This window comes from Onychostruthus taczanowskii, unplaced genomic scaffold, assembly GCF_017590055.1.
Source record: "Onychostruthus taczanowskii isolate IOZ18803 unplaced genomic scaffold, ASM1759005v1 scaffold44, whole genome shotgun sequence".
Taxonomy (NCBI): domain Eukaryota; kingdom Metazoa; phylum Chordata; class Aves; order Passeriformes; family Passeridae; genus Onychostruthus; species Onychostruthus taczanowskii.
In genome coordinates this window covers 6,360,043-6,427,539 of record NW_024501903.1, presented here as the reverse complement: position 1 = coordinate 6,427,539, position 67,497 = coordinate 6,360,043, and the positions used below count along the sequence as shown (strand labels likewise).

The 67,497-nt window shown below is 40.3% G+C and overlaps 1 protein-coding gene across 1 annotated transcript; it reads left to right on the top strand.

Moving 5' to 3' along the window:
• Positions 1 to 38,502: 38,502 nt before the first annotated feature.
• On the top strand, positions 38,503 to 55,166 carry CTSC (cathepsin C). The gene is made up of 7 exons (XM_041414108.1): positions 38,503 to 38,674; positions 39,668 to 39,813; positions 47,924 to 48,090; positions 48,506 to 48,661; positions 50,665 to 50,780; positions 53,227 to 53,358; positions 54,051 to 55,166. The coding sequence occupies exons 1-7, from the start codon at positions 38,509 to 38,511 to the stop codon at positions 54,551 to 54,553; spliced, it is 1,386 nt and encodes a 461-aa protein (XP_041270042.1). The 5' UTR covers positions 38,503 to 38,508; the 3' UTR covers positions 54,554 to 55,166.
• The last annotated feature ends 12,331 nt before the right edge of the window (positions 55,167 to 67,497 follow it).

Below are 67,497 nucleotides of genomic sequence, written 5' to 3'. Positions count from 1 at the left end.
CAATCAGCATGCTCGCTATGATTTTGTTTAACAGGGATTCAAAACTTACCTCCACATAAATGACTATATTTAACTTCTTCCCAAAGATTAGCAAATGAAAACCTTCACTGTTAAGGGTTTCCTGGGCTTTCTTACATATGTTGTGAACATATGAGTCATAGAAACACATAATTTTTTGTTTTGAAAAAGACCTCTAGGATCATCAAGTCCACATGTTAACCCATCATTGCCAAGTCCACCAGTAAATCTTGTCCCCTTGCCCCACATCCATGTGGTTTTTTAAACATTTCCAGGGATGATGATTCCACGACGTCCTGAGCAGCCTGTTCCAACGCTTGAAATACATTCACACATGTATGAGGAGTGAGACATCCGATTTGTTCTTGTTTGGAGAGGTGAAGGGTAGGCTGAAGTGCTTCTCATAAGATTGATGTGGTGTGTTACACACACACTGTGGGCTGGTCCTTGGCCCCCACAAGAGCAATTCCCAGAATCTGGTTCTCATCTACTGATCACCTTCTGCCTAAGCCACTCCTGAGGCGCTCCAGAGCTTCCATTATAAATTCTCTTAAACATGCGTGTAAGCACCAAGGATGTCTCTTGCATCTCAGCTCAAAAACCACTTTAGACTGCTATTTAACTAACTGTGTAGACACATCACTGATGAACCCAGAGAGCAAGATGCCAGGAGGATATGGAATCCTAAAAATCTCAGTCTAAGACTGGGAGGATAAGATTTACTTCCAAGTAGAAAGTGAACACTAATGGGGGCCCCAAATTTTAAGTGTCAATGCCAAGCTTACAAAACAAATGCCAGTGAGATAAAATATGAAAAGAGATGTCCTGTATCTATGTAGAAAGAATAAAAGCAGCATATAGAATATTGAGGTAAATTGAGGAAGAAAAATAGTGAAAAGTACACAAAAAAGAAAAATACAAGACTGTATTAGAAATGAGATATTACTGGAGGAATAATCATGAAACTGTAAATTTAGGAAACAATTAAAAGGCCAGCACAACTCCGGAGCCCCACCTGAAAGTAGACCAGTCAAAATTGCTAAGTATCACACTGGCATAAAGCAGAATTTATGGATGGGAGAGCAGTAAGGAGCAGGAAAGAAATAATGTAAAGATGTTATTGAGGTCACTGGATTTTCATGCTGGTGTCATACCAAAATCCTATCATGGTTATAAACTGTGTGAAATGACATTATTTCCTGATGGCTTATTTTGTCCCATTTCCTCTTCTGAGTCGTTGTTATTTGATGACCAGAAAGATCCTGAACATCTTTGGTAAAGTCTTTTACCAAAAGATATTTGGTAAAGGAAAATCTGGCACTAAGTTAGTGCAGCAGAATTGCAATGAAACCAAAGACTTGGCAAGCTCTTTAGTGAGACAAGGCTGGCCAGCCCTGCTCATATGTGACTACCAAATATCAGAGAGTGTTCATCTAAACAGGTTTTATCAAGCTTCATTTTAAAGCGATATAACAGGCTGCCTCGTCTTGTGCCACTTACAATTTATCCCAGCTGCCTTGCAAATGGCCCTGGGAGGCTTGGTCCATTAGGCCACAGAATACCAGGATTCTTGATTGCACTGATTCCAAAGCAAACTGCATCTGCTCAGGCTAAGGAAAAACACAACAGCCCAGTTATAACACAACATTCATGTCTCCAGTGAATTAAAGCTCCCAACCACAAATGAAAACCCACAGCTGAACACAGCTACAGAGAGATCACATCTGATGCAAATACCCACAGAAATAAAGGGGAGCTCACTGGGCCATGACAGCTTGAAATCAGACCAAGAGGTGCACATTTCTTGTACCATACAGCAAAACTCTGCCTGTAGCTTTGTTAGAATAGTCTAAATGCCAAAGGAAAGGAAAGAAAGATAAAATTGCATAGAAAAGCCCAGCACTGCTGCTAAAGATTACATGAAAATATAGGAATTACCTTAGCCTCCATTATACCTCAGTTATCTGATGACAGACCATGGAATAGTGAGTTTTTAATTTCTTCATCATCCTTTCAGTACCCCAATCATAGAACAAATACACAACAGTAACTGACAGGGATTGTTCGATCATCTCACACTGCATCAATAGCAGCTGTCTTCCAAATGGATTGGAAGATACAAGCAATGCATCAACACTAGCTCAGAGGGAGCACCAAGCCATCTGAAGGAAGGAAAACATGTTTTACCAAACAAGGTAAAAAAGAGACTCAGATTACAGCAATATATATCCTGAATCATTTCACTGAAAATAGTGGTGATGAGTGTGAATGAGACTTATGAGTGTGTAGCAGATCAGGATCTGAGGCTGTGTTCAGGAGGGCTGGCAGTGCAATATTTCATGAATTTGTTTTTTCTTAGTATGTTTCCATAGCACAATCTTTCCAAAGAATGTGCCTCTCTTGTTTACCAGGATCTTTTTCCCAGCTTCTACATTTGATTATTTTCACTGTTTTCTTGGTTTTGAATTTCCTCAAAAAATTATCTACAAAAATTAGGGTACCTGTATTTCACTGAAAATCCCACTAAACCTTCTACTTGCATTATTTTAATCAGTCCTTGGTAATTTTGTATTAGTACTGCCCATACTGGTTATTTTTTTGCTTAAGCAAAATCACAGAAAAACAATTCCCGGTTCTAATTAAGCGAATGGGAATTCAGCCATAGAACTACTTAACCAGTGAGTAAGCCTGGAGCTCATTGTTAAGCCCTCTCTGTGCTGGAGTTGGTAAGAACCCATGTGCATCAGCAGGGGCACTGTTCCTGGCCAATAACTGCTGAAGGGGGTAATTTTCTGCAGATTGCATGCTCACAAAAATACATCTCCTGACTAGAGCTGGACTTCCTCCTGACTAATACACTGTTTTATTCTGCACCAATTACCTTTAATACTGTTTTCTGGGAGAATAAATTCACTAGGATAGTCAAGGATTCATCATGCCAGTCAATCTCAGTGTGAGGAAATGTTCCCATTATTCTTAAATTTACTAGAATAGAATACATATAAAGCCATGCTCCCTGTTTCAGGACTTACATTTGAAACATGAATAGAATCAGGATAGAAAACTAAGTGTTCTCCACAACTGGATCAAAGATGAATGATCACTCCCTTGTTAAAATGTTTCTCAATTAAAAAAATTTCATGTCTCATTTCTTCTCTCCTGTGGGAAAGAGGAGAAGAGCTCCAATGCAGTATTCAAACCCAGCCCCAAGGATTTTTTGCTGCAGCTGCTGGGACATAAAACTGCAGTCACCAGTACAACAGCTAAATTTCATTCTCATCAGGGATGACAGTGTTTTCATTGCAGCTTTCAGGTTGTGGGAGGATAAAAAACATATTATTAATTCCTAATAGCCCTGGCTCTCTCATAAACACATACTTCCCTATATTTCATACGCTTTTTCACTAGGGGTTTTGGTACACAACTGGTCAAGATCGTATTTTATGCAGCCTTCAGCAAATAACCAGGGCTGGTCTTCCGTACAGAGCTTCATGTTTTCTTAATCTGCCATTTATGCAAACACTGGAATTTAGTTTTTAAATTTATTATTTGTTTGGGTTTTTTTTTTTTTAACACTAGACAGCAGTGAAAATATTCTATTTGTTCACCACCTTTTGTTTTCCTGTCTCTCTTGACAGTTGCTTACCAGAGCAGACTGGTACCTGTGATGCTGTATTTCTACAGCCAGTCATCTCACACTGCACAGCACCCGACAGGCAAAGGATGTGACCTGCACTCAGAACCAGGGTTTTTTCCTCCACCCACACATCAAACCAGAAGACACAGAATAGGTCAAATGTAATTACAGTTTGTGTGACAAGGTTTCATTCTTCAAACATTTCTGTTTGGTAGTTGTCGATTCAGATTTGACAGATAATAAAATTTCTGGTATTCAAAGCCATTGTGATTATCTATGACAACAGAGTTTGGTATTTTCAGTGCTTGATTGTATCTGTATTCTCTGAATCATTATTTGTAAGAAATATATTTGCATGAGAAGATAGATACAAAAAGTGTATTACTTAAGTGGAAGAGTTTTTAAAAGAACTGATTACTTATTTTAGTAGTATTTTAATATTTTTGCCTTTAAAAAGTTCCCTCAGTCATAAAGATGGAAAAGATAATGGGGTTTAGCTCACTTCTCTGCAAGATCACCACTGACATCAATTCACAGAGTTCCCAAGTGGTAAAATGTACTCCTTCAAACATTCTTTCCTGAACTTAAAGTTATATCAGAAGTTTAAATCAGGTACATGGTCTGCTATGCATCAGCCAAAATATAGTAATTCAGCAAGCTGATTGGTGCATGACAACCCCTCAAAAAGCAGAACAAACAAATTTCTTTCTTTCTATCATTCCTTTTAACAAAAAAAAAAAAAAAAAAAAAAAAAAGAAAAAAAAAAAAAACCTGTCTTTAAATATTCAACATTATGGGAAGTCAAAAAATGAGCTGACAAGGAGGAACCAAATTCCAAATTATTGTCCGCGAAAAAGAAGAGGTTTCTGTTCCACTGTAAAAGAGACCAAAACATGGGGGGAAATTATGACTAAACTGTGATATGTAACTTCTGCCTTTCTAATTCCATTAGCTGTGTTTCCACTTCTAAAAATGGTTATAACATTTTGATCTGCACTGATAGAGTTAGCACTGCAAAATCAGAGTGAAGACAAAGCAGTGATAGCGCTTTATGTGGTGCAGCAAACTGAGGTCAATCCACGGTGGATAATTGAAGGGTGATCCCGAGCACATGCTGTGAGCTACCCCTCATACCTCTCACTCAGTGGGATTTAGCTAATTATTTCTATGACTTGTAAAAAGACAGTCTTGTTCAGTAATGGGTGAGGATTTAATGGTCAGCCTAAAAGGTCTGAAAGCATCTCATCCATCCTACTTCCTCAGCACAGCTCCATTCAGCTTCAGCTCCACTGGCAAAGTTTCTGACCCAGTGCAATAAATCTTACAGCTAAAACCTTAGCTTTGTCATTTCTATGCTTCCTTTCTCAACTGCCACTTCGTTAAGTATTTGGGAAAAAAAAGAGAAAAAAAAGAGGGCCTCTAAAGAAAAACATCTTTACAAAGCTCTTCCTGAGGGTTTTATTTCTGAATAGGGTTATATAAGTACTATTTTTCTTCTGTCTACCACAATCCTACTTCCAAATGTCAAAAATCCCTTTGGTGGAACAAGAATGGTGCCGGCTGTCAGCTCTGTGGATTTTACTGTCTTGCCACATCAGAGATAATCCTATTATTTCTTCCTTGAACTTGCTTCATAAGGATGAAGAAAATGAAAAGCTATAAACCAGGAGATATAAAAATGAAATAAAAAACACAACACCTTATGGAGTAGAGAAACTTGCAAATATCAGCAAATTTTCAGGTGATACATTTCCTTCTAACCTGCTCAAGTCTTTTTATGCCTTATTACTTATTGGATGATCATTAACTTCAGCACCTCCTCTATGTTTCCTTCAAACCTCTAATGAGATACAAGAGAGTAAGTTATTTCCCCAAATCCTTTACAAAGTATATGCAGAACAAAGAATTTAAGTCTTCCCAAATTTGAGGCAGCACACTTAAAATCTCTTCTCTAACCCAAATAAATCAATAACACTTTGGCTCCTTTTGGTTGCTTGGAGCCAGCTAAAAAATATCACTGAATGCCCTACTAAAGGAGCAGATTTTTTTCCCACTACACACTTCTAGAACTGCCAATTTAAACTTTACAAAGGAATACAGCAAAATCCTGTCAAAAAGACTATATCCTGATCAGCAGCTATTATGTCTCCCTTTCATCCTCTTTTAGCTACTGTGATTGGTTTTGTGTACTAGAAATACTGCAATTACCATTTCACAATTGAATAAATACTCCATTCTCAATGCAAACACATTTATGGGTAGTTGAATACTGGTATATGTATTGTTTATCAATAGAATCATAGAATGTTTTATGTTGGAAAAGAAATCTAAGATTATCAAGTCCTGACATTAACCCCGCACTGCTAACCCCACCACTAAACCATGTGTTTAAGTGCCCCATACATATGTTTTTTGAACACTTCCAGGCACAGTGATTCTACCATTTCCCTGGCCACCCTGTTCCAAACCCTGACTTGCTCTTTCATTGAAGAAATTTTTCCTAACATCCAATCTAGACGTCTCCTGGCACAACTTGAGGCCGTTTATTTCCTCTAGTCCTATCACTCACCACTTGTGATAAGAGGCTGACCCCTACCTCACTACAACTTCCTTTCAGTATTTATAGGGAACACCTACCATTATTAATCTGTATCTACTCTTATTATGTCTCATATAAATGGTCCAGACATTCAAATCATAAAAATAAAACTTCTAAAAACTTTGTACATTGTCCTTCGTGTCTATCACTCTGAAGATTATTCATCTCAGAAGACATTTCTAGTTATTATATGTTTTTCAGAGTTAATTAAAATACTTCTGCATTGTGTGCCCTTATTTTTCCCCTGCATCTGCAAAGTTATTACTGGCAAATGTAGACTGCTGTATGAACTGCTGCCCCTTTTCAAACTGCATCAGCCACACTGAGTTAATGGATCATGTTTCAGCAGAGTGGGTGGGTGGCAAACCACACAGAGCTGTTAAGCATTCAGGGAGCCTTTTCTTTCCTTCTTGTGTAAAACTGTTGCTTAAGACTCTGCAGTAATCAAGAAGAAAGTGCCACTGGAACCTGTTTAGCCTACCTCTCTGGTACCTTGGAAAAAACTTCCAGGAAGGCTGGTGCAACAAAAAGATTACTTCACAGTTCTCCACATAGCTGCTAATGCAGCAGAATGGGGCAAAGAAAGCAAACAAAATTTAAAATGAAATAAAACTAAAAAGGACTGCTGAGAAGGAAAACACCCCCACTGAAGAAATACAAGATATAATGATGTTCTGTTGACATTCTTTGTTCTCATCCATGACAATTATCAGGGGGATCCTGAATTGAGTTTGTAACTAGAGGAAATGGCAGAAAGTACCACTTAATTCACCTGAATTGTATTGATTTACACCAGCTCAGTAATAGAGCAGGAAGTGAGCTCAATTTTGTTAACAACTCTAGTGAAAGGCAGCTTGGCTTTCCTTTCTTTCAAGACAGCTTGGCCAAAAAGACCATAATACATAAATAGGAAAGTCAGGAGGAGAAATAGAAAGCTCACTCTGGAGAAGTGGTATATCATCTTCTGTGAAGCAGAGCTGCATTTAGCACTGTCTCCTGCTGCTCACAGCACTGAGGTGTTTATGTATCTGAGAAAGCTAAAACACCAGCCTGGGGACTGGCAGTAGTTCATAACAGGTACCACTGGATCTATCTGTGACCTTAGCAAAGAGTTAAACATCAGCTCATGCCATGTTTTTCATCACCACAGCTCATCTGGTATTGAAAAAGCCCTAGGTGGTTTGTATCTAGGGCAGATGTATCTGTGCCTTACTGCAGGTACACTGGTGATGCTGCCAAGAACTGCAGACACAACTTAAAGATCAGTTCCTTAAAATAAGGTGGGGTTCTATCTCCCATGGCCAGCAACAAACACTGATGTCCAAGTAGCTTTGAAAACTGATTTGTGAGCATGTGGGAAATTTTCTGACTTTTCTGCATACACACGGCTTCATCTGAAAAAGATTCTCCCTCATTTAACAAAACAAGATGCCTGAACCTCAGTACTGAACTTCTATTCTTATCACAGCAACAAATACTTTATCAAGAAGCAGACCTTTCTCTAACCTATTGCATTTTCTGTTTCAAAATAATCCAAAAAATCTGCACAATGTGAACAATCAAAGCATTTTCTGTGGAAGATTTGTTCACATAATGGCTTTTTCCTGGAACAGAAATGCATATGTTCATCTGTGATAATATGGTATCTCAGATCTTACTACCTCCACCTGCTGTTTGCATGTGTACTGTCACTTTCATCTTCGAAGCCTGAAAGAAAAAGTATTTTGAAAAATAACATGGGTAAGTCCCAGACTTGTAATAAAACTGACAGAGAAACTGAAACAGCTCCATTTAACTGCCTTTGCATTTTTTGGAATTTCCAGAAGATAGTGTATCAACACCAAGCAAATTAAGGACCCTGTCACAACTTCTGCCACATCAGATGCAGAGATACGATTTTCTTCACTTTGGAGAACACCCTGTGATGCATGAAACAAGCAGAACATGTGGACTCACATATGTATTTTTTTGATGTCATCCCATAGAGACCTGTCTGGAAATTTTCTAGGAGTGTTCAAATATTGTATCTATTGATTATGATAAAATGGTAACTTATAATACTATGTAGCTGTGTACCTAATACTAAGTAATTCTGCAATTATCATGGGTATGAAAATCATCTAGTTTTGATAAAAAGGTATGGTAGTTGAGGTTCAAACCATCTTGAAGGTTCAATTCTCACTTTTTTTTTTTTTTTTTTAAATTCCTTGAAATTAATGCCTTCCATCTAAAAAATGTTTGCTTATGTCATGACATAAATACTGTTGTATAGCAGAGGCACTTGACCATTAAAAAACAGGACATATCAGATTTCTGGTTCTGAGGGTTTTTTCCTGCCATTAAAACAGAATGCAATTCTCCTTTTCAGCTACTAGGCAACTAACAATTTTCACAACAGTCATCAAAATAATTCAGACAGGAGGAAATCTAGTGAGGAGAGACATCAGAAGGCTATTGCTTATTTAATGCTTTGCTTGAAAGTGAGGAGATAAAAAGTAATTGAAAAAAAACACTGAAAGTTTGTGATCATCCATTGCACAGCATATGCTGTCATAAAATAATTCATAGGTGTTAGAAGAATCAGCAAAGTAACTGCTTGATGGTTTAAATTAAAGGAATAGTGATGAGGAGCATGTCCTCCTGGGTTAAATATGTTTCACTGAGACTGTAAATCAAACATAATCAATAGCAAGAAACACAAGTGACAGGTTCTCAGGAGCCATAGAAGATTAATGTAAAAGATGCAGTTTGAAAAGCACTTGAATCTTGACACTTTAGAAGGTAGATTTTCATGAACATGGATTTTCAGATAGTTTTAGTTGCTGAAAGTTATGCAAAATCACTTGGGTTTGGCCAGACCAGATATACAAGCAGCAGTCGATCATAGAGACTGCTAATCTCATAAAATTTATTCTGTGACAAAATCAACAGTTAGTGGCATGATCAATTCTCTCCACAAAAGTACCAGCTTCAGAAAACTTCAAATTCTTCTTGTCTTCATTTCCAAATATGGGACAATTGTGTATTTACCTTCTAATGTCTACAAGATATTAGAAAGATTTTTGGAAAACATTCTGAATTATAGAAACACCTATATAAGCACAAAACATGCTTGAGAATATAATGGTATAATGACTATTATTTTACCATTCTGTTCCTGCTACAGGCAACCGAACATTTTAAGACCACTTAAGATTATCTGATCATAAAATCCAGCATGACTGCTACAGCCAACACATTTTTTCTCAGATTTTCTTATATTGGGACTGGGAACTTATTTGAAGAAAAACTATTGTCATTGTTAAAACAACTTATTCAATTATCAGAACTTCAATTCTGGTGAAGTAATTACTTTCACAGACTCTGAATTATATGTATGCCTGAAAAAATAATATTAATGATAAGGAATAAAATCCTTTCTCATTCTGCAGCTGAGACTGCATTCTAGTCCACTACTGGGAAAGTGAAAATATATCATTATTTTGGGATTTATCATATTCCACAGCAAGAATGAGTCTTAGAATACATTAGAATCAGGTGGTAGTCTGGTTTAATTGATCTTTATTTATTTGAGTTGGAAATTAAACAATGCCTGTATGATTTATATACAGTTGCTAACTCATTGTGGAACTGAGAATACCTCTGTCTGATGCTTCACTGGACATTTCAGTTAGTAGAAATGATCCATGGTTGTTGCTGGATAATTTTGAGCATCCCTTCAGTCCTCTATGCCTCATTACACCACTCTGCATGGAGATGGATCATACTACAGAAGGATCCATTTAGTTCTCTTAGGAAGAACCTAGACAATTTAGTAGAGAGATTGTTTGGCTTTTGAATTGACAAAGTTGAGTGAATTCTCCAATTAAATCCCATATCTGACTGACTGACTAAAGGTGAAGTAATAAAAGCTTGATAGCACTACCAAATATTTTAAAAAATGCCAAAGGTGTGCAAGAAACACTGACCTTGTTCCCAAGATTGTTTTACTGGGTGCCTTGTTTAGTCTGAAATTAGATTTGTTTTCAGTATGTGCTACAAAAAGTCATGGAATCACAGAATCATAAAATGGTTTGGGTTGGAAGGGCCCTCAAGATCATCTAGCTCCACCTCCCTGTTGTGGACAGGGACACCTTTCACTGGACCAGGTTTCTTAGAGTCCTGTACAATCTAGCCTTGAACACTTCCAGGGATGGGGAGTCCACAAACCTGCTCCAGTGCCCTCACCATCCTGTTTTAATCTTGCTGAAATCCTGGTCTTCTTCTACTTCTTTGTTAATATTCTATTTGAAAAAGTTCAAAATCTTTTTTCAGATGGAAATCACAGTCTCCACTGTTGCCTGATTTGTTTCTCCTTCATATGCTGTGCATTGCACAGTATTTGGATTTGGTTCTGTTTTGTGTTTTTATTTGATGTCATTCCCAGTGCACAACTCTCCTTGGCAGCAATAGACTGTCCATCATGTAAAACACACAACCACAGAACTCATCTGTGTTTTCTGATCCAACAGATGAGTCAACACTGCCTCTTCACTCCTGTCTGTGTTGCCATTCCATCAGTCACTTTACTGTCTATGCCATCTTCATGTTGTTTTGTGAGTACACAAAACAGGACATTTTGTGCTCATGTTCCCATGTGGTGTCAAGCTGTTTAAATTTAGTGGCAGGTTCTATGACTCAGTGCTTCATTAGAATGGATGGGATATGCTGTCCTTGTTGTTCATGCCTTCAGCTTCTTGATGCCAGCTACCACCCACAGCAACAGATTTCTTTCTCACGGTAAAAGTGCTACCAGTAAAAATCCCAAAACTCTGAATTTTCTCTAGGTGAGGGTGTTCCTCCATTTACATTGACCACCTCCACAATCAAGATGAGATCACAGACTTTTTCATCCAGATGGTCTCGTTCAAAGATTACCAGAGGAACAGGAAGGTTTGTCATTCAATATACTGTGTAACTTTTATCCTGGCTGAATGTAGTAGAATTTCTTTAGTCACTCAATATAAGCCCTGCTTTGTTTCATATTGAATGTTACCTGTCTTCCACTGTATGTTAACTGTGTCATTCTACCAGAATGACACATCTGTGCAATGTTACACTTCTATTGTGCTCAGTGTTGAATTCTACAGGTGCATTGTGACCTCTTTGTAAACATTAAAGCTTCCCTCCAACCTGAAGGAATTGTTTTTGTGAATGAGCCTAGGAACAGTTTGTGGTGTTTTAACTTTTATTTGACCTCTGAATTTCCCCCTTGAAGCACACATTCTATTAAAATTTTGACCAAGCTTACCATGGCTTCTCCCCCTCTTCTCTCACACCAAGATTTTAGTTACACTACTAAACTAGTCTTTAACCTGAAAGTTACTGAGTAATAAGCTTTATTGAAGATGCATTTTGCACTTGATGGTACTCTTCCATTTAATCCCTTATGAACTTCAATGCAGTTTTAATGTTTATTGCTCTTCCCCTTTGTTTCTTCTACTAACAGCTTCAGGCTGCTTGTATTTTGTATGCCCTTTACTTGGCTATATTTTCTCCAATCTAAAATCACTTTTTATCATTTTTGTGGGTTAATATTACGGCTAACTGCACCATCTATCAGCAAACAAATTGCTCTTTGATATAAAAACAAAACATAAAAAGCAGCATCCTTCTTCTTCAATGCCAAGAGAACCTTGGGATCTGGCAAACTTGTAAGAAATGTTTTCTTGCCTGTAAGAAAGCAAGATTTCTTTATTTTCCTTCATTCCTTCCCAGATGAAGGACAAGACAGATAAAAGCTTAGTAAAGTCAAGCAAGAAAAAAAAAATTAAATGCCTGGATAATAAATGCAAATATAATGTATTTCTTGGCTTTAATTAGGATTATAAGTTACTATAATGGTCAATAGTGATGGCAATGATTTTGCAGCAATTTTTTCCCAGGTTAATACCCACATAAGAAAAGTTAAGTTTATATGGAAGTTGCAGTCCAGATAACAGCAAAGGACTCTCATCCCTCAGGGATGACTGTTTCACTGTTTTGAACCTTTTAAAACTATTCTAGCTACCAGTAACTGAGAGTGTATCATACACTCAGACCATCAGGCATTCAATATTCATCAATATCAAGATATACAAAAAGTACTGTGGTGCCAACAGAGTCTTGAAATTGCTATCAAAAAGGGACAGTCAAAACCTGGATGATGACCATAATTATTTACAAGAATCCACAGAAAAACAGAACTGAATATGCATGTAATGTCTCTGGATAAATATAAAAAATGCCAACATGATGTTTGGCCTATGGTGAAGAGGAACATAGTGAGTATGCGGTCTCAAAAATAAGTATGAGCCAAGTGCCCTCCTGCAAAAAAATACATTTAAATAGATGTGGAATTATAAATCCTACAATTATTTAAAATTAAGACAATATATCTGGTAATTGCAATACCAGAATCAGAAATCATTTCTGCTATGGGGTGAGGGCATGACTGTGTGCTCTACCATTCAAACCACATGCTTATAGAAAGTATCTACTGCAGGACAGTAAAGTCCAATATTCAAGAAAGAGGTTTCATTAATTTTTATATGGAAGACAGATTTCTGCAGCATATAGAAATACATTAGGTATTATAGCTCCTTTCATCTTTATGTATTATTGTGTTCCAGTCTTGGCTATTCCAGAATAATATATTCCAGACCTGTCATAGCCTTATTGCAATGGAGAAATTACCTACAATGCTGACCTATTATAACAGACACTAGATGCAATCTCATGCATTTATGTAACATTTAAATGGATTTATTCAAATTGGTGAAAACCTTTCTTTAGTTCCTCCAAATAAAGAACCATTAACTGTTATATTGACAAAAACTTATAGACTCTTCTGTGCTAATGTATTCCATTCTCAGTCTGCAGAGTGAGAACATTTTCATAGCGTTTCTTCACAGATTAATTGCTCTAACTGCAATAAGGGCTCTTATCATTCCTCTGCCAGAGATGAATATTGCTGCTAATCATGATGCAATTGGTGCAATTGTGCTTCGCTATGAATAGCAGAGGAGAAATCATGTTTATGATGAGGTGGCCCTGAATTTATTGAGGCCACTGTAAACAGAGGAGAAAAGGAGCAGCAGGAAGCCATTGTCATGGTTTAATCCCAGCTGGCACTCAGCCCCACACGGCCTCTTGCCCACTCTTCCATCAGGATGGAAGTACAAAAGTAAAAAAACATGTGCATTGAGATTACAAAAGGTTAATAGGGAGAGCAAAAGCCATACACACAAGCAAAGCAAAACAAGGAAGTTATTCATCTCTTTCCATGGGCAGGCAGGTGTTCAGCCATCCCCAGGAGAGCAGGGACCCACCACATGTAACAGTGACTTGCAAAGACTAATGCCATCACCCTGAACCTCCCTCTTTTTCTTCTCCCTTCAGCTTTATCTGCTGAGCATACCACCATGTGGTATGGAACATTCCTTTGGTCAATTGGGCTGTGTCTCCTCTTTGTGCACCCCCAGCCTCCTTTTTGGTGGGGTGGGGTGAGGAGCAGAACAGGCCTTGACTCTGAGAACTGATCAAAAGTAATTAAAACACCCTTTTATTATTAGCACTATTTCCAGCACAAGCCTGAAACACAGTTCCATACTAGCCACTATGGAAAAAAATTAACTCCAGCACAGCAGTAAAATAGATAGATAAGAATCTAAAAGTATAGGCAGCATCTCTGTTGATGAAGTCAGTCTGATGTCTCTCTGTCAAGAAAGCAGCATCACCAGGGTGCCACTTACACTTTTATTGGCAGCATAACTGCTGCAGATTTTGTTAGTCAGCTCCGCAGGGAGACCTTTTGCTGTTGTTCCTTTGTTCCCATGCACTGCACAGGGTTGGACAAATACAAGTGGAGGGATTATTCTCTATATTGTCTGTCCTAGAGGAAAACCATTCTTCTACAGGATCAGAAGTCCGTGCCAGTGGCAGGGATTAAGTCTCCAAGATTGATACTTTGTGCCTTTGTGCTTTTCTCCCTGTTTGCCACAACTATGGGTACAACATGGTGCCTACATCAGTAGAACATTAAGGATATGAGCATGATTACAGCATTTTTTTATGTAAGGGAGAGGATAATTTCACTTATCTTCATAAAAACTAAGGGTCTTATTTCATTTGGACTCTATGGATCAGCAGTGTAAAGAGACAACTACTTCCAAGAGGAAATTCTTCCCCTCACCTTAGAAATTTACATCAGGTCAGGAAAAGTTGTTGTCCCCAGATATCTCACACTCCATTTTTCTACATAACAGGTAAAATATACGACTTGAACTAAAGTCTCCTCTTTAGACATTTAAAATCAAGTGAGGAGAATTACTTTTACTCTCAGTTTTCTCTGGGAGGCAAATGTAGCCTTTCTGAAAGTCTGACAGTAGCCCCAATGGGAATGGAACTGATAACGTATAAATCTGGCTGCAATTCCCAAACCATTTAACTGTCAATTAGAAAGATTCAGTATTTTGCAGAGGGAAAAGAAATAACTTGGGTGACTGAATTGACTGCTTCATTGGTGAAGAGGACTCTTCAAAAGGAAAGAGCAGTGGGTGCTTTTTAGTGTCTCCCATTATATCCTCACAGACAAACTAATGAAGTAAGGACTTCATAAGTAAACAGTCAGGTGGATTGAAAATTGGCTGACTGCTGGACTCAAAGGGTTGTGATCAGCAGTACAAAGTCCAGCTGAAGAACAGTCAGCAGTGGTGAACCCCAGTAGTTTGTACTCAAGTCAGCACTGCCTAACAGCCCTATTTAGGATTGGGTGATGGGGCAGGATTCACCCTCAGCAAGTCTGCAGGGAATATAATGTGGGAATAGGGCTTGATGCACCAGAGGATTGTGCTAACATTTGAAGGGACCTTACAGGATGGTGAGAACCTCATGAAGTCCAAGAAAGGAAAATGTCAACTCCTGCTCCTGGTGAGAAATAACCCCAAGCACCACAGCAAGGTGTGGCTGACAGCTGGACTGCAGCTGTGCAGAGAAGGACCAGGGAGTCCTCATAAACACCAATCTGAATATAAACCAGCAACCAGCCCTCGCTGCAAAGGAGGACAACAGCCATCTGGGTTATGAACTGTCTCTACTTTCCTACCTGTACCTTTGTTCTCTGTCGATCATAGATGTCTGCAGCACTAACACAATTGTTCCCACTGTCTTTTAACCACATGACATGTTTTGATCTGTTTTGACTCTGGTGCACTTTGGACCTGATGCCTCTAGGAAGACAACAGGACTGGATCTCTTACAGAAAGCAATTATTTTAACACAAATTAGCCTCACTCTTCGTCTGATTTGACAGAGAAAACTGGGAAGCCCAGAAATTCTATTTTCTATAAATTTCCACTATCTAAGTAGCTTGCTGATACTTCTCCAGAAGCCTATTTCTCTTTGTGTTTACTAGATCTCAGCAGTATATCCAAATCACTCTCTGCTTTTTGCTACCTGCAAGACCAGAAGTTGGCTTTAGCTTTTCCAGCTGTCTTTGCTCAGAGCTTCCAGCAAGTGCAGCCAGGTGCAGTGAAAGGGAAGAGCTGTGTTTTGTCATTGCCTGCTTAAGGGTCTGAGCTATAGGTAGTTCTTGGACAAAGGAAGAAGCAGTCAGTATTCTTCACAAATAAGAAGCAGTCAGTATTATTCACAAATAAATTATGGGGGTGTCATGGTTTGACCAGGAAGTGAGGTTTTGGGAAATTATGGTCAAACCAATCAGTGGCCAGATTTTAAATTGGCACTTGGTGTGGCCACTGGGGGCTTGGATACGCCTCTGAGAACACACAGGTGTTAAAAGCAGAGCATTCCCAGAGAGACTTCCTCTTTGGAGTCTGGCAGGTGAGCGGATTGGACCTCTCCCGTTCCCAGCTGTATCTGGGTGGAGAAGAGGGAGACCATGGATCCTCAGAGAGGGAAGCTGGAGCCTGCAAGATGCAGAGGTGCTCTGACATAGCCATGGGCGAAGCCAGGCTCTTCCGTTAATGCAGAGACTGCACCTTGGGAGAGGCGGTTGGCCAGGCGCCAAGAATGATAAGACCGCGAGGAGAAGCAAAAAAAACCAGAATGGGAAATACACTTTTCATGGGGGCACTGGCACTGTGCCAGAGTCAATCCATGACAGTGGGGAAAAAACCCACAAAAAGGTTTTGGGTTCACTAATAATTTTGTTGAATTAGGTACCACAGAATTTTGTCCCATAATGGCTAGACTGTTTTGGTTCTTTGAAATCATTTCACAGAGGAGCTCCAAACATCTGGAGCCTTTTGTTTTCACGACATTTCCTTTAGTGACAGACCTGAAAATAGCTCATCAAGCTTAATGACAATGGGATAAGTTAAAATATAGTTTTAATGCCTCTTCTGAGATGCTTATGCCTATTTTGTAGCTGATAAATTCCCTGGGTTAAATTACACCCTTGGATAGGAAATGGGTATCACAAAGGCAATGGGAGTTTGACATGGCCATCAAGGGATTATAAACAGCCCTCAAGGAAAACAATATACACATATTGCTTCCTCTACTGCTTGAATCCACTAATTAGGAAACCAGAATGTGATAGAAAAATGTTGATGGTGAGCAGATGCATTTGCTGAGTGATTATTGCAAGTCTGGTTACCACAGCTAAAAAATATGGCAAAGCACTCAATATTTTGCCATGAACTTTAGAAGTCTATCAATTCTATGTAAATCACCACAAGTATGGCAAACATTTTGCCAAAGGTCACCTCTATATATGAAACATTTTGTGTCTGACTTAGATGAAATACAGGTAACCCATTGATCTCATTGGCACATTGCATTCTCCCCATCTATCCTGGCCACATGTTTTCACAGTATATTGTAAATTTTTCAGGATGTTATTGAAGTGGCTGCAATTCCAGCAGACCTGCACACCATATATGAGATTCACTAATTTTAAGTGTCTGTGGTATAAGAGAATCACTCCAAATTAAATAGAACTGGGCTAGTTCTCCCAGACAACTAGTAACTGAGGCATATTAAAATTGAAGCTCATAATGAGCATGAACTTGTCACTAACATGCAGGTGATCTTTTTGTTCTCACATTGAAGTCACTGAGAATTCTAAGTAAGCCCTTAGTATCAGATCTGCCATAATAAATTGTGTAAAAGGCATGAGCTTAAGTTAAAACACTTAGATTAGAAAACTCTGCTCCAAAGGTCAAATCTCACCCATATTCATCAAATATGGCTTTGGGGTTGACTACTTCTGAAGTTTTCTTGCTGTGTGCAACGACTCTTCAAAACTACATAGGTCATCAAGCAATTTAAGAATACATGAAAAAGAGTGAGATTTATTTCCTTAAGCTGTCATAGACCAAATAAAATTGTGACAAATTGTCATTGGTTTTTATATTTATGCACATTTCCTGATCTCTTGACAAGATACCTACCCCTCAAGATGACCCAGATTCTCTTTATTCCAATTCTGTGTTTTCCTTTTAAATTGAGTGTATATAGAAGCATATGAATGGAAAATCTAAAAATATTTGTCTGCAGCTGAAACGTGAAGCATCAGAAAGTGAGTGCCTTGTATTTCTTCCTCCCACTGGAACATGGCAGTATACACATCGTCCCTGGACTCAACACATGTGAGATTACCTTGCTTTTATAAATTCTGTTGAATGGAATTATTAATGTTGATATTTGTTTCGATGAAAGACATAATAGCTGCAAACTTCCACAAAAAATATCTGCCAAAGACAGTTGGAACATTTTGAACAACCATGTCCCAGACTGATGCTGTAATCATTGATGTGAATTAGGAGCATCTTTACAAGGCTTTGTGTCAGGTCTCTGAAACCAATTTTACAGTGAAGTAAATCTGGTCTGTGTGCTGGTAATAAAATATACTGCAACTGAATGTATTTTATATCAAAAGTTGGACCCAATAATGAGTTAGCATCAATGTTTAGAGTTCAGTCATAGTGGGTCACCTCCTCAAGACTGGGAAATTACTTCCCAAGCCAGTAACAACCCGCAGGTCCTGATCTTTCTCCAAAGAGCACAAAGGCTCAGGGAGCTTGTGAAATGCTCCACGTCACTGCATGCAGAGTGTAGTGGAAAATTAGTTCTACCTCTCACTGTGAGGCTGGAATAACCCTAAAAGTCCCAAAACAGTAGTTAGTAAGGTATCACCTTTCAGGAAATAATGGTGATAAACAAGCACTTCTGTATACACTAGTCTCTTCAATCATTTGAAGACTAGTATACACTAGTCTCTCAGATAGATTGTTTCTGCATATTTGAAACAGGCATATTTAAGATCTTTGATGACATTAACTTGTGGAGGAAAAAAATAGTTGATATTTAAACCTATCTATGTCATTTGCTTTAGCAATAGGCTTCTTTTCTTTAAGAAAGAGTGAGATATTGTCCTGGAAAAAAAATTACTTAGGATAGAAGGCCTGTGCCCTCATAGAGTTTATCTGTGATATTTCATGTTTTCCTCTGTGCTTTTCTTTTGCTCTCTCAAGGCCAGATTTAAAACTGAATATTCCAGAGGGGAAAGAAAAAAGAAAATAAATTAAATGAACACTGTGTAATAAAATAGATTATTGAATTTGTCTAAAAAAGTATTTAATCTCAAACTGAGATCCTTTCTTCTTTAAAATACTTTGTTCTGCATCCAGTGTTTGGGGTTTTTTGTTTTGTTTTGTGTGGTTTTTTTTGTTTGTTTGTTTGTTTTTTTATTGTCCTGAAAGCTCATCTACTTTGTAAATCAGTCAGCTTCCTAGATCCCAGTGACTTGCAAAAGTTATTTGTTGGATCAGAATTGGATGAAGCATGGGAAACTGCTGACCTTCCCAAAAAAACAGATATTGTCAGAAGTGGCTGGACTTTGAAGAATAGGTAGAATTAAAAATTGGAATTTTAGTTGACTGGGGGTGTAGTAAATTATTCCTTAGGGACTCAAAATGGAGTCAGTGACTACTCAGTTCCAGAAAACAAGGAGAATGATCCATGCTTCCTGGCTCCCTCTGCCTCATTGTAATATAAAGTCCATGTGCACCAGAAGCTGCCCTCTGGCAGCAGTTGATAGGTCTTTACTTCTCTGTCTCACCTCCTTTTATTTAGGCTCACATCTTCACTTCCTTTAGAACTCCACAAGACCCCTCAGGTGTTCCAACACCTCACACACAGAACTGAAAGTGAGTTCACACAGAAAATTGAAACAGATTTTAACAAGATGGGGTAACCTGCAAGATGGGGCAAAGGGTTAACAGCCCAAGCTGTTAATCAGCCACTTTCTTACACATAACAAACTCCTTTTGTTCTCTCTTCTCCCCATTTTCTCAAGCTTGTTCTTTTCCAGCCCATTTTCATCTCCCTTTTTCTAGCTCCCAGTTCTCCCAAATAAACAACACCGCGTGTTACTTTTCTATCTCAATCCCATTTTTGTTACCTTTGTACCCAAATTTGGTATCTGTGATGCTGTTATCTCTCATTTCAGCCACATAAGACACTGCTTGAAAGTGTTTCCTAGACCTTGCCACCTCAGCTCCCACAGGTCCCCAGTACTTCTCTACAGATGCCAGTGGGATCCAGCTTCTTCTCACACAATTCCCCCTTAAACACCTGTAAAATTTGATTTTTAATCAATTTTTTTTAAATCCTTCACAGTGTTACCCACGGTTTTTGCCACCTCCTCTGACTGCTACTTCTTACACCCCATGGTTTCTCATGGTCTGTTCAGCTAAGCCTCAGGCTGGGACCTAGGCTGCCCACCTTACCAGGGACATTTTTATTGAAAAAAGTTAGCTATTAGTTAGTTATTGATCTTTAGATATGAGACAGAGTCTGATGCAAAGTCATGAAGCTGTCTGACATCAGAAGATTAGATTTTATCAGCACTTTGTCCTTTTTAGGAGCAAGATTTAGAATTGACAAAAACACATGATGGAAACTGGTAAAAAAAGAAACATGAGTGAACAATAAGATCACTTAAAATTTGACCTTGAAACCACTGATTAGGACTTGTCTTGTTCTTTCATTGTGTGTCACTTCCCTGCTTCTCCTCCCTCTGAACTGCGGTTGCAGGTCATGTGAAGACAGCTCTGAGACTCCTATTATCAGATAACCAGCACAGCCCCAGGCTTCAAAGTAAGGAAATTCTATCAACTTTATTTTATCCTAAAATACTGATAGAGAAATTTTGTATCAGTGTATTCTGAGTGGTTTCTTTCCACCACATCACTAATACCATGAACTGCATGTCTTTCCCAGACTAAATTATTAAAAAAAAATAAATTAAAAATCCTCCAAATGAGCTTTCAGTTTGATTTAGCAGAAGTATGATTGAGTGAAATGTTTTTCCATCTCATCCAGTGGTAGTAGGTTCAATAACCAAGAAATCAGATCTATGCTGTTCATGGTTTGGCAACACAATTGCTGTAACAACATCAGCAACACAGGCTGCTAAAGAACCTTTGGCCTCCTACTTCCTTATCTTAAATAACTGGTGCTGTACTAAGGACATCAGAAAGATGTGCCCTAGAAATTCCCCTGGAATAATCCTTGGAATAACTCTGAACAGGGGTGGAGGGGGGGAACATCCTGTATTTATTAGCACCATTTGCAGTGTTCAGTGATAAGCAAAAAGCTCCTTGATGGAACAATTTGAAAACACCCTAGAAAATGAAAGACACAGCCCCACAGGGTAATGAACATCCATCTCACCCATCTTTAGACTCTTAAGAGTAGATCTGTGAAGCTAAACAAGGAACATGAAAAAGCCAGCTGAAGCACTGGACCTATATGGTGTGCACTGCTGGCTAACTTCCCTCTTTGGTTTCTTTTTGTGCCATTCCAACTAGATGTCCCCATGAAATACCTGCAACACAGAAAGCCAAATCGAAACAGTGTGAAGATGAGTTAGTAACAGGTGAATGATTTAGCAGTACTGTTTCATTTATGGACTCAAGGTGATCAGATGTTGATGACAGTCAAAAAAGAGCTCTGAATTCTAGGATCTGAGTCCCCATCTGATGGTTTCTTCTCCACTGACAAAGAACAGGAACGTGCTTTACAAACCTGTATTCCCAAGTATGGGTTCTTTTTTCCCACTGCATAAGAAGCCATCCCACACATAGAGTTGAGATATTTGAACTCATTTAATATCTGTGCAGAGATGGGTGGTAGGTGATGAAGCCACAAAGTTGGCACACCTTCAGCATGCTAAGTGCTCATTTTTATACATTTCCACAATTAAAAAAAATTAATCTCCTGTATATGTAACAACTTAAATATACAGTCATTGGCTTTTCTTTCTCTGGTCTCCATTTAAATATAAAGATACAGTAGACACTGATTTTACTGTGCATGTTCTAAGAGGAAGGAGCTTATGTGAATAAGGGGCAATGACAGCTTATCAGTGGGTGCTTTACTGAGCCAATGAACACAAAGTTCAAGCAAAGTTGTTCTTTAGTTTTATAGTTTGATTTACAGTGTTCTGTTCTTTCGTCTTGGGTCATGGTTCTTAGTTCCTGCAGGTTGGTTATTCCTTCATTTTTCATACCTTCTTTTATTTGTCCTGCACTACAGTGAATTTTTAACCTTTTCATGGTGCTTTATTGAACAAACCTACATACCTTATTCAAGCACACAAACCTATAGCATCCTACAACCTGGCATCAATCATGTTGTCAGTAATGCTGCACTGGTGAAAAAAAGTGAAAAAAAAAAAAAAAAAAAAAAAAAAAAAAAAAAAAAGTAGAGATAACATCTTCTCTTTAGGAAATGGTTGTTCATCTAAATTAAAGGCAGTAAATTATCTAGAGCAGGCAAGCCACCACCTGCCAGCAGTGCAACATAAGTTTTGCATCTTGCAATAAGCATAAGAAAGAAGCTACTCCATGTGAGTGTATGAGCAAGAGCAGTGCCAGCGGCAGTAGAAAGAACTTGCAACATTTCTGTGAAAGCATGTAATGAGCACTTTCTGCTCGAAGCAGTGCACAGCACATCAGCACTGTTCCAGAGGAAGTGGCTGCTGGCTGCTGTCCCCAGAACCATGAATCAAGAGTTAATCATCCTCCTCAAGTCAGTCACACGGCATTAAGCTGTGGTTTCAAAGCCTCAGCTCAGAGATCTTCCCTGAAACCTGGCTGTTAGTTACCTTATTGCCTTTGCCTATTTTGAAGTATTTTAAATTGAGCAGCAATATTTCATGTAATTAGTTCTACTACTCGTAAATATAGAGTTTTGTAGGATGCATGAATCACTTTTTTTTTTTCTTGGAGAAATCTACAAAACTATCTGAAAAAGGAATACTAAAATATTTATTACATTTTCTCTCTGATTTCAGCTCCCCTTCCTATTTTTCTAGTTCATTACTGAGCCCTCATTTTGCAAAGCTACTTTGACAAACCTTTGCTCTTTATTTTCTTTTATTTCAAACGTTCCCTTCTCTGTTTTCTATTATTATACAGCAACTATCATCAATGTACATGAAGGCAGTCATCAGGTTCCAAGAAACACTTTATTTGCAGCTAAGCTTGTGTATTTGCCTGAAGCACTGATGAATGAACATATTTCATTACCTTTTATGTTATCACTGGCAGAAGACAGCCAAGTGCTCCTTGAAAAACAAATAGGCAACAGGTCAGGAAAATCCATGAACAGTATTGGACAGAGCTAGCAAGTAGAGATGCCATGAATGCCTGCAACTTGCCCATTCAGCTTTCACATTAAATGCTTGGTATTGTGTCTGTGAGGCAGAGGTAATGCCTTGGGCTCCAGCAGTGTCACTATGATTTTGATAAATCCTTGTGGAAAATTTGGCTCTCAAGTAACAGGCAAAGATCACATTCCTCTATAATTTCTCCCAGTTTGGGACCACCTATAAGAATATTTTTAGTTTCTCCCTTGATGAATTAAAATGTTAAAGCACGGTCCAGCTCCACCAATGGTGAACTTGCACAATTTTATATGAGTTGTACAAGGTCACATGAGGAGTTTGTGGCTTAGACAGACATCTTTCTGCCACTTCCTCCACCCATCCAAACTAGGATGACTTCACTATACATGAAGTTTCCATGGAAGCTGTGCTCTGCTAAACACATGGCAGGTGTTTGTGTAGCTCTCATTATTGTGAATGTGAATTGGCAGAGCACTCTAAAGGAGGATGAAATCCTCTGAGGTGTTACTCCAAATTGCTTTTCAAAAATGATTCTCTGTGCTATATCACTGCACATTTTATCTTAAAACTAAATCATTTTGTCATTATAATCTTGGCTGGCAGCTCATTCTTTAACAAAACCTATGTTCATTCTGATTTTTTGAAATAAAACCAGTGACATCCCCAGCACAGAAAGGACATCAACCTGTTGGCACAAGCGCAGAGGAGGGCCACCTTCAGGCTTATTCTTCAAGGTGAGATTTTTTTACTCTGTGTTAATGCGTGATTCCAAGCCTCTGTTCTTCCCCACACACATTGCAAATGTTAACTTTGCCTTAACCTACTAGACTTTGTCCAGTCTGGCTGCCGGGTAACTACAGCTGCTTTTGATAAGCCAAGACCACAAAAGAAGCAAGTGCCACTGGATGAATTGTTGCACTTTCAGCAGGAGCTCTCTCCATGACCACCAAATGGTATTTTAAACCCCATGCACTCTACTTTGCCCAAGACTTTGGAGCAGCTTGGCACTGCTCTCTGTTTTTGTGTTATTTGTGCCAGGCTTTCCTTGCAAAGGGGGGAGCAACAGGAGGGCTCAGCCCAGGTGAGCAACTCTTCAGACGGAGCCATGGGGAATTCCCTGCTCACATAAATGTCAGTGTACTTCTCAAAGGCTGCTTAGCAATGTGCCTGGAAATTCAGATATCAACTATCACTCAGTACCACTTCAGCATTTTTGTGTTATGCAATATTTTAAGGAGAAAAAAATGCACAGCATTTTTATTGACTGCTTTAGGGAAACAAATCTCTCATATGCACTTCTTTCTTGAGAAGGGCCATTATACTGAACATTAAATCCATGGAAACATGTTTGGGTTCACATCTATCTGAAAGCTTCAGGGCATTCCTTGAGCTGCAAGTTTTAATGTGCAGTTGGATTATCTGCGCACTACACATTCCTTGTTGCTTGTGTCAAACCTTCTGTCCTGGCTAACCCAACCCTTCCCCTCCAGCCTCAGCCTGAACTCATATGCCAGGCTGTGGTGGAGCCAGCCTGTGCTCTGTGTGTGCTGGGCATGTGTATCATACATGCCTGCCCTGCCAGCTCAGCTCAGACAGCAGCAGTAACCCCAGTGACATTCATCAGAGCACTAAGTCATACCTTCTTCCTTTCTTCTCCCACCTGTTATTTGTCCCAAATGTCTCTTTATGTAACGAGATATCTGGGCATATCAGTTTGCCTGCAGCATCCAGATTCTGACAAGATATTAATAATCAATCTTCAAACTTCTTTGAGGGCTATGTCTAAAAACAAAGTACTGGTCTTTCTTGTTCTGCGCTTATGGAATTTCCTGCTTTTCTTCATTTTGTGCATCATGAAACCAGTCTGACCTGGACTCTGGTGACTCTGTCCTGGACACATAGTGAGCTCTCTGCATGGGCACTCTAGGCAGAGGATGCAACCTAATCACCACCCCAAAGCCTCAACTGTAAGCTAGTAGCCAGCAAAACCGTAGATGACTGATAAAGAAGAAGTTGATCTAGTGTTGATAACACACGTACATGTCTTCTGATTTTGTTTTTTTCATGCTTCCTTAAAAACAAAACTGAGACCAAAGCTAGCAACTGCAAAATAAGTGTAGTGGAAACACTGAAGTGAATGCCATCCTGGAGAACAAAAATAAATATATTGCAAAATTAGTCATGAGAAAGCCCTTAGTTTGGAATATGGATGTTTTTTCTAGACAAGACCTTGCTCAATAAGTATGTGCCCAATTGGCTAAAAAATCTTTATGATCTTCCTAAAATGAAGGCACATGCTGGGTTTCACAGACTTTAGCTTTTAATGCCAATGATTAACAAATACTTCCAACTAGGCAAGGAGCAACCATAGGATTGTAAAAGTAATCCTGATTGTTTAAATGCTCTAATACATCACACACACACACAAACCACATTTTTGGGTACCTGTGCTAACCTCCAGTTTGCAGTAGCACTTGCTCTCATTGCACACTCAGCAATGAAGGCTCTTTGCACTCTGTGTCCAGCAGTTCTCCCATGGGCAAGAAGGTGGTTGCCTGGAAGAGAAGAGGATCTAAGTGAGAGAGGTAGACAAACTCTGGAGGTAGAGAAAAAAGTAGCAAACAAGAATGAGCATGACAGCAATGAACTTCACATGGAAAGAGAAGGCTGATTCCTTTGGCCTTACTGAAGCAAAGAGGAGATAAGATCACTTGATGTGGCATTTCATTGGACAGAAGTATAATTTATTTTTGTAAAAATGAAGTACACAGCCAGATTCACTGCCTTCCACTATAAAAGAGTCTTTGTAGATCCCGAAGCTGGGACTGCACTTTTTCTCTCCTGTGAATTTGAGAGGACAGCCTTGTAGCTGAAATATCACCCAAGCTGAGGGTTTGCAAAACTGCTGCATCAACACTGCTAATCTCAGTACAAACCTCCCAGCTGGGGTTTCTTTCTTTGCTTTACAACTGTATCACATGGAGGTTTAACCCTTCTATTCTTATCCACGCAAAGCTGCAGTCTGTCACAGGAAGAAATCCTTGCATCACAGAACTTACAATGTCCCCTCCAGCCCAAAACCTCAGACCAACCAAAAAGCAAGGCGTCACACACAGGGTAACATCCCTAGCCTGACAGGACCCACCAGAAAACCTCCAGAGAGCTGTGCTTCAGGGGCCAGATGGACACTTTTCTGGAGAGCAGTGCAGGAAGTTCAGGTGTCTGCTGTTTCCATTCCCAGCGCTGGAGAAAGCACTCTCCTATCCACAAGATGACAACAGTGAAAGAGACCTGATTGCTTTTCCATAACCTCAGGCAATTTGCTTAAAATTCACAGGCCTTCCTACAGTCTCTTTCTGCATTCAATCTGCCTCTGTCCCATGGATATAGGGTAAAGAGATCACTGCAGTGCTAAATCAGGCAGGAATCGTATGTCCCATGCCTTTGCAGGGGGCTAAGTAGAATGGTTTCATTGCCCCTTACAGCATTGCAGAAAGGTACTGGGCAAAGCTTTTCCTGTGGCATCCTCAGGAAAACAGAGCCAAGGTCACCATACAGGTGCATAACAGACAATATTCAGACTGGAGATTAGGAACAGTTTTTTTCACCAAGAGGGCAGTCAGGCAGTGGGACAGGGGCCCAGAGTTTGTGAACACCCTGTCCTTGCAGGTTTTTAAGACCCAACTTCCTCAAGCCCTGAGCAACCTGACATTCAGAGACGATTTTGCTTTGGCCAGGCTGTTGGGAGTGGAGATGCACAAAGCCCTTCCCACCTTGAATTGTTCCATGATCCTACATATTTTGGACATCTTTTTCAAGGAGTGGAAGAGAAATCCCCAAGTGCTGTCCATCAAAGCCTGCAACCTCCCTGTCCATGCTGTGGCTCAGAAAGACAAGCTTCCCTGTGCATGGACATGGTCTCCTGCTCCTGCAGGAACCTATTGTCAGATTTTAATCTCTACCCGAAAAATTGTTGAGGAGATCATAGTATTCAAGCAGAAAGCAGAGAAATCTCTCCTAAGATTTATTTTGTCTGATACATTTGGGAAGGAAGAGAGAGCAAAGAGAAGCCAACTTAGTCCAAGCGGAAACAGCACTTAGAAGCTGCTGAGGTTTCAGCAGAAGTTTGCAGGAGACAACACAACCTCTCTCCTTGCTTCCTTGCTACAGAAACTCACTCCTCCCACACACAGCAAGGACTTTGGGCCACAACTGCAAAAGGTATGGATGCATCCCTATGCACCACTCTGAGGTGGTGAATATAAATATGTTTAGCAATCAAGTGCTTCCTTGTATACATGTAACTCCTGAGCAGAGCTTGACTGTTCTTTAAAATTATCTTATCCAAAAACTATGGCATCAAAGCAGTGCAAAACTCAGTGATAAAAACCCAAACAAACCTTCAAATAGCTGTTTCTGAAATACACCCTCTCAGGCATTACGTTAATTTAAGCGAGAAATTACACTGTTTGGATGTGAACTAGCCATTGCCTTGAATTAGGACCATGAGGTAGCCTGGTCATCTTCTGGGGACATTCAGCTTTTCTACATTGTCTAGAAAAGGTTGGCCATTCCTGCATTTGTGCTGTGCTGGTAAATGACAGACACCTCGTTTAAAAGCAAGATTAGATAACTGCAGTAAGACCATGGGAGCAGAGGCAAAAGGGCATCCTTCAGCTGCTGCAGAGCTGAGCAGGGTGATTGCAAGCCCTGTGCCTGGGCCAGCCCCCGTGTCCTCCGTGCATGCCCCCTGTGCTGGCTCGAGGCTGCTGTTGAGCAGAACTTCAAGATGGTGACACCTCAGGCTGCAAGTCCTAGAGCTCTGGCACAATGAGTATTGGTGCTATTTTGGAAGCATTGCTGTGTCGGTACCTCCTTGAAGAGATGTTGATACTGCCTTGACTACTGTGCAAATTTGAGGAGACAAGAGGTTTTCTCTCTTGAATGGAGAAGTGTTACATTAATTCCAAATCATTCCAAATAATGTTAAAATCTGAAAGTGCCCTTTCAAGAGGTATTCAGCACACAATGAAAGTTGTTTTCATTTTCTGTGAGCAGAGTTTTCAGCAAAGTTGTGGACTACCTGGAGAGAATGTCTGATTTCTTACTGCTTTGGTGACCAGGAAATCAGAAGAGCATTTTAATGCACATATCATTAACCCAGAAATGAGGTCTGTATCATTTAAGCAAGATTTGGTTTCATCAGAACAAAAATCCCTATGCTTTGTTAAATGATGTCAGTGTTCAGAAAGGGAATCACCATGCTCATGTACTAAAATCAGTCATGGCCTTGGAATCACCATACTGAAATCATCACCATTTGGAGTAACTATGAATCAAGTGATATTTGATGTAAGCCAAAAAAATGTCCTTGCCAGTGCCTTTCAGATGTTTCTGTGGTGGGAAGTGTTTCTGTATTGTGTTAATGTATTCTGCATTTTTTAACTTCTCATGCAAATATTCTTGCATGTGTACTGTGGGGCAGAGTGAAAAGATGGATTTATACTGTCTCTTAAACAGATGGGCCAGACTCTGCTCCAGATTGCAGCTTCATGAATCTCTTTATACTCATGTAAAAATGCAAGTCAAATGCAAAAGTACTGTGCTAGGGTGTGGCTCAATGCTTCAGGCCTCATTCCATTTCTCCCTTCTCAACATTGCTCCTTTTAGAAAATAAGGCAAGTGCAAATAAATATAAATTCTGTATGAGATCATCACTACACATGTCTCCAGAGGCCACTGGAAGTTTATAGTATGGGATGCCTTCTGAAGGCATCTCCACTGAATGTGGATCAACACAAGAACATTATCACTATGAAAACCATCAGGTCTGCAGGGCTAAAAGCTGGAAAAGTTATGGATTTTCACTCTTACAGAAACCTTCTTTTCCTGATTCACAATTTTCAAACTTACATGTTATCCAATTTAAAAAACACATTAAAAAATGCATTGTTTATAGTGCAACAGTACCTAGGAGTTTGTTGTTGGACTCTGTTGCAGGAGGTCCTGTACAAAAACAAAATCAAGTGACAACTCCTAACCTTTGAACTGTGTATCCCTGTGATTATTCATGTGCTAGATAAGATGAGAGGTAAGCCAATGTCTTTATAAATTGATGGGTGAAAGTATGGGTGTTAACATCTTTGAAATGGTCTTAATGCCTCTACTGACTGTGGGCAGCAGGTTCATTACAGAGCCCCGGCAGCTTGGCTCCTGAAACAACAAAGTGGGACTGCACAAGCCTGAACTTCTAAACTTTGGGGTAAAATGGTAGGTTCAAGGGGGTAATATGTGGTAGGCAGTTCAGGAAGGCTGTACCCTCCAAGTACCTCAGCAATGGGGAAAGGAAGAGGGCAACATGCAGCTGGGACTTTGGGATAAAAAGAGGCTGCAGCCTCCGGAACCTCAAGAGAGAAAACCCCCGCAGGTGTGTGCCCCAAGGGACTTTCTCCCTTTATTTAAATAAAGTTACAGGACTCTGTCTCCTTTTTGGGCATAAACTTCAGGTGTTTGTGGATTGTTCAAAGACAATAACTAGAGATAATAGATGGGGAGTACAAACAAAGACATAGTGGGAAACTGTCCCTCAGTTTCTTACCCAAAGTGGTGTGAAGCAATTCTAAAGTTAATGCAAGCCCTGCAGCTCTGTAATAGGTCTGATATTGCTTCCAATAAAGCAAAAATTGCTTGCAAGAGGGAGCAATATAAGGAGAATCAAAGCAGAAATGAGAAGTGGAAAACTAGAAGAACAAGATGAAGAAAAATCCACAAACCAAACCAAACAAACAAAAAGGAAAACAAAATGCACAAGGCAGAAGAGGGAAAAAACCCAGAGATGGTAGTTTTATAATTTTTATGGTTCAAAATGATGCTGTGACATGTAACTCCAACTGTTGGAAAAAAAATTATATCTAAAATCCATCATTTCTGCATTTTTTCTAAAAGAGTGAATCAAAAAAAGGCAGAGGTCTATCTCAGTGGGGATGGTACATCTGCTTTGTGGTGATTAACACATCTCTGCTGCACTAGGGATAAGTGAGGGTCTGCAGCACTTCCCCCACTTTTCACATGGTACCAACTTCCACCTCCTGAACTGGCTCACACCTGACATGATTTGGAAAACAGGCTCAAATTTGGAGACCTGGAGCCTCCTCTGCCCCATCCTTGCCTCCTCCTGCCCTGACTACTCAACCATGTTGATTTTAACAAACAGGCTTCTTTTGCTTATGTGCGGTATTTTTTGTTTATGATGCCTTCAGAGCAAATCACCTTTGAGTCCTGTTACCTCAAGCCACACAATGCAGATGTGCTAATTCAGAGTTTTGCAACTCAATGCATTTGTGCAATTTTGCATTTATAAATGTTAAAGCACTCCTGTTCATATGGATATTGTCCAAAACCGTGGGTATTGTGATTACCAAAACTCTTGTGTGCGCTGATGTTTCAAAGACTTCTGTGGCACTAATTCAGAGCATTGGCATGTACTAAGATGACTGGCATCTCAAAATAGGTGGACATTTATTTTAACTATGTCAGATATAACATTTTTGTTGGTATTGTAGAAAATACATTTAGATAGTATGGGACCATTTCCTTTTTTTTGTAAGAAAGATGAATGAATATTCACTGAATGGTTTCAAATACATGTAAGTGTATTTGAAGCAAAAAAAAAAAAAATCTCATGTGTAAAGATGAGATAGACTCATGACAACTGAGTGGCTTTACAGATTAAAAAGAGAAGCAGCAGCTTCTGACACTAAATTTACTCTATTAAGACCAACACTAACTTAGTTAAGATTTTCCCTGAAGAGAAAATTTGGTCTCTTTAAAGGAAAAAAAAAAATAAATCAGCTTTTGATTAACAGAAATGAACAGCCTATTCTGATTTTCTCAGTTTAGCAGCATTCAGAAAATAGACAATTTTAAACCCAGCGGCAGAAGTTAGCGTGATTCTTTAGGTTTCCAGTTTGGGAAACAGTGGGAACATAAAGAAAGAGGCTCTTTCAAAGCATAATTCAAAACAGGAGCCTAAATTAGTCTCTTTGCTCTTCACATATTTTATATACTTGCAGAGTTGAAAGTCTGGAGATGTGCCTTTGGGTCACTGAGCTCAGACTGGGCTGTGACAAACAGCCTCCTTGTAATCCTCCTAAAACAGGGCACTCGAAGTTTTCCCCCGTTCTTTAGGATAACCCAACAGCTTTCAGGTTAGAAACTGCTTTCTGATTTCCAAACTGAATTTTGACCTGGCCAGTATGTGCCCATCTGCTGCTCTGCCAGTAGTCATTTGGCTTCAGGTTACACATGTTCTTGTCTCTGGTGTTACCTCCTCCAGTGCAGTGACAGCCAGCAATGTTGTGTCCTGCATTTCGTAATTGCCTGGATGCAAGGAGTGAACGGCAGAGCTGATAATAGACTCCTTTATCCCCTGTAAATGGAGACAAGCAAAGTGCACTTGCAAAACCTGCAATTTGGATTGAAGTCTGATTGCATCTGTGTCTCAAAAGAGCTAAGGAACACTCAGATAAGAAGCTTTTGAATTGCATATGTAAAACAAGGTGAAAGAGAAAGAGTGGAAGACAGACTGGTTTTTTGGTTTTGTTTATTTTTTTGTGGCCTCATAAGAAAGGAGTGAAAAACAATTAGAAAATTAAGTCAGTGATAAACAGGAAGACAATGACAAAAAATTTTCTGGGAGAAGACATTACATTTCTTCCCTGCCAGACCTCAGGTCTCATCAAAAATTGGAATATTTTGGGTTGCCAGCATTTCAGAAAAAAGTGCTAGAAACTGACAAACTCTTGACACACTTTAAAATGCATTGATTGTATAATCTTCAGGCATCTGGGAGTAACAAGGGAATAAATAAAACTTTAAAAAAGAAAAGAAAAACATTGAGTGTTTGTTTTCACATCTCAGTGTGGAAAAGCAATACTAAGTACTTGTGATATGCACAGGGTTCTTTAGTACACACATAGTTGAGCTGGCATTTAAGTGGGCAGTCACACCACAAAGTCACACCAGGCGGCTGCACATGTATCAATCCCCTGCAGACCTATTTCAAAACTAGGCATGACTTCAGCTGCATTACAGATAGCAATAATAGAAAGGATGGCTGCTAAGCATTTCTCATCACAAATAACTTTTGGTTTTCACCCTTCCTCAAATAGCAGCATACCTGATCCAGCTCTGGAAAGTTTCTCATGGTCTACAGGCAGCATTACATAGCAATACACAGAGAGTAGGGAGGTTTTGAGCTGGAGCTTACCTTGTTTCGTCGCACTTTAGCAATTGATAATCACATTTGACTGTCTGCAGTTCCCCAGCTCTACTGGGCAGTAACAGCCTGTGGTGCATTGGAAGTACCTTGTTACCTACACAGAGTGCACCCACCTTGCAGCACTGAGCATGTCCTTGTCCCTGACTTGTGCAGGTGCCCAGCTGGGCAGAGCAAGCACTAAGTCAGCCTTCTAGGTGCTGTGACCGACCACACCTTGCATGGCCACGACTGAGGCAGCACTCAAACTCCATGGCACAAAACTGGGCTGGCTTTGCAATGGAGAGCAGAGCACCCCTCAGGAGATGGGATATGAACCTCACCTCAAGGGTGCAGTGGATGGATGACCTTTCTGCCTGGAATAGGGAAAAACATGTACCTAAATAAGTAATTTTAGCAAACTGCTGACTTGCGTCTCAGAATAAGAAAACCTGCCAGAAGACTGGGAGAAATGGTTAGATCATTAATTAATTAGTCCTATTATGGAGGGTAGTTCAATTCCACTACAGTTATGGTAGCGGAATTCTGCTATTCCCCTCCTGCTTCTGCTTTCCATTGTGCTCAGGGATTATCTAGACATGGGTTCAGTGATCTGATGCAACAGGAATTTTTTTTTTTTTCCTGTGAGAGCATGCTAGGTTTTTTTTGTCTGATCACCTTGCTTGCCTGTGACTGCTCAGTCTCTGGCTTTGATGCCACAAAAGCACCTGCTGGGTCTGATGGAAGAGGTAGGAAGAGGCAGAGCAGGACTGTTTTTTTGCATTGGCAGCCTGCAATTATACCAGCTAAAGCTGAGCATCAAATTGCAAACACACACCAGGAAAGGGAAATTAGTTACCATTTAAATTGTTTGACTATTTGAAAGTCAACTGGAAATCCTAAGTATAATGGATTTTCTTGTTTTATTTCAACATGATACAGCTATATTGCTATCAGATTTTCTACTTTTTGTGGCCATTCAATTTCCCATCTGATCTACACATTGTAAAATCAACTTCCAGGACATGAAATTAATTTAACTTCTATTTTTTTTTCCAGTTCCTAACAGTAGAAGCAATAGTGTTTTTTATGGGATGTGTAGATATTTAATTACTTCAGGTTCATAAAATCCTTTACCCTTTGAAGATTAAAAATGCTTATAGGTACCAAGCACTCAGTCAGAAAAGCTGTTCATTTATGAGATGAGATATTTCTGAAAAATGGTATTTCTTTCAGATAAGGCACCTCTGAGAAGGTCACTTAAATTTTTTTTATCTTCTTCATCATCATCTTCTTTCAGTGAACCACAGGGCTGGAGGACTCCCCAGGAGGTCACCATCTATTCAATACCAGCTTATGTCTTCCAGCACATGCATGATGTGCTGTGGGGTGATGTCTGTGAACTCTCAGCAGTTCACTCACATCTTTCTGCCAGTGACTCCAAAATCTTCCAGCTGACACCTTGATTCTCTGATGCTGTAATATTCTACACTTCTAAATATCTGAAGGAAAGAAGATTTTTAAGGTCAAGTTTCTTTATATTGAAACTTATTACATTCCTGGCAGTTTTGAAGATAATATGATTTCCATGTTGATTTTAATTACAGTGACATTTCCTGTTACTCTTCCCCAACTGGAACATTATCTAGATATTTAAATAGCATCTTAATCAACATGGAATTAACACTGTTATTTTAAGGGTCATTACAATAACCAAAGCAATAGTTTCCAGGAAGATTTCAATAAATTTCCTAAGTTTTTAAATAGGATAAAAAAATTATTTTAATTATAACATGTTTTTTCCAGGAACAAAGCACTTATATTTGTCCTCACAAACACATATACACACAGGCTATGAAGACAAGTATTCTGTGTATCATCTTGCAGAAAAAGTTGGCAGATAAATGTCCTCAGTGGACAAAAGCCAAGCAAACTAACTGAAAGGTGATATTTATGTTTGACTTACAGAATCAGATTCCACTATGATTTTCAACTTTGCATTGTGTTGTGGAAAAAAAGCCAGACTCTGCTGACATCCTCCTACAGTTTGGATGCTTCCACAGCAATAGCAGTGAACAGCCTCTTTTCCCCTACATCCAGCTATTCCCAGCTCTGGCTTCAGCAGGATGGTCTTCCAGGTGGACTAACAACTGGTTTGGAGATGTGCTAAAGCCCAGCTTGGCTAATTGTTCTGCATTTAATTTACCCTCCTATTCCCTTTCTTCACTTTTTGTTTTGTGGATTTTCAATTAAGCTGCATCATTTTCCTTGTGCCTCTCACTGTGCTGCACTGCAGACAAGTATATTACAGTGCCTCAGAGGAGCGATACTCTCAGTCAGAGAACTGGCCAGATCATTAAACCATAGGCTTAGTCTGTGCTTAAATCCCACCCCGATGTTATTTATTATTGCTAGGATTATTTTTAGTTAGGCTTTGGATAGTGGCAGCACTTTAGAAAGCAACTTTTTGCCCACTAGAGCCAGAGAAGAAAATAATTAAAAACACCAAAAGAATATGAGGAAATATATGGTTGTTTCTAAAAAGTGAATAGAATTAATCAACACTTCTTTTGTTTGTTTTATTACTAATTCCTGCACCAAAATAAATAATGAATTCCCAGAAAAACTTTCAAAACCAACTTTCTAGAAAAAAAAAACAGGGTTTTTTTTTTTTCCCAGACAGATGCAAACTTCAATTGTTAATTTAGATCCCCTAGACAAAGTGCTGTACATCAAGCTGTACATGTACACCACACTAATTCTGTTTAAAAGATTAACTCACATAGTTGCTAGAAACTACTTGATTTGTTCTGCAGAGCATCTTCCCTTAAAATGCGGTAAGTTTATAGTTGCAACAAATGAATACATATTATCTACCTGCCTTCCAGAAACAGCCAGAAACAATTTCACTGCGAAGTAAACAGGATGTGTTCAATCATGCATAGAAGTACATAGTGCTAAGCTGGTGCAAGTACCCAGCAGTAAAACAAAATGGTCAAATTTTATAGTGAGATAATGATCACATATTAATTAATGCTCTGAAAAATAAGTCTTTGAGTACAGCTCTTCACTTTCTAAAGGCACATAAGCAGGACATTGTTCTTGCAAAGCCATCTGGAGAAGAGCAACAACTGTCTCAGTAAGGAGTTAATTTCAGAGCCTACACAGGACCATGCAAATGCTCATATTCTCACACCTTTCCAAAACAAGAAAAGGAATAAGCTCAGTTATGTTTGGGCTCCAAATTTTTTAAAATTACTCCCATTATACTGTGCTAATATCTTCATCAGAGGTAGGGATGATGGCACACCAATGAAAGTGCAGCAGGGTTTGTAAGGAGATATATATTTTTTTTTTTTTTTAGACAGATACCACTGAAATAGATGGGCAGCTCTTGTGCACAAGGATCCTTTTTCTTTAATTTTGTTCACCCAAAAATCAGCTTTCTATGAACCACTCCAGGCATGTAATGTTTGTTTTCCCCTGTGAAGTGGATGGCTGATTACCACCCAGGTCGTGGTTAACTCCCAGACTGGGGAACTGACTCGACTGAATAACAACCACTCCTGTGACTTTTGCTCCCAGGATTCTCTTCAGCCAGTTCATTTCCCACAGCACTTCACTATACACTCACACACCACTTCCACTTGTACAGACAGTGATAAGCCAAAGTGGCCAGGACTGAGTCTTGAAGTAAAAAGTTTATTTGTCGTTATTTGCCTAAATTCTGTTTACAAGCATTCAACATGTGGTGAACTCATCCTCTCACATGTTGACACCTAAGGAAAATCTGCCTTTTCCCCATGTAATTCCTGCTGATTGTTGTGAGCAAGGAGCCCTGGATCCTTTGCTGTGCTGATTCGACTCTCTAACCCAGCAGAAAGCTATTCACCTTTTGGAAGGAAGATTTTCACTGTTTATTTTTGAGGGGTTTTCCCCTCACCCTGTGACAGTGACTTCAATTACCTCACAAATAAGACTAGTGCATACCACAGCTATCAGGAGGTTAGTAGACCAACCACTCACCTTGGGAGGGGTTTATTATATGATGGTTTATTGGGGACAATAAACCATCATATTGACTTGGTCATTCCTTGTCTAATTCTCCTTAGGAGCTTTATCAAACACTGATGAAACACAGTTTTAAGGAGGTCTTATAAGTGATAAAATTTTGGCTTCAAGAAAGCAGTAACAGTGTGACAAACAAAGAACAAGTCTGCCATCAAACAGAGATGTCCCATCTGATGTGTCTTACACACAAAGCAAAACTAATTTAAGGATGTATTTCACAGACAAATCCAGATATGTCAGTGCTTATGAGCAAGGAAGACTTTTTTTCCCAAGGAAGTAATTAGAATTACTGTAGGAGAGAAGGCACAGGGAGTGCCTTTACCTTACACAGGTGAAATAAGTTACAGATGAAGAGTAGAACTGGAGTGAACTCAACAGGTCAGACTGAACCATCTCTGCCTGGTCACAGTGACCATGGTACAACCTCATTACATAAAATACACCTCTATTATCTATAATCTATTCTTACTCTAAGGCAATTACAGAGAAACCCATATGGTTTTGTGCAATGACAGCCTGCAGTGGCTACAATTTGAAACTGAAAATTGAGACTCAAAGCTCTGCAGAATGCAGAGGCAGGATCATCCAATCAGTGTCATAGGGATGAGATAGAGATACCAGAGACCTTTTTTTATGTGCAGCTCCTGCACATAAAACCAGAACAGTAACAGAGGCTTTTTTCTTAGGCCATTGGGAGTTTTTGGGTTCATCTCTGAAAATGGGGACCCAGAAGAAAAAAAGTCATCGGTAAAGAAAGGAGACAGGATGATATAGCCACATCTGTTTAGACAGGCTTGATCAGGAACAGTAAGGTGCATGCACTTGTATGGCATGACCAGCAAAATGTCCAGCTTGTATGTCATGTCCAGCTACCTTTGCAAAAAACTAATCTAGAGCTATTTTTTTAAAAAAACATAGCACTACCGGACAACAGAATCTTAGTGAACAGAAACAGCATTTGTTTGGAACACAGAGGAAACTCTGCTTCTCCAATTAAGTCAATGCTTTAGAATCCTCAAAACGCTGCCTTAAACAAGAGCTTTTATCTCTTTGCTGGTATGAGTAAGAGCATCTATCAGCTGGTTGCTGCAAGAATCAGCAGCAAAATGTCAAATTAATCCTTCCCCAAAAGGCTGGGAAGATGGCATAAAAAGAAAGTGATGGTACTAAAATAATGTATTACTTAAAACAGTTTAAATTTACTGATGCAATTCCTAATCTCCTGATTTAAATCAATACAAAAATAGATCAGGATACTTACAGTTTTAACCTAGTTTAGCTCCTGAGTTATTTAAAGCTACACTTTTGAAATCTGTGATGAGCAACTACGCGTAGATTAATACCAGGTTTACAACATATATTTTAAATTTATATCATAGCCAAGCTAGTGCATCATTTTCATAGCCAAAATCTTCATACTATATATGCATTTATTGTTCCCCAGAAAGGGGTTATTTTTCATATAACTCTTTTTTAAATGAGGGTATATTTACTCATTAGCAAGTCTTTTAGCCTTCTTGATTGCACATATATCTTTGGGAATGTGAAAGTGAGCACATTTTGCTTCTGGAGAGACAGAGGAAAAAGAGCCACTTCCCTGCACACCCACCCAGGGCCTCACATTTCGGTGGAGACATCTCTGTCCCCAACAGCACCCATCCCCTGCAAACACTCTGCTTCTTGGACAAGCAAGATTTTGCAGGTCACCATAGCTTCTCCTTTCAGGATGGGTTTTCTCTGCTTTTTGTCAACTGCTGATGTGTGCAAGGGTCTCACGGGTGGCGCCGGGTTTTGGGCTTACAGCCCGAGCAGGGTTCGTGCCGCATGGTTTCCTGGTTGTGATGCGCGGCTGCTGCAGAAACTCTGAGTCACTTTGTGCTGCTAAACCCATGGCGAACACGAGGCCCCGTCCTCCAGGGCAGCAAGGCGTAGGCTTGCAGTGACACCGGGAACAAAGCCTGTTGGGGACTTGCCGAGGCTCGGGGTTGGGCAGGGGGGCTGGGCAGGAGGATGCCCCTTGTGGGAGATAGATGGGTTTTGGGGAAGAGGATGCCCTTTGTGGGGGAGGATGCCCTTTGGTGAGGTGTAAGCGCTCCGCAGAAGAGGACGACCTTCGGGAAGGACACCGTGTGGGAAGGAGGCCCGGCCGGGGCGGGCCCGGGGGCGGGGAGGCGGCGGCGGCCGGGCGCATTTGAGCGGTGCGGCGGCGGCGGGCGCGGCGCTATGGCGGGGGGGGTGCTGCGGGCGCTATGGCGGGGTGGGTGCTGCGGGGTTTGGCGCTGGCGCTGCTGGCGGCGCTGCCCGCGGCCGTGCTGGGCGACACGCCGGCAAACTGCTCCTTCGCCGACCTGCTGGGCGCCTGGGAGCTCCGCGTCTGGCGGGCCGGCGGCCGCCACGGCAACTGCTCGCAGGCGGGTGAGAGCGCGGCGGGCCCCGGGCAGTTCCCGCCCCGCGGAGCCGCGGGCGGCAGAGAGGTGTCCCGGGAGCGGGGAGGGGGAAGCGGCCGCTCCGTGCCCGGAGCCCCCGGAGCCGGCATGGGCGGCGGGGAGGCCCTTCCTGCGCTGTTGCAGTTCCACTCTACTGGTTTTGTTTCTCTTTTGTTTGTTCCGAAGAGGACGTGACTAGGCCTCTCCATGGGCCCACGGCTCATGCCGGCTCACTGCCCCTCTCTCACGGGTGCCTTCCTGCGAGGCGCTGCCTGCCCGGGCCGTGGCTGCTCCCAGCAGGAAAGATGGCAGTGCTGGTGACACCTGGACAGCCCCTGTCAACCCCTGGGAGGCTGTCAGGGCTGGCAGTCAGGGAAGCCTGACAGCATCCAGAAAGATGGAAATACCACTTCCTTCGAGGGGATAATAATAGTGGGGACTTACTATTTAATGATTGTATGTCAATGTCATTTTAAAAATAGTAGATGCTTTGCATTTTTCTGTGTCATCTGCTTTTTGATCAGAGGAGACAAGTGGCAGTGCTAGCACTGGAGGTGAGGTGCTTGGTAGGGTTGGAGCACTGGTGTGAAGGAGTGTGTAGGATGGGTGATGCCTCATCCCAGATGTTGTAGGGGAAGAGTTGTCGTTCAGACACAGTACCTAAATGACACAGCATCCAACACCTTTGTAGCTCTACAGCCAGTTGTGTTTTAATAAGCTGGTGTTTCCCAGTCACAGCTGTTTGGTGCTGCTGCTAATAAAATGTGCAGATACTGTATAGGGGTGGAAAAAATGAGCATGTAGACCCACTGACACGTAAGTGGAGGTCCTGAAGTGTCTCAATGCCCTTTTGCAGATGACTATATTCAACGAGTGTACTGTAGCATCTTCAGGAATAAATGTTACAAAATCCTTTATGCATTTTTTTAAATTATTTTTCTCTTCCATACAGTAATCGCACCCTAATGTTTCTTTCTTTTAGGGCCTGTGGAGAAAAAGGTGGTTGTCAATCTTCAGAAGCTAGATGTGGCTCAGGATAGTCTGGGCAACTATGGTTTCTTCACTTTGATTTACAATCAAGGCTTTGAAATTGTGATAAATGACTACAAGTGGTTCGCATTTTTCAAGGTGAGTTAACCTGGCTGTTGCCAAAACGGCCTTTAGTTAGGCTTCTCTTCAGTCCCTGGGTGTTACAGTGGGTCAATTGGGACACTTGATTATCTTTGGCTCAAAGGTTTGCCTGGATTACCAGATAAAGGATTTGGATTTCTTCTTTTCATTTTTGAACGTAAGGAAACATCAATCAGTGGTTGGGTAGGGAGCAGAGAGAGGAAAGAGATATTCCACACTGGCCATTATCTGAAGAAAATACAGATGATTCTATTTTTCCCCTTTGGGCATGGTTAAATCAATTGAAGGGCTTCATGAAGCTAACTTTTCTAGTAGCCTGGATCCTGGATTTTTTTTTTTTTTTTTTTGGCTCTGTGGACCCAAGTCAAATAGCAAATACCATTGTTTTTATCTTTCCTTACAAATATTGTCAAATGTGTGGACACTTTAGAGCCATCTATCCTACTTGATGGAGGATTTCTGGGATCTATAAATTTCTGGGATCTATGAATTTTATTTCAGAATATTACTCTAATACCTAAGGAGCCTTTCTGGTGCCTCTAATTATTCCTTTGGAGTAATACTGTTCTCTTCAGTCCTTGTTAATGCCTTCAGGTCAAGCTGAAAGCAGTGATGGTAGGCAGGAATTAGACAGGAGAACACAGTCTTGTTAGGAGCACTCTGCTTCTGTCCTGATGAGTAGCATGATGAATCTGAAGGGTGGTTTGAAGTAATCTCTGCAGGATGGCTTTACTACCTTGACGACAGATGCTTTATGCAGCAGGGCTTCTCAGCTGGTGAGTGCTGCCCTGGGCAGGAACAATGAATGTGGTTTTGGTTGTTTCAGGAAGCATGATCTTGTGAGTCAATAGTAAACATCCAGGCCTTGTCCAGGCATAAAATCTCTGAACTTTGGCTAGTACTAAGGAGGGTGAGGAAATAACTTTTGCTCTAAATTGTCTTTCTGGGAGCCATGGTAGATGGTTTATTTTACAGCAGCTATTTTAAAGGGTGTTTTCAGGTGTTTGCAAAAGCCAGTGATCCACTCTTTCAGGAGAACTGGAATCGTTACTGAATAGAAATTATGTAGAAGGCTCCAGTTTAACTGCAACCTCCTTGCAGCTTCCATCTGTGCTGATTTTGGCTCATGTAAGGGAAAGGACTGTATAGACTTTTTAGCACAACTACTGGGGAAGTTATTTAGATGCTCATTGTTGTAGGTTTACCCCAGTAAAGAGCAAAGCAACACTCACCCATCAGTGTGTTGGGGGAGTGAGTTGGAAGGCTAGAAGTGCAAAAACTCGTAGGCTGAAATCAAGGTCCTTTAATAGGTAAAGCAAAAGCTGTGTGTGTGTGCAAGCAAAGCAAAATGAGGAATTCATTCACTACTTGCCACCAGGATAACTTGCCACCATAATAAGCAGGTGTTCAGCAATTTCCAGGAAAGCAGGGCTTCATTGTGCACAACTGTTAAATAAGAAGGCAGATGCCATGATTATGAATGTCCCTCTTTTCTCCTTTCCCCAGATTTTATTTCTATGCAGGATACTTTTTGGCATGGAATATCTCTTTGGTCAGTTGGGGTCAGCTTTCCCAGCTGTGTTCCCTCCCAATTTCTTATGCATCCCCAGCCTATCTGCTGTCAAGACCTAGTGCACTCTTATAACTGGAAATTTTTGAAGTAAGAATGCAAGCTTTTAAACAAGACAGGGTCTTGTACTTGAGCAGAAGCGAAGTATGAGAGAGAAACGCCTGATTGACATTCTCATCTGTATAAGATAGTGAAATTATATTGCTGTGATGTGCATTCCTCATAGGTTTGGCAGGTGATACAACAAAGACTGCACAGACACTGAAGGGTAACTGAGCAGAATTACTCTGAAGTTTCTCAGGCAGGGACACCTCTGTGAGCTCACCTGCAGTGGGAGAGCCTGCCTCAAAAGTGGCAGGAATTGCTGCCTCCGTGAGGACAGTAGAGCACTGTATGCTGTAGTGTTGTCCCTAAACTTGTTTCTGTCTCTGGCAGGGAGAATTTAGCAGTCATTGTTGGGCTCATCTGAGGAGAATATTGTTGAACTAGCAAACTTTGGGCTGATATTTTACACTGAAATGCAGAGTTGCTTTACAAGCCAATATGCTAGGCAGTAAAAGATTTGCTGATTATCAAACAAATTCCTGAGTGTGAGGAATTTAATCATAGAAACAGTGTAGCCTGCTCTGGGATGTAAATGGATCTGCTAGTTGCCAGCTTGAAGACAGCTGAAAGTACTGAAGGCTGCTGCTCTCCATACCTTGTGAAATACATCCCCAGAAGATGAGCACTAAGTCAAGTGACTCATAAGCACTGATGTCATGTATTGCATTGATTTCATGTGTTGCACTGATTTGCAAAAATGCCCTTAAAACAACATACCAAAACTGTTACAGAATACTTTAAACTGAAAGGAGCTTCTGGTGGTCATCTGATTCATCTTGCTGCTCAAAACAAAGTGAGTCAAATATACACCTGAGCAGTAGCATACACAATAGCTTGCATTTTGTGGTCATTAAATGTGCCTCAGCCCTTTGTAAACTGATGGATTAATTATTAGTGTTGAAGTTGGTTTCTGTATTAAGAAATAACAAGCTTGTTTGGGTCATTGCTCAGTAATGGGGGATTCATGAGCAAGACATATTTAAATTAAAGACTTCTTTCCTTAAGCACCATAAGGGAGGATTAGAGTCCAGGTCAGTTACCCTCTCTAATAATTTTGCTGCTGTAAAAAGAGCAACAGATTACCAAGATGCAAGTCTATTGCTCAGAATCATGAGGAAATACCACAGCACTTACTAAATGCATTTTTTGCTGCAGACAGCTACTTGCTGTTATTGGGCAACAACATGCAATGTGTCTATCTGCAAAACTCCCAATTTCACAACTGTTAGTGGCACATGGAGGGAGGAAGTGGTTCCTTACAAACTGTTTGACCTTGTGACATATTTAACTGTGCATATCTGTTTACTTTTAATCCAGTAAATATTGCATTACATATGAAATAGGAATGCAACAAGTCTGAGATTGAGCAGAGGGAGGATTTGCCAGGTAAAATGAGCAGTGTTTAAACCAGTACAGTCTTTGTGAATTTCAGGCGTAGAAGTGCCACTTCTGCTAATTGAACCTCCAGTGTATTTTTCCAAGTTTTAAAGAATTAAGCTGTTAATTACTGACAAGCTGTGGGCTTGTCTAAGTGGTGACTTTATCAACGCTACTGTACTGTGTAGATATGAACACAGCCTGTTTGGCTGTGCATATTTCAATGAGTTTTTAATAGCCTTTGGTTCCTGTGGCTTACTAAACAGACACCCACTGAACCTTTTGTAGGTACTCATTGCCTTTACAAGGTACTTGTACTTTCACTTGAGGCCTATAGGGAAATTACTTTATACATCAGAGGAATGGATTGGGTGAGTTTATCAATCCTAGTTTTTCCTCAGTTTACTTTAATGTCTGAAATAACGATGCTTTAACCGTGTTTTTTTTCTAACTATTGTTGTACATAGATTTAAAGTTTGCCAAATTAAATGCAGTGTCCTACTGCACTCTTGCATTCTGCTTCTAGCACAAAATAAGTTGTTTAATGTGTGCTTCTGAAATGTCCCTGTACTGAACTCGGATGTGAAGTTAGTGTACTTGCTTTTGGCAGAAGCTTGATGATGTGCTTCTGCTGGATGATACAAGGATTTTTTAGGGTTATGCAAAATATAAAGCTTTAGCAATTTTTTTCACCCCCAAGGGATGTCAAAAAAAAAAAAAATAGAAGCAGCATAACATAAAAAGCTAGAGTGAGGCTGAAGGGAAAGTTGAGGCCAACTTGCTTCAATTACTTGATATCTTTGAGGTATTTATTTATTGTTAAGGCTACCACTTTGACACGAAACAGTCTCATAAGTTTCTCACTGTTTGTCCCTGAAGCGAAGTGGTTCTACTTCAGACTCCTGAGATACTCTTTAGCAAATACCAGAAGTCTGGCTTTTTTTTTTTTTTTTTTTTTCATATTGAAACATTACAACTACTTCAGCAAAAAAAAGAGATAGATTTTAGAATATTTCACCACTCAAGTTACTAATCTTTTCCAGACTTGGTGACATCTTTGTCACATCTTTTTCTTTCTTCCCTAATGATCCCAAATTTGGTTAAAATCAAGGACTGCTGTTCTGAAACAAACAGAAACAATTAGAACAGTGACAGCAGTTAATGTTTAAGTTTTCAGGATATGGAAAAAAACCCCAATCCTTTTATTTCATGTCACTAAAGTAGAAGTGCTAGAGTTGCTAATGCTATTTAATCATCCTGCAAATCAACTGAAAGTCAGCTTTTAACCTGTCTAATTTGGGCTTGCTTAACTGGCAATGAGCAACTGCTGCTTTCCTAAAGTGTAAATCTGAAAACACAAAACTCAGAATTGCAGAATCTTTCCTAAAGTAAAGAAAATCCACCTGGAGTTGATATTTGCTTGCATTTTATATTGTGTAGCAAGATGCAGTAGTTTTTTCTGGTAACATCATCTGCTGTATTTTTGTGCAGTAGGGCAGCTGCAAGTCTGCAGCTCTGTTCTCATTCAGTGTGTGCTTCCCATAGTAAAATGCATAGGCACACTTGTAAACTTGAGAGATAAGTCTCTCCACCAGGTTTAATATGTAGGGTAGTCCTGCCTCCTGGAACTCAAGTTGGCTTCTTGCCTAGGCATTGCTTAAATTGAGAACAATAGATTTCAAAGAGGATGGGATGTCTGCCTCTCTATGTGGCACTGCTAAATTCTCATTAAAATGCTGTGACTAATAAGGTCTCCATCCTTTCTTGGTTTCCTCTTAGGGAGATTAAAGATTTTAAAAAAGCTTTAAACAATTATGATTTTTACTAGGACTAGAATTGAACATGCAATTAGATTGTCATGATGACCAACACAGGAAAGGTGTTATTAAAAGTATACTTCACTGAAAAGCTTACCTGGGTTCAGATACTTAACAGCAAGCTTTGAAGTTTAGCTTACATGGAGGTTAATGTTGCCGTGGCTTGGCTAAATTTTGGCATTAGGCAAAACCATGTGAGTTGTCAGGATTGAGAAAAATATGCATTTGAAATAGAATTAAATTGTACTGTTTTCAAAGGTCAGAATTGGAACTATGAATATAGTTTGTATGCCTTTCTAAAGGAGTTCTCTTAGATTGGTCAGGTCACTGGATGGACTTAATGCTGCAGATTTCATCGGCTGATGAAATTATCATGTGACACAGCTGCAGTCATTTTAACTCAAAAATTAAAATCATCTTTACAGTCTGCAGAGAAATGCATGCAAGCAGTTATCCAGCCGTTGCTCATGATCACAGCTGTATGGCTGTTATCCTCCATGAAGGATGCTGTCCTGGGGTGGGCTCTGTGGATGTATTGGATACTGTGCTGGCAGCTTCTGCTGAGTCTGACATTGTAAGTTGCATCCACCTGAGTCAGCTGTTGCTCATGCAATGGTGCCATGTCTCTGCCATATGACTTGCTGTTAGTTGGGCAGGTGTACTCGTAGTCGGTCCTTTAAACCTGATACAGTAAAATTTCCTAGATGCCATCTGTCAGTCCTTCACTAGTAGAAATAAGAAATGCTGCAAAGTTGTTGTAGCAATGATATCATGGTGTACCTTCTGGTAATCTGTGGTCATCATTGTTATGGCACAGATGAGGTTTTTTTAAAGGCTTGTCTGCCACTTGTCTACATCAGTGGATTAAAAGTTGGGGAGGGGAAAGCAATTGTGACCTTATGTGGGTATTTAATTTCCTAGATACATTGTTATTTGGAGTTGAAATTCCTTTTATCCAAATGTCATTCGTGTATTATGGTCTCAAAGTATCCAGGTCCACTTTTCAGAGTAATTTCAGTAGTAGCTTAGTCTGGCACTCTACATAAAGATAGCTACAGAGGACTAGAATTGCCTAATTTTGGGCTTCTAGACAGACTGAAATTGGCTTTTATCACTTATTTATATTGAAGCATTGCTACTGGCTGTCCCTTCACCTCCTTTCTAATTTTTTTGATACAAGTGAACTGAAAGAAGAGTGCAAGAAATTTGCTACATTCACTTTTCCAAGGTGTGAATGCTATTGTGGTTATCTCTCTATGTCTTTAAAAAAAGCAATGAATTTTGTCTCTGGAAAGGGAGAGGGATTTCTAGGAGAAAAACACCTTTTTTTTGTTTGTTTTAATTTGTTATTTAGCAGATAACTCATTGCCCTTTTTTCATGAAGATAAGCCCCATATCTGTGTTACTTGTTTTAATTCAGAATAGCACTTTGCAAGGCAGGATTGTTGCAGGAAGCAGGCCTGTTCCTCTCATAATCTTCAGGTTTTCAGATTTAAGGCCTATGCTTATTGAGAATAGCTGTAGTGTTTTAGTCTGTGGCAGCTTTTAGATAGGAAAGACCAGGTACTAATTTATACCTGGTCATGTAGAGCCAGAAAAGTGATCTTACAGTAACTTTGATGTAAAGTCACTACCTATTGCTTTTGCAAGTGTCTGGATTCTAGTTCTGCTGTTGTGAAGAGTGTGTGTCTCAAAAGTCATCACTGGACCTTGCCCTTGGTATTTGGCCAAGTGTTGTTATTTCCCACATTGCACAATCTTGCACAGTAAGATAGGAAGAATAGAACAAGCTCAGCTTTCTAGTGCCCCTACCCTGCTCCAGCCAGCAAACACACTTGCTGGGTATAGGTATGTTGCCTCTGCATCCTCCAGACTGGGGACAAAGCAAATTCCCATTGTTCCAGAACAGAGGATTAACCTTTAGTTTTATTCTGCTGATCAATAAACCTAATTATTTCACTGTAAGTTCTCCTTCAGATTTCTCAAAAAATCTCAATATACACACAAACCTCCCAGTCTCTTTAATTAATCTTTTCCATCTTGGGGCATTTCCATCACTGTAAGCCACCACCTTCTTCAGTAAACAAGCTGAACAAACATTTTGTTGAAACATAGTTGCAGAATCCCACTAGAATTGTACATGTGCTGCTCAAATAGGATGAGATTTAATGAAGTTTTCTTGGACTAGAAAACTTGAATTGTGTGTAAGGGTTTTTTGGTTGTTGTTTGTTGTTGTTTTTTTTTTTTTTTTTTAATAGAAAAGTAAGGTTAAAGCCTTTGTTGCATGGGGGTTTCAGGTGCCTTTGTAGTGTAACACAAAACACTACAACCTTACGCAAAACACTTAAGAGATGAGGCACACACCCCCCATGGTGAGACATTCTGTTGTCAGAGAATTACTAATTCAGAAAATTTATGTAGCTGGGCAAAGTATTAGTGGTACCTGTTGTATGAAGACACATTTTGCTGAATAAATTACATTATTGCTCTTCAGTGGTGAAATGAAGACTTGTGTGTCTGAATAAGGAAATATTAGGACTCAAGACTTGAGGCTTTTGTGGCAGTCTCTGCTGCAATCTTTAAATGAGCTGTTCACAAGGGATCATCATTTCTCACTGTCTCATTTTGATAGTTCCATTTTGATAGTTCCTCATTTCTTGATAGTCAAGAAATTGTTTCTTGATGCTTTGCCATCACAGCTCTAACCTAAAAATGTGGCTGGAAGTTTCGTCTTTGGTTTTGACTTGTGAAACAATAACAGGGCATAAATAGTACTTACATTTTAAAACAGAAATAGTGCATGTCTTCCTGTGAGGTTACTGGATGACAAACTTGCCATTCTGCCTCTGTTTGAGTCTTAGTTTTTCAAACTTCTGTGGCAATCCAGAGTTATGTTGACTGGTCACATACTTGGCATAAGAAATCTCAGGACCTTGAGGAGAAGGTTGAGCACTAAGAGGTCTTTTACATCTTGCTGAGAAAGTAGCTGTTGGACGGAAATGATTAGCACAGGTTAGTTGATACTGATACAAATGCATACTTTGTTGCTAAAAATGCAAGTCACAACCCAACTGTCTTTTGCAGCTATTTGGTAAATAGCAGTTTCTTTCATCTTAACCTCTGGAGTGTGTTTGGCCACTTCCTGTGAAACACAGGCAGGAAGAAGCTGCTGTGAGTAGGTGGGGAACTGCTAAAAAATACATCTGCTCAACACAAGCATAACTTCTTTACATTGCAGTACAAAAAGGAAGGCCAGAATGTAACCAGCTATTGCAATGAGACCCTACCAGGATGGGTGCATGATGTACTTGGCCACAACTGGGCTTGTTTCATAGGACACAAGATTTCTTCATCTCCATCCGATGTTCGCATCAACGAGCTACCTCTTCAGAAGCCTGGGGGAAGGTAAGCAACAGATAAGTGACATTTTACTGGAATAAAATGTTTCATAATAGTGCTTGAGATTTAGCTAAAATCGTAAGAACCAATTCCAGTACCGAGGACAAAGTTAATGCCAGCGATAATGTTGGAAATAAACCTGAATGCAGAAGAACAGAGGAAGGTTTGCCTGTTGCATCACAGTGTCTTCAGTCTGTGATGAAGCCCTGTTATAAAACTGGCTTGTCTGAGGAAGGTAGTTGTATCTAGTCTGTCTCAAGTTTTAGAAACCTGGTCTTGATCCAGTAATTCCATGTTTCTTTAGCAGTACCTACCAGAAGACACTTCTAGAGTTACATACTGAGTTTAGAGAGTACTGAGTTTAGTTTCAATCTCAGTCCTTTTCTTACTGTTTTACTTGGTTGGTTCCTTTTGTTTGCAGACTCTCCCACATGCGTTATGTGCACAACTTCGACTTTGTAAATGCTATCAATGCTCACCAGAAGTCATGGAGAGCGACAAGATACAAGGAGTATGAGAATTTTGCCCTGGAAGAACTAACTAAAAGAGCTGGGGGTCTCTATTCCAGAGTTTCAAGGTAATAAGACATTTTGTTCTGCAAGAAACCCCACTGCTGCCAAGAGTCTACTTGTATTTGTCCTGGCTCTTAGCTGTGCTTATTTCAGATGTTTAATCAAGTTTCAAGGCTTTCCAGTTCATTTTCTTGGGATGCAAACATATTTTTCATTTGAATTATTATTCTGAGTATCTGTTGTCTCAAGCAGTTGGGACAATTAGAGTCACCTACCCTTTAGTCTTGCTCAGTAACTCACTGTTGAACTCATATATGCAGGGAAGCAGTAATCATCTCAGGGCAGTCTCAGTTATCATCTCCCTATTCTGTCTGTTCATCAGCTGCTTGCCACAGTCGGGAGTTTCTGCTTGTTCTTGATTCTGCTAGTTCATAATTGCAGTTGAAAAGCTGTGAACTGCTCTCTGCTCCTAAACATGAATATCAAAGATTTCTGAGGGAATTCCCTGGTTACTTTGATAATTTTTCCATGCCTGCAACAAGAATCCTCTAGCAGGAGTACAGTGTCTCAGTGAAGAAACATGAAAGTCACTCTGAGAATGCCTTCAGGGTCTTGCGGATCACTTAGCTGAGAGTGGTAATGGGGATGGGTACATCATGCTCTACAAAATTTGAGAACTAGAGTTTAAAGCTTCCCTTCTTTATAGCTGTCTTTGCATCTTCATAGTTTTGCTTTTTCATCTCTTGGTATTTCTGTGAGTAGGAATACTGCTTACTTTTCCTGCGGCAATCGTATGTTTGTTGAAGAAGGTCCTACTGTAGAATAAAAATGCTGATTTGCATGGGAATGGCATGCAGATGTATAGATAAAGTCACCTTGTAGATGATCTTAAATACAGTAACCTATTTGGAAGCTCTCTTCCACCCATGCCAGTACCATGACAGTATTTGGTTGGCCCTCTCCTGTTTTCAAACCAGTCTCCAGAGTCTGGTGTTTGTGAATAGCACTGAGCACAAGCATCAGGTTACATGAAAGTTGAGTGCAGGAAGCTCTTGTTTTGCTGATGGGAGAATCACTTGGCTGCAGGTGGTAGATGAGGACAGGTAACATTTAATACTTCTTCAAAAGTCACAGTAAAAACTTGCCCCAGAGAAGTCTCAAGGGCAAGTGGGACTACAGTTAGTGAATTGTCAGTGTAAGCCATGCCTGTGCCTGAAGTGAAACTGTAGTTGCTGTCAGTGCATGCTGCCAAGGCAAGATGGTTTCTGCAGTCAGATATTCTACATACTGTGTAATTGCAGTAAAATAACTGTTGTAGAACTGTGTTGCTATAATCTCTGAGAGTTACCTCAGCACTTCAGATTGGTGCAAAAGTCCTTGACCTCAGCAGCTCATGGATGTTATGGAAACTCCGCCACTGGACCTCGCAGACGGAGCCACTCTGGCAGTCACACTCGCACCACCCAAGCTGGGACCGAGGTCCCTTTGCAGCCACACCCCACACTCACAGTCACACCAGCATTCTTTACCTGCTTGATGCCAGGGTTCCAATAGCAGAGTCTCAGATGTCCAGATCTTTAAAATAATTTGATTTTGCTGCAGTAACTAAATAATAAAACAGCAGTTCGTACCCAAGCAAAGGAGCCCCCGGGCTTTTATACCCCCAGCCTTAAGTGCAGGAAAGTCTGGGGTCCTTTCTGAGTGTCCTGCCACCTGGCTGGGCCACAGGTCCCTTCTCCCTTTGTTATACAAAAGGATTTTGACACCCAGAGTTCTTTGAAGCTCACACTGCAGCTTGCAAACTGAACTACCTGTGCTGAATGTATTCCTCAACAGTGGATAGTTAATAATATATTTCCCTCAGGGAGCAATTTGAGTAGGTCTTGAATTCTGCTCAAGCTTATCTCTTCATATTGACACCCACTCAGTTTAGATGGAGATTATTTTAAATTGCATAGTGTGAAGCAAGTCCAACTAGTAGAAGCCAAAGATGAAAACTTGAGTGTTACGTAATTGTTTCCTTGCCTACAGTGTGATATGTTTTTCAAAAGCATTTTCTCCTCTTTAGGCCAAAGCCTGCACCTCTAACACCTGAGTTACTCAAGAAAGTTTCAAGCTTGCCAGAATCCTGGGACTGGAGAAATGTGAATGGTGTCAATTATGTCAGCCCTGTTCGGAACCAAGGTAAAAATGAAGAAATAAAACCTCTGAATTCAAAGTTCTAGAGTTCCTTTGATGTAATTTGCTGCTAACCAGAAGGTTTTGCCTAGTGTCTTGCAGCTGACAGGTTGCACCTTTACTGTGAATAACCCGTGGAAACAGGGTGGAGTCCTGGCTAACAATGCTGTACCGAAACAGGTGGTGGTACTGGCTTGTCCAGACAGCAATGACTTGCTGGGGTGAAAGCCTATTACCACAGTACCCTGCATAAACACAGCTGTCAGGTTTTGTCCAAACAATCTTAGCCATGGTTTTCTGCACACTGACTGATGTACATTTAATTTTTTCCCTGATTTTGTTTGATGGCAAATTATCATGAGCTTTAATGAATAAACCCATAAAATTGTTTAAACTGCCTTCAGTCTTATCACACTGATAAATTCAGGCGTTTCTTAACTGTGTAGTTGCAAGAGGAGATATTAGTCACTATGAAAATTGCAGACAATGATAAATATAAAATACTGGTAAGAACTTCAAGGGATACCATGCTGGTATGTGTTGATTCTGTAGAGAGTGTTTATAGGTCTCTGGTGTGAGATGCCTAAATTATATGTTTATATAATGGAGGCCAGGAGTGAGCTCTGTTAATGTGTCCCTTCTCTGTGCCACCATAAACTTGCATCTACTGGTAGCTATCTGGCGGCAGATTTTGGGGCAAAGAAGCATAACATTAGCATGGTGGGAAAAGGATGACTTAAATCACCAATCCCTCATTTATGATTTAGTTATTCTGACAAATTCTGCCAGCTAGTAGCAGAAGCAGCATAGGAAGGCTTATGGAATTTCTATCTATGTGGAAGCACAGGAAGATGGCAACAGGAAATTATGTGGTCCTCTGTAGGTGTGAGTCCTGTACTTTCTCCTGGTGTGAACTATGAATGTCCCAAGGGTTCTTTTATCTTCCAAACAATTGAACACTCAGTTCCAGACTATACCCTTTCTCTGTGGTGTTGCTTCAAAGTTTCTCTAAATAAGAGCTAGTCTGTTGTTTCCAATAAAAGAGCTTCCTACACTTTTTATGTAATCTGAGGGTCCATGCTGAGTGTGTTCAATGTCTGAGGAACATACATTCTGCTCCATCAAATTAGAATTTTAGCTTTCAGGTATAGAAATAAAAAAGAAAACAAAACCTACAAAAGAGGTCATTCTGTGGACTTTATAAATACCACTGTGGCAACAGAAAAGACATTTAGCAGCCAGTCCAGCAGACTTCAGACTGAAATAGTTGAGTGAATTGTATTTTTCATGTTTTTGCACACATAATGCAGCAAAGTGTTCTACAGTGTGGCCCATCTCAGATGTTGCGACTGTACAGTGAGTGGGAGGCACATTTCACTGCTTCACTTTGCCCTGCTGGGAAAAGTGTTCCTGTTCAGGCTGATTTTGTCCCTTCTCTTCAGAGGTACATCTAGCTGAGTGAAGGTGCAATTTCATGAAGTCTTGCTGTTGTAATAGCTCTGCTTTTATACACCTACACAGTTCAAGAGAAAGTATGTTGTTTTGTTCCTCAAGGCTCCCACATTTTCATAGCTCTGCAATATTTGACTTTCCCACCATCAGGAAACAAAGGAAATCAGTCACCTTGATGACAATCAGTAGATAAAATAGGACCTCATCCAAGTAATCATTCTTCCTGTGAGGCTTGTCATTCCATTTCCAAAGGCTTTTTATGAGTGAAAGGAAGGTCCTAGAGAGTGCAGAGGCCTAAAGCTAGAAACAATACTAAATTTTGATGCAAAAGTAAGGAGTCTTTACTGTCTGCCAGGAAGCAGAAGGGAAATTAAGGTGCTTCTGAAAAGCCAGTGTACAATTACATGCCCTTGGGAAGCAAAGAGAGTGGGGATGAATCCATTATATTAAACATGCTCTTTATACCACTATTCTCTTAAAAGCCAGTTATTTTAAAGGTAGCTGTAGAGGTGGAACATTTTTTCAACTGGAAATTACGGGACTAAATCCATTGAAATAAGATCAATATTGTCAGCATTCACTTCAAATAGCTCATTCCCCATAGCATATGTGCTCCATAAAGGATAGATAGAGCCTTCTCAGCCCTGCTAATGTGGTCCCTGAAGGTTCATTCTGAAGGAATAGGGTAATTGGATAGCTCTTACGTGCTACTGCTGAAAAACACTGAGCAGTACTTTGCCTCTTATTCTTGAAAATAAGCTCAGTGTTCCTGAGAAGTTGTTAGAAGTGGGTTTTGAATTGCATGCATGAAAGCTAAATGAAGATTTAAAGTTTTTGCTCTATTGGTGTTCAAGTTCTAATCACTGTCTGGTAGGTTTTAACTCTTTTCAGTGGACTTTAGGAATAGATGTACCTGATGGCAGTACAGGTACTACTTGTAGTAGTAGCGTTGTTTATGTTACTGACTGCTCCTTGTGGTTCCTTTTTCTCCCCTTCTCAGGCTCGTGTGGCAGCTGTTACGCATTTTCCTCCATGGGCATGCTGGAGGCAAGGATACGTATCCTCACAAACAACACTCAGAAACCAGTCTTCAGTCCCCAGCAGGTTGTGTCTTGCAGCCAGTACTCTCAGGGTAAGGATGATGGTTATATGGACACCTTTCAAGTAATGACAATGCTGGAGAAGGAGACTAGTTTGAAAATTTCCATCCCTTCCCCATCAAGTTACTTTTTTCATAAAACTTTTTCATACATCTGCCTGTGAGATGGGAAATATCTAAGGAGTAGGGCTCGAAATGGAGCTGATTACAATGCTTACCTAGAAGAAATGGAACTAAATATTCTCCCAGTGGTATATTCAGAGGGAGGGGGAAATGAGCAAAAGCAATGACTAAAGCTTTCCAGAGGACTGTATCCTTGTTAGGACAGATCCTTGTACTGCATATAACTAGCCGTTCTTTCTGACAGGGATTGTCAGGAGCCCTTTCTGACAGGGATTGTCAGGATGAGAAAAGGTCCAAGTATTAGTGTTCCTAATATAGCTCCCACAGATGTGAATTTTGCCGAGTGTTTCAGAAAGCTGACTGTAGCTAACTGGAGTGTTAGGATGATCTGGGTCACTGAAGTGTGTTCAATACGTATGTATTTGGAAGATACAAATATGTACACATCTGAAAGAATTATGAAAGATTTAAGTGGGAGAGTTTCCTACCTCAAATTCTTCCCACCTCAAAATTCTCAAATAAGAGAATTTCCAAGGGAAGAAGACTTTTTTGGTTTATTTTGGTTTTTTGGTTTTTGTTTTTTTTTTGGTTTTTTTAATAAGGTTGTGATGGTGGCTTCCCATATCTCATTGGTGGAAAGTATGTCCAAGACTTTGGTGTGGTGGAAGAGGACTGCTTCCCTTACACAGCCCAAGACTCTCCGTGCCTTTTCAAGCGCAGCTGTTACCACTACTACACGTCTGAGTACCACTATGTTGGTGGTTTCTATGGAGGCTGCAATGAAGCCCTGATGAAGCTTGAGCTTGTTCTGCATGGCCCAATGGCTGTTGCCTTTGAGGTTTATAATGACTTCATGCTTTATAAAGAGGGGATCTACCATCACACTGGGCTGCGGGATGATTTAAATCCTTTTGAATTGACCAATCATGCTGTTTTACTGGTGGGCTATGGTAAAGACCCAGAAAGTGGTGAGAAATTCTGGATTGTGAAGAACAGCTGGGGCACCTCATGGGGAGAAGATGGCTACTTCAGAATCCGCCGTGGCACTGATGAATGTGCAATTGAAAGCATTGCAGTGGCTGCAACTCCTATTCCAAAGTTATAATGTAAATGTCTTCATCCAGTGCCTTGCCCTAAGCCATAAGAACACACTGATGGTTGAAGATTCTGGTTAAAATCTGTCCCCTGGCTTGAAAAGGCAGCTTTAAGGAATTTTTCAACAACAGAGCAGTTTCCATATGTGAGAAGATGAAGACTGTGCACTGGAGGCTTCCTCTGAAGTCTGACAGTAGATCACCCAGAAGGGCTGCTTTAGCGACAGTGGTGATTAGCTACTCATCATTGGATATACCTTCAATTACTAGTTGCATTTTTTTCCATGGGCAATCTTGACCTTCAGATCTCAGAGAGAAGTGTCTGCTGTGATAGTCTGTAACTGCTTTGAAGGGATGGTGTAGTGCCTTACTTCTCAGAAATCAGGAAGTCACTGCAATTTGGAACATAAATGTGTTTTGGGTCGGGAATGAGCAATTATGATGATGAAAATAAAATTCTAAAGCTCTAAGTGTCCTGTGAAAACTGCATGTCAAATCCTTATGACAATAAAAATCAATTCTATGTTTCAGGCTGTTACTAAATGTTCTAGTGCTGGATTTTATTGCTGTGCTTCACTATTGATCATTTCAGAGTTCAATAAAGAACAACCCACTCCTATAGGAGTTTGTATTTGTGGAAGAAGTTAGTTCTTTTGGTGACCTGTCTATGAGTTTTGAGCTTCCTGTCAAGAACTTTTTACTTCAGCAGAAACTGGTGGGAAAGAAGGATGAGAGGGCAGAAGAGCTAGTACAGTCTTCCATGTGAAGCTGAGATAATCACAGCAGCATCAAGCAAGTTGTCCAGAAGTGCAGTAGTCCTTGCTGTGGATGTAGGATAATTCATTGAGTAAATTTGCTAATTCCCCAGTAATCCTGTTTAAATCCTTTCTGTTAATATGTTGCTCTATTTCTTGCAAATATACAAGGTAGAAATGGGTTGAGAGGAGGGATTGCAACACTTGGAATTAACAATTTTTCAGCTGCAACACAGTGCTTTGTTAGAGCAGCACTGGTCTTTGCTGTTCACCTGAGGAAACAAAAATGACATAAAGGTGAGTGTGAGTTTCATACATAGAAGCTAACTTCTTTAGTAACCTTCTATTAAAATGTGACCAAAGTTACTTGATATTTTTCTGTGTGAAATACAGTCTCATGGGTGGTTTTTCTAGGTGTAGGGAAATTCATAAAATGCAGAGAAATTGAACAGTTGTCTGTAATCAAACTATGCCATTTCACTTAGAAGGGAAAGCTCACTTTTTACTTCAGTAGCAGAATTTCACAAGAAATCCCGGATTCTAGTTTGCTCAAGTTGAGGGGCAGGGAAAGGTTTTTTTCAATCCCCTCCCAAAAAATATTAAGCCTGGTCCATGTTGAACAGGAATCTGCAGTGCCTTTGGAGCCAGGAGGGGTTCTGGGGTGCATCAGGCACAGCATCTCCAGCTGGGCAAGGGAGGGGATTATCCCACTCTGCTCTGCTCTGGGGTGGCCTCACCTCGAGTGCTGGGGCAGTTTTGGGTGCCAAAATAGAAAAGAGACATTAAACTATTAGAGAGTGTCCAAGGAGGACAATGAGGATGGTGAGGGGCCTTGAGGAGAAGCCATATGAGGAGTGGCTGGGTCACTTGGTCTGTTCAGCCTGAAGGAGACTGAGGAGAGACCTCACTGCAGTCTGCAGCTTCCTCAGGAGGGGAAGGGGAGGGGCAGGCACTGATCTCTGCTCTGTGGTGACCAGTGACAGGACCCAAGGGGATGGGCCTAGAGCTGTGTCAGGGGAGGTTTAGGTTGGGTATCAGGAAAAGGTTCTTCCCCCAGAGGGTGGTTGGGCACTGCAACAGGCTCTCCAGGACAGTGGTCACAGCCCCAAGCCTGACAGAGTTCAAGAAGTGTTTGGACAATGCTGTCAGGCACATGGTGTGGTTCTTGGCATGTCCTGTGAAGGGCCAGGAGTTGAACTTGTGGGTCCCTTCCAACTCAGCTTGTTCTGTGGTTCTGTGCAGATGTGGAAATTTAGAACTTGTGTTTTGCCAGAAGTGGAACAAGGACTTCTGAAATAGGTCATATCTTGCATGGGATTGTTTTAGTTTAGGGAGTTGTGGGGTGGGAGAGGAGCTAGGTGCCTGGATTTTTTTAATAGCTGTAGTACATGAGATTAGCTTGAGGCTAAGAATATGAAAGCTAGATGTTTCTTTTTACTATCTTTCAGCCATTAGGAAATTGATTCCTTATCACCAAGCTGTTGCTGACACTCATGGCTCTACAAATACAAAAACACTTGCTATTCACCATGTGTTGTATCATGTTAACTACATGTGTTTTGAATAACATTCTGTGTTATTCTGTGTTTCTTGCCAATTCCTTCATTTGTCTGTCACAGCTTCTGTGTGGCAGCTGCACCGGTGCTAATAGGAAGATGGCAGGATTCTCAGAGTGGTCTGTCAGTGTCACTGCCCCCAGTGACTGTCATCAGATGTTTGCCTCTGGCTGACTGCAGTGTGTTTTCTGTATTCTGTTTTCGGTATTCCAGAGTTGTATGGAGAAATGTCAGCCTGATGGAGCTGGTATGTGGATGTAGATTGTTTATGTGGGTTCTTCCTATAAACAATGCATTAGCTGAAATGGAAAACATGCTATCACTCAGGAGAATAATTATGGGGTTGGCAGATAGGTCTTGTAGTGAACATGTAAAGCACTAATATATTTGACTTACCATGGAAGGTTAATTGATAATGTTATGACTGATAAATACCTTCAGGGGAAATAAAGCTTATCAGCCCAGCAAACAGAGATATTAAAAGTTTTGTGTTTTGAAAATTAGTGCATACAGAGGATAAGATACATCTCTTTAAAAGCTGAAATCCTTAAAAATTGTTAAGAGCTGTGGTGGAGTCTCCATCACTGGAGTGGATTGATTTTCCAGTTTGAGGACTGCCCCTGACACCAGAATTGCTCAGAGATTCATGCAATTGGTTTATGAAGGAGACTTGGCAGGGTCATCATGACTCCTTGCTTTGTGACCTGAGAACTTGAAACACAAGGTGACATTTAAGTTCCAAAGCTGTCACTCTAACTTTGCAATGTAGATAAAATTCATTTAAAGCAACAGCAGGGATTTTTTTCTAGATTTGTTCAAAGTGCTGAATTTAGGACTGAATAATTTTAAAGTTGTGTTGTTCCAGGGGTCTTGAGGGGACAGGAAAACCAGTGCACCAGTCGAGTTTTTTAAAATGGCAAGCTCAGGGCAGTATTAAAGCTTGATAGCTTCTTGCCTTTTTTTTTTTATGACTTACACTTTATGCATTGTTTTCTTGTCCATTGATGAAGGTTTAAAACTAGCTTTTAATATGGAGTTAAGAACATTAGACTACTTTTTCAATTTCTGCTAACATCAGACTTCCTATGACCTCTGAGAATACTAAGATATGTTTCTAAAGTACTTTGATTGAGATGTGATTAAAACAAGGCTGTAAGTAAGTCTGGAAGTATTGTTAAGGGAACATTTCCAAGGATGTCAAATGCAGAATTTGGAAAAGCATTTTTTCCTCAATTTTTGTATTTTACAAGGGTCAAATGCTGCGGGAGGGGTGTTACTTATTTTATAAGACGACAAGGAAGATGGACTAAGGAACCATTTTCTCAGTGGTTTCAATCTACAAAAGAGCATGTTTTATGAAGATTTTCAGTTTTCAGTTTCTCCTTCTTCGCTTTTAGGGAAAACATTATTAATTTCTTCAGAAAAGCCATTTCTGGTATGTGTTAAAAATCCTGTTAAAACATCAAAGCCCTGACTGATTTTCACCTGAATGAGTGAGACTTATTTAACTCTGCTCTAGACAACCTGCAGGGATAGAGCTGCCTGATACCACTGGAACTGTCTCACTTGGGTTGGTGTGGTCGCCACAGTGTCATGAAGAACATGATATAATGCCAGGGGTCTCTCAGGTCTGTGGTGCAGCAGTGGGTGAGGAGGGAAGTTTTGGGGGAAGTTTGCCCACATCTGCTAGTGGCTGTGGGAACTCCAGGGCATTGCAGGGGTGGGGCAGGGACAGCTGGGGGGATTCAGGCTGTGCAAAGAGGATCCATCCTCACCAGGTGTCTGGCAACACAACCTTACTAATGCTCTAATTTGCACCATGGGAGCAAAACAGCACTTGAGTTGTAAAATAAAATGTGTTAGTGAGGTCCAAAAGCCTGTGAGTGTGAACACTTTTGTACCCAGACCAATTAATGGCTGACTCATTTTCCTTACTGCAGTCCATTCATTATGCATGTAGATGTAGCAAGTTACTTTAAAAGAAGTTGATTTCCATTTGGATCTTGAATTTGAAATCTTGAGGGAGAGGCTAAGCATATTTAAAAGAAAACACAAGTCCTTTCCATATCCTGAGCAATATGGGCAGCATGTCATCAACAAACAAAAGGTGAAAGTTTTGACTGCAGTATGAGATAATGCAACATACTTGACTACCCTTTCTATACAGTGTGTTTTAAGTGAAATGCCTCTGTTTCACTGAGAGCCAGAGTATATTATGTGCTAAGGAGAAGGTATTGGAGACTACAGCTCAAGCAGGCTGAAATTTCTGTGCTGGTTACTGTGGCTTCTGGATGTGCTGTTGGCTGAAGCAGTGTGAGCATGCATGTCTGTACGTTTAGATTTCCAGAAAAGTAGGACGCATTTAATGGCAGTAAAATGGTATTAGTTACCTGAAACTTTTGGAGGTGATCAGGTGCAGGACATTAACAGAGCATCAGTTTTCATCAGTTCCTTCTGAATGACAAGTGGTGCAGGAGGAGGAGATGTTGAAGCCTTTCTGTATAGCCTATGTGCATATGCAGAATTTTTCTATGTCTGTAATAGGAAAGGCACTGACACGTATTCCTGCCAATTACTCCTGATTGTTTCATTTGGATCAGCTGGATTGATCCAGCTATATAGCAGATGCTATTTAGCATGAGATACACAAGCTAAATTAAACTCTCTTTCATTTAATCTCTAACATTTCACTAGGCTGATAGTTTAGCTCGCTCCTCTTCAAGCACATTTTGCTACTTGCACTTTAAGATATTTGTGCATGTTTATGCTTGAAGTGATCCTTGGGACCTCTGACTTACCTCATTAAATAAAGAAAACTTTTAAGGGCTGTATAGAAGGGCTGATATCACTTTAGCAATATGACAAGTGATAAATTTTAAGTACTGTCCTAACCACCAAAGATATTAAAAGATATTAACTCCTCCTTTGCCCTAGGAGGATTTCAGAATCTTGAAAAACATAGAATATTCTTAAATGTCCAGCAGTTGCAAACTTGATGTTCTTTGTGTTAGGTGGGAAAAACTTCCCAAAACCATTAACTAACTGTACAGAACCCTTATAATTACATTTAGCAAAGGATACATAAGGATACAGTATGTGGATTTTTTAAAACTTCACTTAATTAACTTTTCTATTGCTCTCTTATTTAACACTTGTAACACTAATATAAAATGATGGCCTCTTCTATTGTTCTGTTTAGCATTTTGCTGAAATAAGTAGGATTTTTGGTCTGGACTATATAGTGGGATTCCTTAGGGTTTTTCTTCTCATTAGCACTGATGACTGAAGGAAGCTGAATATCTCAGAAGGCAAATCTTCCTGAAAGCACACAGTCCTCGGGCTCGGCTGGGCTGCCCTGAAAAGGGACACACGCGGCTGCAGTCCATGATCTCTGGGAGGCCATTGCTTCACCTGGGAACAGTGATGCTCAAACCTACTGTCTCTTGACTTGACTCTGTACTTTGCTCTTGGTCTGACTGCACCACTGCTTGCTCCCAGAACTATCTCTGCATCACAGTTCAGGAAAATCTGGAGCCTGCTTAAGTTCTTGATCCTATTTTGGGACTCTCTCACTTCTTCCTGTAGGTGTTTAGGCATAAACAGGAATACTCCAAAAGCTTGACATTTGGGTGACTAAGTCTGTAGTCTGTACTATATTTTGCTTTCATGAAGATTTCCTTCTAAATCTCATACGTTAGTAAGGCTGCTGAGTTTCATCACTCAGTTACATTTCTCCCTGCTTTTCTGAAACCCTCTATTAACCTTGGGATTATATGCACAAGTTTAAATTTCAGCAGAAAATTTGAAAACCTGTATCCAGTTGTGGGAGGGGAAAAAAATCAATTACAGCAAATAGACTAAAAGGCCAAATCAAATACATAAAACTCAGCAGTGTGATGATAAAATATAAGCAATGAAGTGGTTTTTTTTTCACAGAACGCATCTATTTTCTATGTAGAAAGTAGAAATAGTGATTGCATTTTCCTGATTGTTGGGGGCTGATTTTTAAGCTGTAACATTGAAAGGATAACTTTCTATTTCTTTTTTTAATTAAAGAGGCTGGCAAACTTGAGCTCAATCTTATCCTTTAGGATTGTAAAGCTTTGTAATAGCAGCATTAAAACTTCTCCAAATGGAAAATGAATGGGACCATCACAGTATGGAAGAACCAGGAGGGATAACAGGAGATGAGCTATGGGTAAGGCAGATGCTGATGGCACCTGGGTTGACAGCAAATTAAGTTCCCAGTCTATCTGCATGAAGTACATTGGGACACCCAGAACAGGAAACAAAGATTAAACTAAATAAAGCAAGGGACATCCTAAAAAAACAGACAATCTAAATTAAAAAAAGTTATGCAGTGGTTTGGCGTGGTAGGGACCTTTAAGATCCAACTCCCTCCCCTCTCCCCTTAAGCATGTATACCACTTTCTATCCTGGGTTGCACATCCAACCTGGCTGTGAACATTTCCAGGGATGGGACATCCACAACTTCCCTGGACAAGATGTATTTGTGTGATGAGTGTCAGTTATAGTGCTACCCACAGGCATGTGCCTCATCACTCTAAAAGGAAAGAATGTCCAATCTAAATCACTTTTTTTAATTTAAAACCCTTGTCTTATCGCTATCTACCCATGAAAAAGCCCCTCTCCCTCTTTTTTATAAGGCCACTTTAATACTGGGAGGTTGCAGTAAAGTCTCCCCAAAAGTTCTCTCTTCCCCAGGCAGAACAACCCCAGCTGTCTCAGCCTGTCTTTGTAGGAGGACAAAGACAGGCTGACAGGTGCTCCAAGCCCCAGTCATCTTTGTGGCCGCCTCTGGGCTCACTTCAAGACATCATCCTTGTGTTGAGGACTCCAGAATTGGATACAGTGTTCCAGGTGGAGTATCTCAAGGGCAGAGAAGAGAAGAAGAATCCCCTCCCTTGTCCTGCTGACCACGCAGCCCAGCACATGGTTGGCTTTCTGCATGGTGAGCACACACTGCCTGGTTATGTCCAGCTTTTCATACATGGGAACCTCTAAATGCCAACAAGAGGTGATGGTAAGGACAAACCCTCTTCAGCAGCTTCCAGGCAAAAAGACTAGATGCTTTAATAAGCAAAACCTAATGCTTCATGGAAGTGGAACAGATATGAAGCAATACAAGTCTCCTCCAAAAGCAGCACCTGAAGGCTAGGGATGAGGAGGTGGTGGGGGCTGAGTAGCTGGCATCCACTTCCTTCCTGTTGCTGCAAGAAAACTTGGCTAAAGCACTGTGATATATGTGGGAATAAGTAAGTAGAATAATTTAACACAGAGCATGGCACTTGCAAGAGGGTGGGTGTCAAGGGTGTTGATGTATGTTTTAAAATAGAATTACTTTCCCCGTCTATAGGTGTTGGATTGAGTTTTGCTGCACTGCTGCTAGAGAGAAGCAATGTTAATTACCACAAAATCTCTGGCTTAAGAGTTCAACTACAGGTCTCCAAGTACAGTTCCCTTCCTCAGTGTTCATTTGTGTGCTGTCTTGAACCCATGAACAATCATGTATGTCAAAGCTCGTGTATACCCACCCTCTAATTTGTTTGCACCCTTCCCTGCAATCCAACTTTCAGAAAGGAAAAGAAATTCTGGCTCTACCAGGACAGGTGATGGCCCTCTTCTGTTATGTATCAGGTAAAAAAAATCATAGCTGGGAGTCTGGTTACCAGTTGAGAAGATAACTACTAAGATAACTTCCAGAATGGGTAGGGTTATTGGGGGGGGTTTTTTTGGGTTTTTTTTTTTTTTTTTTTTTTTTTTTTTTGGGGGCGGGGGGGTTGGTTGATTGTTGTTGTTTTTCTTTTTTTGTTTGAAAAGAGTGCTAAAGCCAGGATAAAATTTTTCAAAAAATGTGAGAAAACGAAGCCTTCCTGGTATTTCTGATTTACGTAGGGATTTTTTCTTATTTTGAAATGTATTCATAAAAAAGCTACAAAATGGGAAAATTTGAGAAAAAAAGCAAAGTTTCAGCTGCTTTGTAACATGCCTTGACATTCCTTTTATATATATATAAGGAATATATTCTGTGTGTGCATATATACATATATGGGTTTTTTTTAATTTTCTTGCAGCTGAGAACACTGACAAGAATCCCAGTCTGGATTCAGTCACCAGATGAACTGAGATCCACAAAGTGTTACTTATCCTCCTTATCTCTATTTTTTGTTTGTCTTCCCTGCTGAGATAAGGCTTCCAGGAGCAGGCCTGGCCACCATCCAGGGCTGGAGCAGTGTTCAGCACACAGGAGTCTTTCTCGCTGAGCCCTGAAGCACTACTCTGATAGCAGCCTAAATAACAGCTAGTAAATGTGGAACCCAAGCTCAGCGCTGTCTTTATAAACACCTTTATTGTGTCTTACTTGTGTCTTGGGAGGTTTCTGGAGCGTGTTGGTGACACCCTCCTCTACAGATCAATTGGCTGATGAGGGAAGATGCTCTGCTGGACCACATACTTACAAACAAGAGAGTACTGTACAGATGTGTGATAACTGGGGGCAGCTTTGGCTGACAACCCTGAGAGAGTGGAGTTCAGGGTTCTGAGAAGAGGGAAAAAGGCAAAAGTCAGGGTTCAAGCCTTGATTTCAGGAGAATAGATTTCAGCCTAATCCTGCTTGGGAAAATCCTCTGGAAGGCCCTGGACTGAAGAGCCGTCAGGGAGATCCAATTGATTTTCAAGAATAATCTACTCCAAGTTCAAGAGTGGTCCATCTCCACATGTAGCAAATCAAGCAAAGGCAGCAGGAGCCCTGCAAGGATGAATAAGGAGTTTCTGACTAAACTCAAAAATAAAAAAGAAATGTGTAAAATAGATGGAAGCGACAGGTGACTGGGGATGGATATATGCATCTTGTCTGAGCCTTGGTAAGGTCTGGTTATTAAAATTATTAGAGAGATGCCTCTGCCAAAATTAAGGTGCAAATGAGACCTATGCTGAAGTGAATAGTATGAATTTTATTTAACAGTAAATGTGAGGCAGAGAGAGAAAGAAGTATAGAAAGAGACAAGAAGGGAGAGAGAGTGACAGAGAGACAGATTAAGTAGAAAAATATCACCACTCCATAGATTCCAACAGCATCCCATTGGTCCTCTTCTTGTTTTCTCAATCAGAGGGTCCCACAAAACATAGATCCAATGGACTAATAATATACATTTAGCCCAGGTGGGAGCACCAGGTTCCTCCCCTGGTATCTTTAGAAAGAGAAAGAAGGAGAATCCAAGGAACTACAGGTTGGTAAGCATCACATTGATTACAGGAAATGTGATGGAGCAAATCCTCCTGGGAGTAATTTCAAAACACAGGAAAGATAAGAAGGTGACTTGGAGTAGTCAGTATAGGTTTATGAAGGATATATCATGCCTTACCAAACAGCCTCCTATGATGAAATCACTGGGTGTGGATAAAGAGAGAACACTGGATGATGAGTACCCTGTCCAATTCTGGGCTCCCCAGTAAAACAAATGAGGATTACTGAGTCCAGCAAAGGAGTACAAAGATGATTAACAGTTTGGACTGTAAAGGAGAGAGAAGAGAGCTGGGACAGTTCATCTGCAGTAGAGAAGTCTCATGGAGATCTTAAAGAATCTGTAAAGTACACAGAATACAAATTTACCTGCACATGATGTTAGTGATTGTCTTCAAGAACAACACTTAAATCTACATGAAATGGACAAAAGTTTCACCAATGTGATTCAGGCCCGTTCTTAAAGGAGATTGTCTCTGTGGAGGACAGGATAGACTATTCTCTAAATTCCTCCTGTGGGGCTTTCAAATTGACCCTCATGGGAGTGGCATAATGCAGGTTACTGATTATCAGAACTATTCTAGCTTGACTTAGACATGCCTGTGTGTAGCACTGTAACGGACTCTCATCACACAAATACTCTTCAGTACCTGAGAGGCTTAAAACTGCTGCACTGTCATTTTGGCCCAGACTTCTGTCCAGCTCCATAGCAGCATTCCTGCAACGAGTGTGATGCTTCCATCTGCAGCCTCAGTGAGTTCTCTTACACCTCACTTATTGAATCAGAGGTAAAACAAATTTCATTTGGAACTGGCACATTTCAGACTGAATCTGTGCTGTATGATGCTTTCACTGCTGTCTGGCCTCGGGGACAAGCCATTTTACTTTTTCCAGAGTATTACTGACCCCCCTGTTATTAGATTTTACCCTTGGCAGACATTCTGGTCCTTGCCTTATTGCTTTTTGAGTTGCTGTGTTCATGTATTCCCAGGTGACTGTTCAAATACACTTGGTGTAAAATGCACTGCAGTCCATCTAAGATTTTTTGCTGCAAGCTCCAAAGGATAGACTTTAACTTGGATTTTATTAGGCTATATGGATCTATATAAAAAAAATTATCCTTGAGAGAGGGAATTATATCAAATTATTATTAATTTTTGAGCTTGTTGGAGTAGAAATGTGTATTTGCAACTGAGCATTGTCTATGTTCACACAGGGCTGATGGACATGGAAGCTATGTTGGAATATGCAATAAGTAGTCAAACTCTGGGTCTGATAACCCTTCATCAGACTAAGCGTTGCAATCGTGAGAGAGCCACAACTCTCACTCTTTTAGCACAATGATTCATGCACCACTGGGCTTTTAACTGTGTAGCTAACAACTCTATATTCATTCCATACCCCAGAATTAATTGGAATACAAACTGGCAAAAAACTCTGTGCATAATGTCAATGTTTTGAATTATTTTATTGGTAAGATATAAAATTATCTTATAGTCTATGATATTGATTTGTATGTATATGTGTATATATATGTGCATACACACAGAGAGATTTGTATTAGCATGTCTTTGAATTATGCTGTCATTTATACATATGATATATGTCATATGTCATATTTATACAACATGTCATATTAGGCAAGATCAATATGATGGTGTAGGTCACTCCCTTCAAGACATTCAGAGCTACCAGATATAACATTAATAGCTGTGGTGTGAAAACCCTACATCATTTTAGATGGAGATCTTTTCAATGCATTTCTAATAATCTGAATTTTGGTCACAAAAATGTAAGAAAATATATAAAACTTTTAGAGACTGTCCAAAGGAGGGCAACAAAGATGGTGAAGGGCCTTGAGGGGAAGCTGAGGTCACTTGGTCTGTTAGCCTGGAGAAGAGACAGGGGAAACCTCAATGCAGTCAGCAACTTCCTTGTGAGGGAAAGAGGGGGAGCAGGCACTGATCTCTTCTCTCTTGTAACCAGTGACAGGACCCAAGGGAATGGCCTGAGGCTGTGTTAGTGGAGGCTGAGGCTAAATATTAGGAAAAGGTTCTTCCCCCAGGGGATGCTTGGGCACTGGAACAGGCACGCCAGGGAAGTGGTCACAGAACCAGCCTGAGTTCAAGAAGTGACAATTTCAACAATGCTCTCAGGCACATGGTGTGACTTTTAGGGGTGTCCTGTGCAGGGCCAGGAGTTGGACTCGATTATCATTGTGGGTCCCTTTCAACTCAGCATCTCCCATGATTCTGTGAATGTCTTTTTTTTACAAAAACTATTGCTTTGTAGTTTCATTATCTCAGACAGCACTTGTTTTTAAAAAGTGTCTTGGTAACAAGTCTGGTACTCAAGGTTGAAATCTTTGGTGTATGCCACACAAAGAGGAGTGGTAGAATCCAGGATGCAGTTATGCTTTCCTTGATCCTTGTCAATGTAATTGCATCTTCAATATCTTCAATTTTATCTCTTCTCTCGGAGAAAAAGGTCTCTACTAGTGACAGAGAAATAGTGAAGAATTTCTGAAAATTAATACTGTAAAATGAGTTTCACTTTTATGTAGAGTACAACACAGCCTGTAATGCCTTAATTTGATGGAATTTTCAAAAATGTTATTATTTACAACAGAGATGTATAGATTTATCATCAACTCTGCCAATTAAAATAGAATTTTAATAGATTCTAATAGACTAATTAATATTAGTATAGTATTAGAATAATGGATAGGCAGAAAATACAAAAATAGAACAGCATAGATATGAATAATGGCACATGGAATTTCAGTTATTTTTTTACAATGATTTTATAAAGTTTAAAATGTACATATACGAGAGAAAACACAGACAAATGAAATATAAACACAGAAATATAGACAAATTGCTGGCATGCTTTCATGTTCTTATTGCCTGGACAGCAGCAGAGTAAGGGCTCAGGGGCAACATCTGGTTCACCCAGCCTAACAAGTTACTTGGTGTCAGCTGAGCCCTGCTAACCACCTACCTGTGGGTGGCAAATGCAAGCTGGTATGGTTTATATTACCTGTCCTCAAGTGTGGTCTCAGCTAAGACAGATTTCATTGCATGATCTCCAGGCTCAATGCACTTCCTTGGCCACCTCTGCCTGCAGGAGATCGCTGAGTTGCAGTAACCTCTTTGTGTGCATGAAGGGATCAGCTAGCATCATCAAAGAAATCTTTCAAGGATCCTCTAAGTCATAACCAGCCCAAATTATCTGCCTTCTCCCATGACAGTGCTGCAGCAGGGCTGCAAATTAATGATAGGTCCACATCTCCCTGCTCCAGTGCCTCTGCATGGCAAGGAGGCCTAACCAGTACAGATACATAGCTCCAAAAAGGTGGAGCAAGGCAGGACATTTCAGGA

Bases quoted from the DNA above. Each gene is read 5' to 3' on its own strand.
- CTSC (XM_041414108.1), top strand. From the start codon at position 38,509: ATGGCGGGGTGGGTGCTGCGGGGTTTGGCGCTGGCGCTGCTGGCGGCG. The intron at 50,781-53,226 runs GTAAAAATGAAG...TCCCCTTCTCAG, and splicing joins CAGCCCTGTTCGGAACCAAG to GCTCGTGTGGCAGCTGTTAC. The intron at 53,359-54,050 runs GTAAGGATGATG...TTTTTTAATAAG, and splicing joins TTGCAGCCAGTACTCTCAGG to GTTGTGATGGTGGCTTCCCA.